This window comes from Protomyctophum bolini, assembly GCF_963924005.1.
Source record: "Protomyctophum bolini genome assembly, chromosome: 8".
NCBI lineage: Eukaryota > Metazoa > Chordata > Actinopteri > Myctophiformes > Myctophidae > Protomyctophum > Protomyctophum bolini.
Window position 1 is genome coordinate 4,325,300 of NC_137869.1, and position 72,089 is coordinate 4,397,388.

At 42.1% G+C, this 72,089-nt stretch overlaps 3 protein-coding genes across 12 annotated transcripts in view; 1 reads left to right on the forward strand and 2 right to left on the reverse strand.

Moving 5' to 3' along the window:
- Positions 1-250: 250 nt before the first annotated feature.
- Positions 251-27,011, reverse strand: mcoln2 (mucolipin TRP cation channel 2). Of its 4 annotated transcripts, XM_080769711.1 has the most exons (18): positions 26,872-27,011; positions 26,126-26,230; positions 25,658-25,807; positions 24,167-24,272; positions 23,701-23,857; positions 17,951-18,110; positions 17,378-17,551; positions 16,458-16,614; positions 14,978-15,056; positions 14,786-14,882; positions 14,157-14,256; positions 13,694-13,806; positions 11,612-11,761; positions 10,259-10,360; positions 8,759-8,881; positions 6,203-6,409; positions 5,256-5,389; positions 251-883 (listed from the first exon to the last, which is right to left on the reverse strand). In XM_080769711.1, exons 6-18 carry the CDS (start codon positions 18,101-18,103, stop codon positions 847-849), a joined length of 1,626 nt encoding a protein of 541 aa, XP_080625837.1. In that variant the 5' UTR covers positions 18,104-18,110; positions 23,701-23,857; positions 24,167-24,272; positions 25,658-25,807; positions 26,126-26,230; positions 26,872-27,011; the 3' UTR covers positions 251-846. The 4 variants fall into 4 exon arrangements, with proteins under 4 accessions (XP_080625837.1, XP_080625838.1, XP_080625836.1 ...); XM_080769712.1 differs by lacking the exon at positions 26,872-27,011 and having other exon boundaries at positions 26,126-26,551; XM_080769710.1 differs by lacking the exons at positions 23,701-23,857; positions 24,167-24,272; positions 25,658-25,807; positions 26,126-26,230; positions 26,872-27,011 and adding an exon at positions 20,494-20,601.
- Positions 23,044-30,628, forward strand: LOC308319569 (solute carrier family 2, facilitated glucose transporter member 9-like; the record flags this gene model as incomplete). The annotated part of the gene is made up of 9 exons (XM_080769671.1): positions 23,044-23,127; positions 24,438-24,539; positions 24,932-24,998; positions 26,097-26,242; positions 26,589-26,721; positions 26,875-27,062; positions 27,444-27,480; positions 29,220-29,347; positions 30,434-30,628. The coding sequence occupies 9 exons, from the start codon at positions 23,044-23,046 to the stop codon at positions 30,626-30,628; spliced, it is 1,080 nt and encodes a 359-aa protein (XP_080625797.1).
- Positions 30,629-68,057: 37,429 nt separating this feature from the next.
- The window catches only part of clcc1 (chloride channel CLIC-like 1), a 12,387-nt gene continuing 8,355 nt past the window's right edge, over positions 68,058-72,089 (reverse strand). For 3 of the 7 annotated variants that reach the window (XM_080770034.1, XM_080770029.1, XM_080770028.1), the window contains 2 exons: positions 71,675-71,779; positions 68,058-69,238 (listed from right to left, as the gene is read on the reverse strand). In XM_080770034.1, coding sequence (XP_080626160.1) covers positions 69,119-69,238; positions 71,675-71,779 — 225 coding nt within the window. In that variant the 3' untranslated portion in view covers positions 68,058-69,118. Of the gene's footprint in view, positions 69,239-70,665; positions 70,714-71,674; positions 71,780-72,089 lie in introns of all 7 variants that reach the window. The other 4 variants (XM_080770032.1, XM_080770030.1, XM_080770033.1 and 1 more) reach the window with 4 other exon arrangements.

The window sequence follows — 72,089 nt, forward strand, 5'->3', positions numbered from 1 at the left end:
TATGTATGTTTTACCTTGTGGAAAACATACAAGTCTGCTTATTAAAGACTGTAGGCCTACTGAAACAATATTGACTATGTAAATGCTGTGATCTCAGTTATGATAGCCTGCTATCAGACATCTGACTGTCAATGTCAATGTTATTTAGAAGTTAGCAGTAGCTGCAAGATGGTATAAAGGCCAAATGACAGATTATCTTTAATGTATGCAAAATGTAATTAAAAAGAAAATCTGCAAAGCATTTATAAAATAAATTATATTTCGTTATTTATGATCTTGCATAGTTGTGCATGGCATTTGCTTCGTGTCTAACACTCAATTGAGAAACATTGGATTTGCATGAAGTACATCAGAATCTCACTTTATGGCTGCCTAATTTATACTCCTTGGCGATGGCATCGCTCGTCTAAAATGAGTCAATGGCTGATTGTCAAGCTATTATTGTTGTTATTTTCAACAAGCACTACAGTACAAATTAGCCTCAACTCTTCTCTCCATGTGCATGCCTAGAAATAGGCTCACGATCCCTGAAATCCATTCCATCATTTAAAACCCGGCATCATTTGGAACCTTTTTGTCTCGTTCCGAGTCCCAGCTTTTAAGCAGCAGCTTTGTTAAGATGGAGAAGCAAACGTCTCTCATAGGCATTTCGTGTTGAACTATGCATTCCCACACAGAGCAACACACTCTTCCCAGGGACCATTAACATCTAAAATCCAATATTTTTTTCCATTGAGTTCTTTGATCTTCATCCCCTTCGGAATTCTGGAGTCCTAAATGTGTGAATCCCTGTTCTCAGAATCCCACGCTCCTGACCATCTCCTCTGGCCCATCTTCAGGCTGCTGTCAGCTGATGAGAATGATGTCGTCATTTTCCGGTACTCTGACAACGTAATTCAAGAACATTTAATGTAGTTACAGCACTTGGATTTTATAATAAATATAAGACATTTATATAGCAAATGTTTCAGGGGAATGACCAATTTCAGACAAATAATTTTGACATAAATGAATTTCTCGATAAGGTTGCCTGAGCATTATCTTTCTCAGTAACACTCTGCTTCACATTTCCACAGTTAAAACATTATACTTTTGACCGGGAAGGGGGGACTGCCCATGATTCGACATGTTAGGTTTAGAGATAGGGTTAGTAATGGGGCCAGTCAGACCAATGGGTTGTCGGAGCAATAATATGGCACCGGCCTGGGTCCCTAAACTCTGTCCTTATCCCTAGGGACAGAGTTTAGGCTCGCAAGCGATGCGTTGTAAGCTTGCAGATCTGCTACTTTTTTGCAGGATGTTTGCCCCCAGAATGGGGATGCTAGGGTTCATGTGGTTAAAAAACACCCCTAAGTCACCCCTAGAATCTATCCAGAACAACCACAGTCTCTACCATTTCCCTGGGCAATGCTGAACCAGTATTACAAATTGTGTTTAAAAGGGCACATAATTGACAGCAATTCAATCCGGCACTTATTGTACAAGTATTGTGTAAAAAAAGGGCTGAGAAAAACATATATGTGGAGCTGGAAAAGTTCTGCATGGTAGCTGTGTGTGTATGCCATAGAATAATTAATAATAATAATAAAAGTTCTGCATGGTAGCCGTGTGTGTATGCCATAGAATAGTTCCCAGCAGCAAGTACTTTGAAAATGATAGCCTTGTCACAGCGTTCTTGCACACGTTCTCATTTTTGCTTTTGAGTTGAACTGTAAGTGTACGTACGTGCCTGGTTTACATTAAGATATGACTGAGGTTGTTAGTCATTGTAAGCTGTCCGACCATGCATTCTTTCCCCCTCCCCCCTCTCTTTTATTATCATTATTATTATTTTAGTTTTTAGTTTAACTTTCTTCATACTCACACAACTGCCATCAACTTTTAGAATCTGCCATATAACCACATTTTTGTGCTGTTTGGGTGGATTCACTCTAAACTACAACTCAACTATGGTAAACCAAGTTTTATACTCTCCGTTCCACAAATCACTGTAGCTGTTTAGGGATGTGAATGTACGCCATGATGAGCGGATCCGTTTTCAAACAGGATGTAGGATGTCTGAGGTTCCTTCAAATCACTCTCTGGAAGCCAAACCTAACCAATTCTCTCAAAAAGCTCCAACATATACATTAGACATTTTCCTAAACAACCATGGGGCCTACACTGTATTTACATGTTGCCTTCAAGTACAGTGTAAAAGCACTGTTTAACAATCCGTTTTCTTTGCCTCTGTCAAGTCCACTACATTTACAATATGTCACAAATATCACAAACTGGAACAACTGGTCATACACAACAGACAATTATTATTTAACGGAAAATTAGTTTTACCCCTCTAAACGTGTTTTATACTTTGAAAATAGCTCACAACATGTCGCAATGCGACACATTGTGCAATCGACGACGTATTAAACCCAACAGCATGGTGAGTCTTCTGTGAAACCTAACCTTCAATTAGTTTTTTTTTTAACGATAAGTGAAAGCACTACAATGGAAGGAGACCACAGTAGGAAGTAGCTAATTGCATGTAGATTCAATTTCAGTGAATCACATTAACATGTTGACTTAACAGTAATGTTGATCACATTTGAGGGTGCTCAGTAAGTGAAATACTTTCAGGAAATGTAACATGACCGGGACAAAAAACAATGACAAATTACTGCATTTGCTAAGTCTGTGAAACTTGAAGACTGCAAGTCTATTGCGAAGAAGTCGCTTTGGCCTGAAAAAGCCACAAGTCATTTTAAGTTAATCTCCAGGACAGAGGAAAATCCAATTGAGATATTTGCTTTACACAGTTATTACATAATGGCCCTGTAACTGAGAACACATTTTCCGAAACACATTGACAGCCAAGAAGGAAAAGTAGTCTAGCTGCAGGAACCTATTTGGCTTCAGATTGGAAGCAGAACAGCGATCATCTGATCAAGGTCTCTGATCACACAAGAAAGACCTCAGATGTAATTCAAAACTAATAAGGTCTTACAACTCCATTGAACCACTTCAGCATCATTTTATACTTCGGCTACAAATAGCTGATCTACAAGCTCGCCAGTGCAACCCCTAACCGCAACTATGGGGCGGCGGTGGCTTAGGGGTAGAGTGGCCGGAAGGTAACCGCAAGCTCGCCGGCCTGAACGTGGGCTCCCCCAGAGGCATTGTCGAAGTGTCCTTGAGCAAGACTCTGAACCCCTAATTGCTCCTGATGTGCTGGTTGGTGGCGCCTTGCATTGTTTCTGCCGCCATCGGTGTGTGAATGGGTGAATGTAATGCACAATCTATGTAAAGCGCCTTGGATAAAGGCGCTATATAAATGCACCATTTTATTTAACTATTGACATCGACTTGCTCCAAGTATGGTCCATTAAATTTGGGCACAGACAACATTTTTTCTTTTGTCATAAGACGGGCACAAACCTTTTCATTATTAAAATGGGAGCATAAACAAGGCAGAGAAGAAGAGCTGTATATATGTATTTCTTTTCTGTGATAACTGTGGTGAAACGGCACCTATATCATTCAATAATCGTACCCCAGTTCACAGAAAGAGTCACAAAGAGTAGATTGATATACGTCTGAGCATAAATCTAGAGTGAGTGTGACAGTGAACTTCATGTCATCAAAAAAGACCACTGGTAAGCATGTTGCAAACAATGCCCGTGACTCCACAAAGCACAAAATGTTTTCTAGCTCATTTGAGCCTCAGTCCCAGTCATGGCCAGTTTATGTGGGAGCCTGCACAGACAGAGGGACCAAACGGGAGGGAGGCAAGCAGGGATAGGGAGGGAGAGAGGGTAGGCTACTCTCTTCCCAGCGCACAGCCTCAGTCTCTCTGTAATCAGCCCATCACTGGGTGTGCCTGCATAGCTGCCACCGCTAATTTCATTGCTCTCAGACCACATAGGGCCTGGCCAAACCACGGCGCGGAGGAAACTCCACTGTACTGTGATCTGCTGCCCACTGATGAAACAGATTGACTCATAGAAAAAGAATGAGCAGAGGGGGACGGACGCGCAGTGAAATGCAGCGCACGCGTTTATGTGTACGTCTGTGTGGAGGAAGGAGGGAGGCAAATTAAACGATCAGTTGTCAATTAAGCAAAGTGAGTTTGACACTGTGGAAAAATACTGATGTGTAATGTGTACATACCACTGTGTTACCCTTGTATGTGGTGATGTTGTTGGACAGGGACAGGAAAACACATTAATAATAATAATAATTAACATACAACAGCTTGGCCTGGGCCGAGGCTCAGCGGTCCAGGCACCTTGGCTGGTAATCCAGTCTGGCAGTGTGCAGCGGGTTGACTCCCGATCCCGACGGCCTTTACTGCATGTGGTGCCCCCCCCATCTCTCTCCCCATTTCCTGTCAGACCTACTGTCTGTCCCTCCATGAAAAATATAAAATAAAGTCGAAAGCCACAAAAAAAAAAAAACATACACCAGCTTGTACTCACTTTAAATCAGTAGCCAGTATATGGGATTTTATCAAGGAAAATGTGTTCAAACATTCCACACCATGATAACAAGGCTAAAGTAAGGAATTTACTCACGGTGTAGCAGCCTCTTGCACAACTATGCGAAAGGTGAGTAATTTAAATGATGGCTAGCATCACAGTTGTGCGTGTTGGGTGTTTTGTCATCAATATATATACTGTAAAGGTCCCTGCACACTGGCTGCGTTTTTCAGATTTTTTGTGGCGTTTTTCCGTCGGGTTTTCCGGAAAACTCGCCCAGTGTGCAACCACCTCAACTCTTTTCTTAGTAGACAGCTTAATAGAAAATGTATCTCTATCACTAACATTGCTACAGTGCAACTTTACATTGCTGTTACCTGTTACTGTACAAATACAGTAACCTAAAGAAGCAGGGTTGTGAGTTGAAAGTTTGTGGTTTGGATCCACAGACCACCTGGGATCCCCAGACCAGACCACCTGGGATAGTCTGGACATAAAATATCTGTATAATGTCCTGCCGTCCCGTCCCCCCAAAAAAATGCTGTGCCCTTGAGCAAGGCTTTATATACCCATCTCCTGCTGCAGGCCAGCTCAATTTCCAAACTGTGATTTGGACTGTGATTGCCCTGGACAGCTTCCAGGTGTAAACTTAATTGTAAACTTAATGTAAAAGAATACATTAAGCTCCAAAAGTTTAATGTGTAAACAAGCTCAGGGCTTTCGGGGCACCAGATTTTATTCTTTAATGTAAACTAAGAAATGTAGCGTTATCATAAGATTGCTATAACAGCACCATACCTTCTGCAACAACAGAATGTTGAGTATCCCACATTGATGTCTGTCTGGCTGCCCTCCTCTGCAACAGGAAAGTCTTTCTGCTCTAAAAGGAACTTCTGCAGGTCTGTCATTGGGAATCCATTCAGCTGGTAATTCTGTCAGCAAAAGGTGGAGAAAAAAACAACAACATTTAAAAGCATAATGAAATAAAATTAACTGGGCAAAACCAAATGTCAACCCCCAATTCCGAGATAGATAATGGAGATGAGTCTAGACTCGTCTTCATGTCTACACTTAACATAGTAGAAAGGATACTCACTGGTGTCAATTAACCCCTTAAAACACTATATACTTAGTTGACCGGAGTCCCCCAGGGCTCTACACTAGGTCAGCAAGTATTTCCCTCTACACCAAATCTTGCCGAAAATAACCCTTCTACGAGCTCACAATGCATTGAGGTTGTAGGTCTGCTGCGCACAAGTTGGCCATAAATGGCCTACTTGTGCGCGAGCAGAGCACGCAACCTACTGCTGACCCCTGTCAACTTACTGTCCGCCCCTCTTTAAAATATACAAATCTTAATATAAAAAAATAAAAAAACAAACAACTTACACCAATAGAAAACAAAATGATTTCCCTAAAACCTAAAAATACTTAACTTATTTCTTCATTCAGAGCATGCCAACACATTACACAGCATAAGAGAGGTGATGAGAGGTGATCGGTGTAAATGTATGACAGCTATAATTTCAATAAACATGGTTATGACATGGCGTTGTAGACACTACGTGTATAAGTGTTGGTTCTGCCGTAGCAGAAAGGGCTGCGACGGCAAGCAGGTTTATGTATCGATGCACTGATCCATTTCCGGTTGCCGGAGCCGACTGCCGTAGCCGTCGTTGCTTAAAGTCCCTGATGACTAACACTGCCTCTGCCGACTACGGACACTCAAACTCACATACAAGTACCTTGATGGTCTCGTAAGCGTCAGTGATGATTGCAATGAAGAGCGACAGCACCATGTAGATGAAGAGGGATATGAAGGAGTAGAGGTACACACGACTGAAGACCCACACCAACGTGTTCTTGTCCTTCAGCTGGGCGAAGGTGGTAAACATGTCGTCACCATTCACCAGAGAGAACAGGCACTCCGCCACGCGGCTCAGGCCCTCAAACTGGGAGCGAGGGGTGGGTGGATGAAGATGGATGGATGGATGGATGGAAGAGAAAAGAGAGGTGGTGGGAGAGGCAAAGGAAGACAGATGGAGATGGTAAGAAAAGAAAGAAAATGAAATGAAGGAGAGAGGGAGGTCGAGAAAGAAACATATGTCATTTAAATAACATGTTATGTAGACAGATGGCAGGTACCTATGATCCTAGATGACCATTTCTATGCATTTGCCGTATAACCTTGTGTTAACCTTGCTTATTATAAGTCGCTCAGTCTGGGTTAAGAGCAAAAAAATGCCTACATTATTTTGGAGAAGGAGGGGGGACGGGGGCGAGAGAGAGGCAGAACCAAAACCCAGATCGTGACGATGATAAAGATCTAAACACAACATCCCGCTCAGACGGTATGGAGGACGTGTGGGATGGCAAGCCCAGGAACATCCTCTGTTTATCCCCGTCAATAAACACACACACACACACACACACACACACACACACACACACACACACACAGCTGGAAACATTCCCTTTGGAAGAGCTCACTTTACAAGGGACTCCCCGATTCACCACAGAATAATTGTGTCGTGACCACCACAGGACAGACTGTAGTGTTAAGATCCAGTACGCTATCCAGTACCAAACTGGATAGTTTGTACTACTTGATGCAGCGTGTGGCCTGGCTCGGGGCCCAGGCAATTTAAATTATGTCAGCTGTACTGCATGTACTGTATATACATGTACTGTATGTTGATATAATGCAATTATGAAATTCATTAAACTTTTCTCGAGGTCATTTACATTATTTTATATGATATTTAGGACAGTTTATCCAGTTGTAGAATTCAGAAGCAAGCTCACTTAATAATTTCTGATACAGTAATCTTCCCTTAACCCTCATGTGCAGCTGTCTAATGTTTACGTGTCTAAAGTGAGCACAATTTACAAATGCAAAATGTGTGTAAGATACAATCAGTGTTTACACTCGTCATCATAACTTTCATATGAATGTCCATGCATCATGTTTTTTTTAATAAACTGGTATCAGACAAAATTAGTCACTTATGTGTTTAGATAATCATTTTAAATGTTATCTTAAAACTCTGGTCGGCCACTGAGCAGTCACATCTCACGGTACAGTGCAGTCAATCTGGCTAAAATCTGTTTCCGTGACCAGTACAGCCTTGTTTGGACTACCACTTGCATTCTGGACTTCCGTAAATAATTTATCTTAACAAGCAAAGACAGATAAAACACCAACATACTTTCCTCCTGACATTTAGCTTTTTAGGGATTCAGAGAGGGTGGTCAGCCTGTTCTAGAGATTCAAGAGACTGCAATTGTACAGTCAACATGCACAAACACTGCCCCACGGTGGCTAAAGATTGTCAAGACAATTACTAGACAATTTTCATTCATTTAGTTCAACTGGTTTCTCAGCTTATACCTTTCCATTCGAACACACAATCACACAAGTACAATTCATTGCAGGCCAGAACAGGTAACATACACAGTACGTTTTTGTACAGTGTAGGCTAGACATTTACCTTCATAGCAACACTATGTACAGTAGTGAATCTACAGCAGGCCTTTGTTTTGCGCAATTGTTCGATATGAAGATGCTATGGTTATGGTTTTCATAGCAATAAATGTCATCCAGGTCCTCCAACTACAGTAAGTTGTTGATTGTGAGCATGGAAGTTGGACTCTTACAACCCATCTATACTTTTATAGCTATGATCTGACTAAAGGTTCAAGGTTGTCTTAATCATTGTGTGTACAGTAGTCTCGTGAGACAAGACTGTTGGCTCACACCATTTTCAAATCCTTCTGTGTTTCGGAAGCGCTGAAAATAAAACGCACAGTCTAAAGCACTTTTCACATTTGCAGTCATGTAAATAAATCTTTCTGTAAATCAAATGAGTCGAAGCCTATCTAATTTGCAGCTTAGCAGTAATGGAAATGTACAAATATATTTCAAAGATCTTTATATTTCCGTGAATGGAAAGGACAAAACAGATCACAGCTTCCATTCACGACTTTCAGGACGCATAGTTACAGACTATGTAGCATTCGTAGATACTCTCTTTAGGTTGCTTATAAATGCTAGTGATCTGAGCAATTTAAACATACTTTCGCTCTCATGACATCAGCTAAAGCAGTGATTCTCAAAGTGGGGTCCGGGGACCTTCAGGGGTCCTTGAGGGGGTTTTAAGGGGTCCCCAGCTAAATGAGTTAAGCTAAATTAGTTAATATAGCGTCATAAATCAGTTGAACCACTTCAACTCAATATATACAGCTATTAGAAAATAATGCGTCACGGTGTGAGATTAGAATGAACAGTGCCAGTAAGTTACCTTCTCATGGTACGGTCCCAGGACGATCCAGCCACAGAAGGTGTAGCCCAAGTAGATCATACCAGCACAGCAGCAGAAGCGCAGCACCTTAGGAAAGGCTGCTTTCATGGTCAGGAGCAGAACCTAGAGCAGCACAGGGACTATTACAAGGATGACAGGACCCTGACATTTCATTGAAGTTAAGCCAGTTCTAATTCCACTTGAAATATGCACTACACTACAGTACTTGGTCCCTGTTGCTAACCACCACGGTTGTCCTGGGGAGGGTGTAGACCAGTGGTTCTCAACATGTGGTCTATGCAAGGACCCCCAGGGATACTTGGCCCCTTTTCCACCTAAATAACTTTAGTTCTAGTTCTTTATTTTTTTACGATGGTTTAAATTATATCACATCTGTATCTTCCAACCTGAATAGTGACATGCCCACTTTGGTTCCCCCTTCAGGGCAAGAAGTAGTATTTTTGGGTTCCAAATCCGAACCAACTTTTAGGTATCTGAACCAATTCATTTGGTTCAAAATTAGGTGAGAAAAAACCAAAAAGACAGAACTGGTTCAACTCCGGTGAAAGAGGGGCCCTTGAGGCGGTTCTAGTGGGTCCATAGTTAAACTATTCATAGCTTTGGAGCATTTTACAGTGTAGATCAGATATTAATTTTTTAAATAATCAATCGGGGGTCCATGGCCTAGCAGTACAGTCTATTCATTATGGTCTATAAAATCTTAAAGGAAAAATGCCCAACATATTTTAAAGGTTACTTTCCGTATGTCGACGAGTCCCATAGCTTGAATACAAGGGCGAGTGTAGCTGATCTTAAACTACCAAACCTAAAAAATAAGGTAGGCAGAAGTTCATTTAAATATACGGGGGTGGAGGACTGGAACAAAATCCCAAGGGAATTTGCCCAGTCCCATCAGCCAAAACGGGCTGATGGGCAAGCTAGAATAGTGCTGTATTTATCTATTTATTATGTATTTATTGTTTTGTTTAGTTATCTATGATGTCGTTGTAATGTCCATTATTGTGATTTTAGTGAACGCATGTACAGTATACCATATGCTGTATTTATTTATTTGGACCACAATGAAATTAAGTCTTTGACTTTTTGTGCGATCCTGAAAATTCTGTACTGCTCTTTTTGAACTGTATCTTGAATATATCAAATAAAATAAAATAAAATCAAGTGGCTACGATAGGTTCATAGGTAATCCAATAGTGCATAACAAAAATACAAGCCTCCAATGCAGTAGAATTGTGTTTAACACCTGTAAGTTACAATTTCAGAATCAAACCAAATTAATTATCACATCACAGGTTTAAGTATAAAGATGTGGGTGAAATTTGTTTTTGTACTAGTTCCATCATTTTTGTCGTTTTCAGAAAGATATACAAATATAGTATATAGTATATATATATATATATAGTATACAAGTATTATGATTATACTGTAATTAACTTTCCCCATTTCCTTATATCAACATAAAAAGGTAGATGGACTTACATTGTACTTTTCGAAATAACCCAGGTACCGGATGACACCAACCCACACCATCAATGTAGATGTTCCAAGGAAGATGCTACACACGTCATAGCTGGTAAGACTCTGTAAGGGAGGACAGCGGGGAATAGAACAGTCTTTATGACCAACACATGGATGTTTACTTTTAGCATCAGTATCTCAGGTTAAAAACAGACAATGAAACTACCCAATCAAAAGAAAACATAAAAGACAAGTTCCTTCACAACCAAGTTCATTCAAGTACACAATTATTTTTAAAATTAAGTGCAAGCTCTGCTGGGGATTTTGTGACATAAAAAGAAAAAAGAATCACAAAGTGGGAGAGAATTCACAGAGACCTCCAGTTTGTTCTTACTTACCCTGATTATAGCAAAATACCCTTTGTTTCAACAGTTTATGTATATGAATATTTAAGTAGATTTAGGCTGATCAATCAACTTGAACTCTCTGAACTAATATAATCTACAATAAAAAAATTGAACCTGATATGACAGTTCAGTGCCAAAAACAATGTCTCAACGGGGAATAAATGACAACTAAAAGAACGATTTGAGTATTATTTGAATAATTGCCAGTTGCACCTCTAATCACAACCTTGAGCATATAGACTGACACAATGGCTTCCTTCATAGAATTCAAACGCTTCTGTCAGGGGAGAGTGCATATATGAGTAGGGAGTTAATTTCCTTTTTTGTCACATTTATGGTAAATGCTTAACACAAGGGTTATAAAGCATGGTCAGAGAAGTCACACTCAGGTTAAAGTAAACATCTTCCTTTTTACACAATGTCTCCATTCAGGCCTCTTGCTCCAAAGTCCATTAGCTGCTGACGAGCTGTTTAAAGGACCACTTCACCACTTTTCAACCTATATTCTTCATATAATAGGTCCTCACTAATAATCATGATAAAATGGCACGATTTCTTTCTACTCAGTCTGTGTCTCATAGGAGGGCTGTGGGCAGTTCAGAAACCCGTCCACCAGTGACATCATCATTAGGCAGATTCTTTTTAAACAAGATCTTTTTTACAAAAATGTTTAGATTTTCATTATCGTGAGAACGATGGCTTCCATTTTCGCATTGCAATTGCACCGAGTGCCGCGCTACGAGCTTGTAGGTCTGCTATTTTTGAAGAATCGAAGGGTCAGGATTTAGAAGACATTTTTAGAATCTGATCTCAGGTCAAAATGGGTTAAAAGCTATGGATGAAGCAGAATGAAAGAGACCACAAAATGGTTTGCTTTCCAGTAAATGTTAGTTTTCGGGGCAGGGTGGGGTTTCCCGTCGGCTAAGTATGACATAAGAGTGAATACAGTCAATGGAGTGATTGGTACCTTTGCTTGTATTTCCATTTTCAAGATGGATCCCACGATGGCCAAGAGGTCACTGAAAATGATCAGCAGGTACCAGCAATTTAAGAACTCCCTCTGGTCATCTTCACACACTTTACGATTGTAGTTCTCATTGAGGAATCTGGAGAATCTCTGCAATTAATTCATACATCCATTCATGACATTGATACAATTCAATCGCTGTAAAAAATAAATAAATCATTAAGCTCATTGAATAAGATAATAAATTATTGGAAGAGTTAATATCTACTTGGCACACACAGTGTACATGAATGTGTAGTAACCGCTTGATACATTTGAGGCATATCAGCTAGCGATAAGATATCAGCCTAATAAACTATATAAGATATACTGTAATAGTGTGAACCCGAGCTACCTCTGGTTACTGTAACTCAGGGGTGACATGCATGAAGAGCCTCGGGTCAGATTCAAACCCCAGGCCAACTGTGGGAAGGACAATACATATAGTATTGTATACAATATAGAGGGTATGCTCGTGACATCATCATCATACCCGGAAGTTATGCGGGAACGTGCCAACGTGCCTACTGAGTGGCAAAACACTACTTTCTGGCCATGACAGCCCATACATCCAAACAGAAAAGTCCTATACGATTGACGATGTTAAGCAACGTTAAACTCACTTTTCCACTCGACTTCCCATTCACTTTATGCATGCGCATACCCTCTATACTATATTGTATTTATGTGGAATGCAACGTTCAGAGACCAGACCAGAGCCACATAATCAAATATAAAGCAGTTCACTCGCGCCAGCGTTGCATTTATGAAGCATCTTGTTGATAACAACAGTCTGTTCATAGAACTAACATTTCTTATGTAAACACCTTCATGGCCCACTGTCATGATCGTACCCGTATAGTGCTCCATATCAAAAGCAAGACATTTGACTAGGAAGCATGTTGCCATTTTGCCAAAGCCAAATACGGTATACTATAATACAAAATCACCGCACTATCCCACATACACACACAAATATACCAATAAATTGCTCATTTCAAGCAAGTCTGAACAGGGTTTGTGTCTTTTAGGCGATCCCTGATGTCATCAATATGACGTGATTGAAGGCATGGTAGGATGTCAAAGACTGGCCAACCAGTAGGCCTACTATGATACTTGGTACTGCACAAGCACACAGACAACGGGTAAAACATGTATTGCATAGCACATTGGTTATCTGAGGTCTGGGGGACCCCCTGGGGCCTTGAGGAGGTAACAGGGGGTCCCCAGCAGAATCACAATCATTTTAACCCCTTTATCCATTTAAATGTTGGGTACTGAAATATAGCAGATGTACAAGCTCACGTCCCGTCACTTGCTGCAAGCTTGCCTTGTACATGTGCCATTTCTGAACATTATTGAAAGATCGCAAAATGATTTTGAATTTTCTCTGATATTGCATGATGTCAATGACTGGCCATATAGGATACTGTAATCTGGGTTCTGCCTTAAATACACTGACCACGGGTACAACAGGTCACCCTAGTCATCATCATCATAAAAACAGACATTTGTATGACTATCACAGTCAAAAGTCAAAGTCGCACAATGCGTCGCACACGTTACCGCAGTGAAATTTGTTCTCCGCATTTGACCCATCTCTTGGATCGGTGAGCGCAGCTGTGCGGCGCTCGGGAATCATTTGATTACCGTAGTTGATTTGACCTCCCGATCACACCCATTGATGCTGAGTGCCAAGCAGGGAGGCATTGGGTAATGGGTATAACCCAGGCCGGGGATCGAACCCCGACCTCCCAGTTTCAGGGCGGACACTCTAACCACAAGGCCACTGTCTCTGGTGCAAACAATATAGCTCAAGAGGCCAGACCAATAGGCCAGAGGAGATATTATATAATTTTTTTGGGGGGGAGGAAAAGTTTGTGAAAATAGCCAAACTACAAGCTCACAACGCCTCGCATTTATCTGTGGAACAGAGTCAAACAAAATGTAATGTTACTTTCAACATTACATTTTGTAAACAAATAATATGGCACATTTGTATGAATGATGGTTATTACAAACAGACAGGTAAAGACCACCCACCTGGAGTAATCTGACAGCCAGGACAATGGAGCGCGTGCAGAGAATGGCTGACGTAATGCACACCAGAATAATGAAACCATCGAACACCAGGAGGTAGTGAGTGTTCTTCTGGGCTGCAACAGAGTTGGGGCAAGAGGTTTCTTTTTTTTTCTCCAATCTCTTACATAACGTAACTCTCTCCCATTACTGATAACCATATGCTGGTGAGACAACGCCTCAATAACAGTGTGCAGTGTCTCAACAGACTCAGCTCTGTTTCAGCTCACTGCCCTTTTTATGTTTAGACTGAAAGAACCACACAGTTATGAGTCAATAATTATTTCTCATCTGCATTGGGCAGAAGACAACACAAGTAGCAATATTCACAAAGACAATTATAATCACACACACACACACACACACACACACACACACACACACACACACACACACACACACACACACACACACACACACACTTTACCTATCCCTGATATCTTCCAGTCTCTGCATGCACTGCTTATGGAGTCTATATCAAGGGAGATTTTCACCATTCCACTGTGACACCGATTGTCAAATGTTATCTATAGGTAGAAGGGAAACGTGTTTTAAGTTGACTGAACAAAGGAAATAATGTGACTTCTACTATGTGTAAATATGATCATTTGTTTGTTTTTATTGATTGCATTACCACTCCCTTTCTCTTGTGGAAATAACAAATAATTTCACCCACTATTTTACACCTGTAAACCTTTGTTGTGACAATACATTTGATTCAGCAAAATGATTATGAAAATATAATGTACATTTACAGTTGTGTAGTGTACAAATTATCAAGAGCACAAAGTGAAACTCCTAGTGTAAATGGACCCATTTGCGTAATTAAATTTATTTACGCATACCCTTTTGCGTATAACCACTGTCTGTTTTACTGTGTATGTATTTATTGTTGCTTTATTTGCACAACTGAAGGTGTCTTCCGTCTCAAAGTCTCAATAAAGGATCATTACTTTAACCAGGATGTCTCTTGGTTAGTCTATTTCATGAAATACAGTAAGCAGGTGTTCCTGCTATTTTCTAGACAAACACAATGTGTGAATGTTTGAACCGTACCGTGACGTGGAAGGAGAAGCAGTCGGGTAACTCCCGCGAACGAACTGTCTGCAAGTTAATTCCTTTCAGTTGAAACGTTATTTCGACATCCACAAGCCTGAATGACGAGGAAGGACATGTCAGTGAATAATGACATAGCTGGTGTTAATAAGAAAGGATTTGACTGTGTGTACTGATGGAATTATAGTGTACCTATAAAAGTCCAGATCAAAAAACGATGAATTCTGGTTTCTCCATTGGTTCACAGTCTTTGGGTTGAATGACATACAAGCTGTGAGGAAGAAATCAAATGGTCCAGATCTAGATCAGTGGTTCCCAAACTTCAGGTTGAGACCCAAAAGAGACATTACATTTGCCCGGGACGCAAACTAGTTAAAACAGCTTTTTCCACTACTTTTTATAATTATTTATGGCATTTCTTAGATGTATTTTTGTTTTAAAAAGTATACAATTCTTTAACATTTTATCCATTTAAAAAATATTTGTATTATTCATTATTTTGAGCGGTCCACACTCCACACCGCTCCTTTACATGGCTGTGTCCCTGTGTCCGTCTGTCTGTGCCTATGTCTGTTTAGAGTAAGACCTATTGACCCCTTATGCACCACTCAGTTCACACAGGTGTGACTTTTTTTAAATGTAGGAAAATAAAATGGGACTCGAGACCACTGTTGGGAAACAGCGGTCTAGAATAGATTTTTTTCTTTTTTTCTTTAATTGCTAGAATCTGTCATTTTTAGGGCTCAACTGTTTCAGACCTTGTGATTTTATAGTTGTACATTAAAGCAGTTTCTCCACTTAATCCCAATTCTTTAGTTAAAGGACCACTTCACCACATATTTCAACCTATCTTCATATAACTGGTCCTCACTACTAAAAGTGTCTCATGGTAGGGCTGTCGGCAGTTCAGAAACCCTGGGAAAATGGGGAATCCAAGCTAATAGAAACTGCAGGCTTTCCATTCCTGAAAAGTTGCAATGCGAGAATGGAAGCCATCGTTCTCACGATAATACAAATCTAAACAGATTAAAAAAAACATCTTATTTTAAAAACAATCTGCATAACGATGAACAGCTGCAGAGTCACACATGGCTGTGCATAGGAGACAGTGTTCTCACCTCTCAATACAATATTTTTTAAACCCTATACCCCCAAACTCTATACTAGATCCTCTAGTATTTCAGTGTCAGTGATCTACAAGCTCAGTTAGCCCACTACGCGTTGAGGAGTTGTGAGCTTGTAGATCTGCAATTTCCCCCAGATTATTAGCTCCAGAATAGAGATGCTAGGGTTCAAGTGGTTCAATTATGAGTCTGCTTAGCTGTTGTTGTTTTGACTCTTGTGTTATACTGTGGATTGGTTGTAATGGTGGCATGTTATGGATTTAGCTTCTGTATCAGTTCAGTCAGTCTGCATAAGTAAGTCTTGAATATACAGCATCATGTATGTTTATACAGCATATTCTAATTCCATATACAGTATGTGTTTTTTACACACTGTATATCAATACTAGCACAAAGAGTTTTTTTAATAAATCGAAGTAATTCATTAACTAAACACTTTCATATAATGCGTATTGAAGAAAAATGGCAACAAATTGTCCAGCAATCTTAATGCAACTATGAATAGTGTACAGTACAGAATGAAAACAAACACTGCTGTTTTCCCTCACCCTTCTCCAGCTGGGCATCAATGTCATAGGTCTCATCAGATGGCTCTACGCTGCCTCTCTTGTAGAACTGCTTACAGATGACAAGAGGAAGAAATCTCCCCTCCTCATCCTCAGCATAGCTGATCGGGCCCACAGTCAGACGACCCAGCTGGCTGTACTGTAAGCAATGGAAGACACAGGTAAAAACACAACATTCACGGATGACTTCTCATAAAGACGGAAAGAATCTATTATCATGTCAAACACACACACACAAGAAAAAAGAAAACTGGCACATCCGCTGGACGGTAGGTGCACGACCAACAGTGGATTTAAATAATAGACATTGCAAAAGCTCCCAGTCAAGGCTTTCATTATAGATTAACGTTATAGATTAACATTTTGACACAATCTTGTGTGTAGGTAAGTATTAATATTTTGTGCATAGCTTTCCTTACTGTATGGCTCTACAGTTAACGCTAAAATACAGGAATTATTTTAATTAATACATTCTGGATTGTTGGACACTAGATGTGCTGCCATCATATTGTAGTTTTGGACATTGTTGCAATATATCCATCGTGAGATGTAGACAATGGATATACAACTAATGGATTGTACAGAATCTTTAAAGTACATAACATGCTGGAATTTGCTGTGTACCGAACTTCAAAAGGCAGTTATGCAATAAGTGCAACAAATACAAAGCTCAAAATCCTGGGAAAGAGGAGGATGAACTGATTAGACTGGGGTTATTATGGAACATAATGATAACAGAAAGCAAACAAGACAGAAGGTGATTCCCGTTCGGAACGGGGGTAGATGTTTAGTTTCCCATAAAAGAGGAAGAAAGAGTGTGGGAGTGTGTGTGTGTGTGTGTGTGTGTGTGTGTGTGTGTGTGTGTGTGCCAATGGTGGGGGTACGTCTCGTGATGGACTTGCCTGGTCCATGACATAATAGAGACTGTCGTAGACGCGTTGTTGGCTGTAGACAGACACGCAGTAGTCATCCTCATCAACGCCACTGTAGTCCTTCAGAAAGAGGTTCTTGAGGGCCACGGCGTTCTCTTCCTTGTATGACACAACCAGCTGGTTGTTGAGGCCAAACAGGATGAGCTGTAATTAAAAAAAAAAAAAAAACACACACACACACACACACACACACACACAACAGAGATCAAATATTTAGATCAGACCGAAACACTCGCCCCAAAACACACTTGCCCACAGCAGTTAGTTTGACTGAAGGTTACGTTTAGGAATAGCCTACCTTGTGGCAAGCGTGTTTTTGAGTGAGCATTGATGTATTCTTAATCATTCATTATTTAAATAATACTGTATCAATTAATCCTTTAGATGTGGAACGTTGAAGTTAATGTTGTCCTTATCCTATTTTTAAAGCTGACATTGGAGTGAAATAATTTGTTATAGGCTGCGCTGACACAGATTATTATTCATGTAAAGTCTTCAACAATGCCTAGGCTACTGTTTGAGACTACAAATGGTCTTGCTTACTTGTGTGGTGATCATAACAATTTTCAGAATTTGCACTCCCAGTTTCCAGGGTTTTTGTCCTCTGGCCTTGTACTTTTCACAGGGACTCATAAAGTAGTATTTTAGGTCATCTCTCAGGGTGGCTTCTTTCATTGGGCCAATGTCTTGAGTCATTGTAGAGCTAAACACAAAGGTTAAACAATAAAACACACACACACACACACACACACACACACACACACTTTAATGCAGGAGCCTAGATAAAGAAAAGAAAATACGGAAGAACAACTTGTTCCAAACTGGTGCTGTGTTTTCTTGAGTTCAGTTCAATATAAACACTGCAGCCTTCTTGTAGTGTTTTTTTGACATGCTGTACGTTCTATGAATTACAGCACATTCAGCACCAACGTGAGAGAAGTGAAACCATCCATAATAATGATCCGTTTATTAGAATGTATTTCAACACCAGATGTGTTTCCTGTGCAGTGGGCCTACAATAAATTAGCCTTTGACAAGAAGAAGTCCATGTGCTGACTGAGTATGTACACACTGACTGCATTCATGTAACCGCAGGTCCAAGGTTAGTGCGTGGAACTAAAAATATTTGCTCAAGTCGATCGTACCAGAACTCTCACTGTAGCTCAGCATATATGAAAACGTCAAAAGTTTAGGCTGTTTTTAAATATGAGGGGAATATAGACCTACCGGTATATCAAAAAAGTATTTTAATATTAGGTCAATTTATTAGCGCATGCAGTCAACATTCACGGAAGAATAAAATGTCTTACCCAATTGAGTCGCTCCTGTCTAGGTATCGAACCAGCAATTCCATTGTATTAAATATGACAGAGAGTATATTTTCATACGATTATAAGCTAATAATCAGTTACAGTACAGTACAGTACAGTTTAGCAGCCGCAGCTGGTGCGTAAGGTCCATGGACTGCCTGTGAAAGTGTGAACACGCAACGTTCCAATGAGCCAATCAGGAAATTACTTTCAGGCGGTGCAAATATGAAGCTCCCAAGATAGTGGGTTGGTTCCCTTTTAATATTCTATGGTGGGTTCCACGCACACACAACTTCTACTTTTACTTTCGTCGATCCAGGATATATTTTTGAGTGGTGTGTGTGTGGGCTGGCTGTGTCCCTGCTGTCCGAGCGCGAACATAGCGTTTGTTCACCACCAAGTGTCACTGTTGCACAGCCTAACACACAGACACAGACACACACAGACCAGGGAGGTGGGCTTGTACAGTACAGTACAGTACAGTACAGTACAGCACAGCACCACTCACTTCAGACTTTGATTTACAATTTAAATAATCAATAATAATAATATAACTAAGTATTATTATTACTATTATTATTATTATTAATAATAATAATACAATGTTTCTTTCTTATTGTTATTATTATTAATAATAAAATATGTTTCTTTCTTTCTTCAATATGTTTCATTCTCATTTTTTTAAGGGTCCAATCACAGCCTTTAGCCGGGGAGCCACAGGCCCAAAAGCTCAACGGTTAAGGATTAACCTGTGATGTCATGACATACTTTTTATTTGTGTTTTTTCTATTCACTTGGTCATTAAGGTCCACAGTATGAGAGGTCTGCTCTTCCGGAAACATCGCAATTTTTGTATACCACACCATAGACAACCAATAGACCTATAAGGCAAAATGTCATCATACTTTAAGTAGCATGTGACATGTCAAACTAGGACGTTTTCATGATTCTGAATCCATTCCAAGCATTAGTTTTGCACAAATAACACTCCTTGGCCTAAAAACGGCTAAGTGGATATGGCCGAATTTAGGCCAAGGAGTGTTCTGTAACAGCCAGTGGGTTCCCCATCTCTTTAGTAAACAAAACATATATTTTCAGTTGAGTTGAGTTCCCATTCCCAAATTCATCCAATCAGGACTCGAGAGAGAGAACGCACACAGGATAACAGGAATAACAGGATACAGGATAAACAATCTCTCTGAAATGTGTAACCCCACCTTAAAATGTAGCCTATTGGAGACGGAGAGATGGGGAGACCCCCAGCCGCATCAACACAGTCCATTGTACAGCCCTTTTATTATGCAACGTATACATTTAGGCCTATCTAAATAAGATTTTGTCAGAGATTTAGAGTGAAAAGGAGTGGACTACAAGTAAAGCATATAGTAATAATATTAATGTAGGACTTGGTAATGGAATATTTTCAGTGTTTTATTGTTGCTTTTAAGAATCGGGGTACACTCATAATCGTAGGTCTACCCCTGTCCCCTACTGTATATGCTTTCTCACAGAAATGGCAATGAGTCGCCCAGTAATAACCTAAACCAGTGGTAAAACGTTTTAGACTCCCAAACTCTGAGAGTGTACAAATGTGTAAATGTAACAAATGGTCCTGTATAGAATCAATTTGGTTCCATTTGTACAGTACCGCCTCAAGTAAACCTGAGGGTCCCTGGAACCCATTTTGACAACCACTGACTTTAACAGTAAGTTTAAGTATTAAGACACATATGGTTAAGTATTTTTTCCAAAGCACAGGAGTGTAGAGGGACTCACCAATTTCTTTCACCCAGATTCTCACCTTGGCTCATCATGGTTCAAAACCTTCCAGTTCAAGGTTTCCTTCTGTGTTGTAAATAGACTAGAATATTGTGTACGTCTTTCCATACCTGGAGCAATTGTTGAAGTTAAGGCAGCATAATCCTCAGTGGGGTTTCTCAATTTAGCATTGGAGCTGGGCGTTCCTGTTTCTGTCACAGACAATAGTCTCTTTGTTGTCATAACACGCTATAGTAATCTTCCATCCTCAGGAGGCTTCCAGCTACAGTAGTCCCCAATAAGATAAGATAAACCGTTATTGATCCCCGGTGGGGAATTCAAGTTTCATAGCAGCAAAGCAGTGACACACATGGACAGGTGAGAATCAAGGTCAAGAGCAAATTAGACACAGTTATGCACTGTGTCTTTTTAACATACAATAGAAGCATAGCGTTGTATTCAGAGTATGACACCAGTTAATGTATGAATACACTCAATACAGTATGACTTGACTATACAGTATATCTACTAGTGAATATGTCAATTGTTATATAGCTTTTTTTGAATAGTTTATAAAAGAATTGCTAAATCAGACTTGATAGCATTTACAGTAATATAATTAGAATAGAATGTTTATTATTCATCCAATCAAATATACCACAAGACAAATAAGACAGCTAGAAAAAAGTACCATGACAAGAGGACAATATTTTTAAATTAATTTAGTTGTGTGTTGTGGGTGATGCGTGAAGCAGCCCCAACTGGTGCAAATCCAAACTAACTGGACTCTGAGCTGGGTGTGACCTGTTGTGCATTAGTGCGTCATTCTCACACACACTCAAGAGATGTCATGTCAACATGTCCATCTGCTCTGGCATGTAACATCTTGCCCACTTTCGACAATAAATGTGTTTGAAGATCTACTTGACTGTGTCGGAGGAACCCAAAGAAAGCCACAGAGGTGGCTCGCAACAATGTCTTGCAGTTGCAACAAGTTTCTTGTAAATGATAAATGCTCTCTGAATGGCCCCGGGCCCAGCCATGGTCAAATCCGACCCCGCCCATCTCTGTGCAAGATAAAACAAACAGTCATAAACCATAAGACATATTTGCACTGTGGTCCGCATTTAGCTGTCCTAAAACCACTGGGTGGTGATCACTTGCATACAAATGTCCCAAAACTTTTATTTTATTGTTAAACCTTAACTTCACCTCTAGATGGCTCTAGTGCATCAATGGAATAATGGCACAAATACACCAGTCAAACCCCATAGGCCCCTCATATCACCATCACCATAAATATCTACTCCCATAAATGTGGCCATATGTGTTTGTGCTTGTGTCTGATTTGTTGATTGATTCATATATCCTTAAAATTCTAAAGCCTTACATTTTTAAGTGAACAATTGAATTGGACTGTTTTTGGAATGTTATATCAAGTGTCCTGCTGACTCAGCCAGTTCACTGACCATGCTCCTTGTGAGTCATAAGGAGGACTGGATCCAACATGTCTCAATCTCTCTCTGCACTCGGTTTCCTGCATGTCTCTCTACATTTTCATATCTAAATGAATTATAAAATGCCAAGAAAAAAAAGAAGAGAATGCCATAATATTAGGCCAAATGAATTGATTAATTGATTACACAGGACCACAATGGAAACATTGTGTTATCCTTTTAGCATCATTGTACTGCAATTATGTTGCAGTTTCCTGGTGAAACTGTCAGGCCAACTAGTGGGTGTTGGTAGCAGTGCTAGAGGGTACGCATGGGAGGGACAAGCGTTGACTAAACTGCAGAGATAACAACTGATACAAACAAGATCTGATCACATCACCAGTGCATTGCAGTGCCTATAGAACAACATTCAATAGTTACAATTACAGTATATAAACAATAATATACTGTAATATAGGTAAATTATCCCTGAGGAGATGTAATAGGTAGAGTAGACTATTGTCTGTAAGATAGAGAACATATAGGTCAAGATGTTTGAAAACCATGACATTATCTTTTACCGCATGCCATGGAATTACAGCGTGTTATCACGCGTGTGAACTTCAGAACATGGGAAATAAGGTTCTGAACCATGAAGCATCACGGCCCAGAGCATCAATGTACCTCTGCTGTGGAAGACTCCGCACTTTACTTAGATCTGCTCAAAACTTTCTTCACTTATGCCCATTGAGATTTCAACACGGAATAAGACAAAAAAGGTAGGATTTTGATTGATAAGTATCCTATATTTGTGACTTTGTTTTCTGCATTGTGAATATACCAAATAGTTTGTTTTAAAATTAGAATAGAATTGAGAATTTTGAACATGGATTGAGTTATAGGCCCAAGAGGCAAGGTTATTGTAAACAAGAATTAAATGACATTTTTGGGAAATGCAACAAATACTTAGCTTACTGCCTTAAAATGAAATCACAGCAATAGATGGCAACATTAATAAAGGTTATACAGGAATATTGTCCCTACAGTCAAATCCTGTACATCAGAAACAGGTTTTTCTGTGTGAGAAATGCCAGTTTCTCTCTCTCTCATTGCAGCACACTGAAAACTAAGGATGAGCGGACGAGAGGAGAGGCAGCTAACGGACAGCACAGACGACAGTCAGATAACAGATGACTCCCTAGAAGATCCAGGAAAGGTTGATGGACCATTTCATATCTGCGTTAGATTATATATTGGATAGGATTGACAACAAACCTTATAACTATGCAACACAAGTCATGTGGACTTGATATGACTGGGTTGTAATTATAGATTTTGGGGATTTTGTTCATTTCTCACTGGGGACTGAGAAAGTATCTCTGTATAATATATTGTTCAAATGTAACTAAGATTTGAGATTTCTGTTATTTATTTTCCTGTGCTTGTGCATGTCTTATTTATTTTGTGATTTTACACATTTGTCATGAAGTTCACTATCCTGTGTATGGATTTAAACACAGGCTGGAAAATAAAATAAAAATAAAAGGGCACCCAAGAGTGAATTAACTTCATGTCTATAACGATGGAATTAGTATTAGTAACATAGGCTAGATATGTTCAACATCTATGCTTCCTGTGGCCTAATTACAAATTGATTGTTCGGCTTGACCAAGTTCTAAATGTATTGGCAAAATAATATATATATCTTTTTTGGTGGGAATCTTTGAAAAGAAAAGTAGCCTAATAGCATCTGGTCTTCTCTTGTCAGCTCAGGACGCTTTCTCCTCACCTGGTGTCAGGAGAACTTGAGAGTATGCTGCAGTGGTCGATCCATCACTGGTCCTCTTCTTCAGAGGCGCCATGCTTCGCCCCAGCGTGCACACAGCGTACGCCACTGGTCTCCCAGCGCCAACAATACAATGCAAACTCATCGAATAAATACTATCCTGTTGACAAGGTATGCAAACAGACCACATTTATGTATTTAGCATAACTGAGCTCTGGCAAACTTTAGGCATAATTATTTGGTTTATCAAAAGTAAACCAAAACTAATACTAAAGACATAAAAACACATGATACAACCCGTAAGCAAGACCCCAGCTGGAACGTAAATTAATATGTGTAACTGTAAAAAGCACAGATTTATTATTATTATTATTATTAACCATTTCATAAAATTATAGGGAAATATATCTCAAATGGTTGCAACAAGTTGGAAGATTATCATTCAATCAGCCAGAGTCACATGTATCACCTGCAAATGGCATGTGCTGTAAGGTCACATCTGAAACGTGTGAAATGGTCTACAGATACAGAAAATCAGTTCAACTGTAGTCCAAATGCCTTGGCTTCTCTTGCACCTATACAGGAGAGAGAGAGAGAGAGAGAGAGAGAGAGAGAGAGAGAGAGAGAGAGAGAGAGAGAGAGAGAGAGAGAGAGAGAGAGAGAGAGAGAGAGCGATTGTGTGTGTAATGTGTGTGTCAAATCAGTGTATACGCATCCTAACATGTGTTTTGGTCCCACAGCAACGTGTCACACTGTGTCTAGTGAGTGCAGCGTTCTTCAGTGCTCTGGGCTCATCTTTTCTCTATGGATATAATCTCTCTGTGGTCAACGCTGCTGCTCCTGTGAGTCAGCCATGAAATAATTCCCCTATCCGCTCTGTATGATAAGCTAACAATAAGCATAAGGTTAAATAATTGTATAAATACTGAGGGGCAAACCAAATGTTTTTAAACTTCAAAGTATTAAAATATAGACATCAGTCTGAATGGTCTTTGATGCTTCATATTTGCCTGAAGATCACATCATCTATAATAGTTATTTACTATGTTTATAAGGCATTGTAGGCTACTATGCAATGTATGCATGATAAAAGGTAAATATTGTAAACAGAACTCTCAGCTCCTTTATAGGTACAGTAACTAACAGCAGATACGTGGTATAGTGGAGCATGTAAAATGGATAATGAATGGATCTCCTCATACTCCCCTCTCACCCTCTCTCTCTCTTTCTCTAGTTTGTAATGGAGTTCTGTAACAGGACCTGGGAGGAGAGATATGGAGAAGCCATTGGAGAAGAAACAAGTACTTTCATATGGTCCATCACTGTCGCAATATTTTGTATCGGCGGTGCATGCGGAGCAATTCTTTCCACGGTACTTGTCAAGTACTTTGGGAGGTATGGTAACCACTTAAGCTCTAATTTATACTTCATCGTGCAACAGTGAGAATGTGAAAATAGCCTATCTACAAGCTCACAACTACAAGCAAAATTAAAAAATGCTATTGTTGAAAATGTTAGCCTATGACAGGTGTGTCAGATTGAAATCTGTAAAAGGAAAGATCTGGCAGTTTTGAACAAGACTTGTTGTCACTCTTTTGACAGCATTTCCTGTTGACAGTTACAGTTAACATTCTGTGGCTGTAAATAAACAGTGTAAAAAGGCCTGTATGACGTACTGTAAATACATCACCCATGACTTTGTGGTGGATCAATAAGTATTCAAATGATTCCATTGTTAGAAAATAAAGAATGGATCAAGGATTTGAATCATGACTGGAATAATATCCTTCAAATTAATTCTGTACATTACCTCTCATTACACTGTCTGCATACATGTATGTGTATGGCATTGCATTTGGCCTGTCTCTCACTTGCTCTCTCTAGCCATGTCTATTAAGGTCCTTATCATTCTTCACATTAGGAAAGGCACTTTGCTTTTGAACAACAGCTTTGCACTCACTGGCTGTCTGATGATGTCGCTGGGGGAGAAGGCCGACTCATTTGAGATGATCATCATTGGGCGTATCATCATTGGAGTGAACTCGGGTGAGTGTGTTTTTTGGACAGGGCTCCCCTTCTAAAATAGATTTCATTCTCAATGGGGTTTTACCTGTAAGGTTACAAATAATAATCATCGTCATTTACCAGGTTGAACAAATCACAACCATAAGTTGGTATCAATTTCTCAGAAGAAACACGTTGAATGGCAGAAATGTAAACAGTACAAAGTTGTTCCGATTGTCCCAAGAGGTGGATTCGTTAGCAAATTATAGGACAAGCGCTTCTTAGAATCCTCAGCTTGCATATATGATGTTTTTTCAATAATCACAACCAACAAGATTTTATATACATTTATGGCCTTTGTCATTTCTAAGCATGACTTGTGATTTCTTTTCTAGGTATTTCCCTTAATTCCGTGTCCATGTACCTGGCAGAGATTTCCCCAGTCCATATTAGAGGATCAGTTTGCCAGATGAACGCCATCTTGGTTAACTCTGGTATACTGGTTGGGCAGGTGTTGGGGCTTCCTCAGCTATTTGGCCAGGTCAGTGTCGTCAGAGGGAATCATATGTTGAGATCTATTCAGAATGAAGCAATCCAGAGCGATTTACAGTAAGCAAGAACAACACATGGTAGTACATCAAATACATAAGCAAGCTATAAGAACCTAACATCTGTCTAACAGTAGATTATTTGTACAATGAAACTGAGTATGACTAGAGTGCTATGTCTACATAATCTAAATGACGTAAATCTAGCCTATGCATACGCCGGTAAGGTCATTGAGGCTAGTGCAAGTGCTATGGTAAGTGTTGCATGCTAAAAATGCACAATGAACCAGTGTAAATTAGTTCCAAATGTTTAGGCTGTGTTGTTTTTTTTCCCCATAGGAATCCAGGTGGAACTTCCTATTTGCTTTTATTGCACTTCCTTCAGTGCTACAGCTGTGTGTGCTTCCACATCTGCCAGAGAGCCCACGCTACCTGTTGATAGAGAAGAACGATGAAGTTGGAGCAGAAATAGGTACACTATAATATAATGTAATATACGTACTGTACACACCACACACACACACACACACACACACACACACACACACACACAAGCAGGTAGCGTGGACTCTCTGGCTGATGTGGAACACAAGTAAAAAACCAAAAACAATGTTCCGTATACCAGCATTCAGGAGGTTATTGGGCAAGCAGGACGTGTCCCAGGAGATGGAGGAGGTGTGGGCAGAGTGCCGGGCCCAGAGCAACACGCGGTCCATCTCTGCTCTGAGTCTGGTCAGGAACCCAGCGGTGCGCTGGCAGCTCATCACTGTGATCATCACCATGGCCTGCTACCAGCTCTGTGGTTTCAATGCTGTACGTCACTCTACGTCGCAGTGAGCTTGTAGATCTGCTATTTTTTAATAGCCAACGTATACATGTGGTTAAAATGCTTGTGATGAACAAATCCCCCTTTAGGACGATAGTTTTTCTTCCGAAGATACAATAATGTAAGATACAAATAATACACATTACTTCATGACATGATACCATGTCCATAAGTTTAGGGAAGATGACAATGTATTCTCACAATGGATGTTTAGCTAGGGTATGTGTCACTTCCTGCATAAAAAAACCCAACAGATTATAACCAATTGCATGATGTAACACATTACAATACACATCATTACATGCTTCCTATCGCCTAAACATGTGATGTCATGACACGTTTTTGTTGTCGTTCATGGTTTATCACAGCTGTTTTATTACACTGACGGGATCTTGGATGAGGCAGGTATTGAGGATCATATAATCCCATACATCACGCTCAGTTTAGGAGGCACTGAAGTTATCGTTTCCATATTCACAGTGAGTATAGATAAAACATAAAACACTGAGCTACATTCTGTATGTGTGTGCAAGGTACTAATGCAATCTTTTCCCTCTTTTTCAACCTTTTTAAAGCAAGGTATATGCTAGTAGCCTATATCCTGACAGTTAGGACTTTTCACATAAAATGAAGATTTGCTGAGCCACAAAGTGATTGCAACTTTTGCAATTAGGCTGTGTGTGTGTGTGTGTCACTCAGTCCGCAATGACTCTCAATAATACACTGTATGATCATCAAATCCACACCAGACCATGGAACATATTTGTATATATGACTTAGTATCTGACTGTCATGATGAAATTTGGTGGTAAAAGATCAAGGTTAATAATTAATTTTCAAACCGGTAATATGTTATTTCACTTCCCAGCATTAGTGACTAAACTATGCACACCGCTAGGTTGCCCTGCCAAATGCAAACGAAAATAAAAGCCTGACTACCGAGGCTAAAGTTGCCTAAGTTCTGGAATAAAAATATTCATATTGCAAACACTTTAGCCAAGTCTGGTGGCATTTCACCTTATAGTGTGACCGTTATAATATATTATATATAATATCATATATTATATATATAATATATTCAGTTTTCCTCTCTTTTTCCATTTTCCGTACCACTTGGAACCCTAAAGTGTGAAATGTTTTGACAGGGCTGGGGCAAAAAAAAACGCACAGCTATTATTTCGCATATTAGTTTCTTGACAACCTAAGGATTTTGAATGTCTGTGTATTCCAAGGTCACCACATATTCTGCTTTTAAACATTTGCATTTGACACCATATAATCATCATATTTTATAATGCGTTTGCTTCCTCCAGGGACTTGCTATTGAACGCTATGGAAGAAGGCGTCTATTCGTCCTTGGTTATGTTGGAATGGCCGTAAGCCTCTGTCTTCTAACATTGTTCCTCAATATCCAAGTAAGCTCAATTATGGCTACACAATACACACAAGATTAGTTAAATCAATTTAAACGGGCCACACTACTGACTCTAAGAACTCTGTCCTATTGTTGACAGCACTCGGCTACCTAAATATTACTCTCCGAGTCCCGGTAAAGACTAAAACCTGAAACTATGACATTAGAAAAGCCTATGGCTTCTCTCTAATTGCCCTATTAAGTTTTATTTTTAACTTTTTATGGAATTTATGGAATATTTTATTACTTTCCCTTGCTGCAGTATAATTTCATTGAAATAAGTGCTGCCCTAATTTAGCAAATATTGGTAAAATTGGGTACTGACTATCATTTTGAATGGGTTTCCAACAGCACAAAGCACCATGGATTCCCTACCTCAGTTTTGGCTCCATTCTGCTTGTTATTGTTGCCTTCTGTCTCGGCCCAGGTAATGATAATCACTCACCATAATCCTGTCTTTATATGGATAGAAAGCTAAATTCTTACAATTACATTACCCACTATTCTATTAAGAGTTCATGAGAACAGATGAGTTGTGAACAGGGCCAGTGGAACATATTTCCATATGCTCACAGTAGTCTGTAGTAGATGATTGGTAAATTGTCTTATTATTTCAGTCTTATGTTCTGGGCCTCTATGACTTGGTTATTTATTTGCCCTCATATTGTCATGGTTTTTCTACCCAGCCAGTCTGCACTATTGTCGGATATTTTTTACGTTTCTCTTCCAGCTGGGGCTTCTTACATTTTAACTGGTGAGCTGTTTGAACAATCCTACCGACCTGCTGCCTTCATGATTGGTGGAACTGTGTCGTGGATCTGCAACTTCACTGTGGGCCAAGTGTTTCCTTTCATTGAGGTGTGTTAGAGAGGGTATAACATAATGGTGTACCCTCTTCCTTTTGACACGCACGCACGCACGCACACACACACACACACACACACACACACACACACACACACCCCGTATCCCTAAACGTATTTACCATTTTGAAAAACATTTTAAAATAGTTCAACTAGCCGATCTACATCGAAACATTGTGAGCTTGTAGATTGGCTATTTGAACTTTTTTTTATATTATTAAGTAAAACATGGCAAATTAGCTTAGGGATAAGGGGTGGCGCAAGAGATAGCCCATAGTCTTGTATTGGCCTAAAATAATTATTGTCTATATACTGTACATACATTCATGAATCCACTTGCTGACCGGCTGTCAGTATTGAGCAATTTGTTTTATAGGGGTTTCTTGTGACCCTACCATTAACATCCTGTATAAGGCAATAATGTCAAACTTTCCTTATGCTTTATAAGTAACATGTGACATGTCAAACTAGGGGTTTTTCATGATTCTGAATCCATTCCAAGCATTAGTTTTGCACAAAAAACACTCCTTGGGCTAAATAGCCACTTGCCCAAAATGTGCTGACGTACCTCATCACATTTGTGATGACGGCTATGGCCGTTTTTTGGCCGTCCACATCGGATGCCGGACTATAGAGATAGGGTGAGAAGTTCAGTCACCTGCGAGAGACACGGAGTAGAGCCGCTGATCCTTCTCTTGAAAAGGAGCCAGCTTGGTTCGGGCATCTATAGTACGGATGCCTCCGGAGGGGGTGACATCTCCATCTCCATCTATAGTACGGATGCCTCCGGAGGGGGTGACATCTATAGTACGGATGCCTCCGGAGGGGTGATATCTCCACACTGGCCTGGGAATGATGCTCAGGAAAGGGAAGTCTGGAGGATGGATGGATTATTGTTCATCAATCAATATTACTGTTAATATGACCATGGCTTTATTTAAAGTTTTCTTCGAATAAGCTTTTGAATATAGAAAAAATACATCGCAGTAATTAGAGGACAGCACACGATTTTAGATTTATCTCTGAACTGATTGAAACAATTGTCTGACCAATGCATAATTTAATTACGTCACGTGTGTAGGAAGTATTGCAGACCTACGTGTTCCTGGCGTTCGTGGGCGTGTGCTCGCTGTGTGCGATCTACATATACATCGTCCTCCCGGAGACCAAGAACAAGACCTTCAGGGAAGTCAGCCGCAGCTTCGCCGCCAGAAACAAAGTGTCCATCCCAGAAATCCAGAAGGACTACATCCCGATCTATAGGCATGACATCTAACGGTTTAATAGGACCAGAGGTTCTCAACCCCAACACACTGGTGGGCCATGAGGAAATTGAAAATGAGCCCACAAATACATGGCAAAACACTAAGTCTAAGATATGATGATATAAGATTAATATTTAAAAAAAGAATGAAAATACTGAAAAATGTGTTTTCTTGGTGATACCAATAATTAGGAACTATACTATGTTACAGTATACTATGTTAGTTCCATTGATCCAAGTCGGAAACACCATCAATCTTTGTTATTATTATTTAAATACTGGAGTTGAGAAATAATAAGTGGTGGCATTAACAGCTTCTCTTAATAAACGGAACACCATCAATTTGAACATGAAAATAAAACAGGCTCTGAAAATGCAGTGAGGCCCCGGCCCACCCACCTGACCGCTTAACACGGCAGCCGAGAGTGGACAGGTGGATAGAATGCTTTTGAGATCGTTAAGTGGGCCCTGATGGAGAAAATGTTGAGAACTAATGCATTAGACTTTGTTGCGGGGTAACAAACCCCACAGGTCCATTTGGTTCCATGATGGAACCCAAATCAACTCTAATAGATTACACAATTCACCCTTTTGGGTTGGACAAAATCCTTTCCCTCCATCCACTACCATTGAAATAACGTGTTTTTCAGTTGCTTTGTATTTATATTCTGTGCATACGATTCTTATTTTAAACTTGGTGTCAGTAAAAAGGAACATCACAGGTGCAGCATGGTGACTGGGCATATCATGTTTGTTTTCAGTCTTTTCCTCAAAAATGATGTTTTAGCAAATTCAACATAAACATGGCGGAACCAAGGCAAGGCAGAAAGAGCCTGCTGTAGCCTGAAAGAGCCGGCATAATCTATTGGTAAAAGGGTAGCAGTCACGTTTTGCATGGTATATTCTACGCATGAATCTGTATGTTTTCAGCTAGAATTAAACATTAAATGTGCTTTGAAAATCTACAACCTACACCGTGTTCTATTCGGATTGCATTTTTATAGCGGTGAAGGAGCCATTTCTGCCTGTCTGTGCCTTTAACCCGTTTGATGGGCGGGTTCACCATGGGGGGTGTGTGTCACACAGGATTGACATAATGACACAGGTGCAACAAGCCAGGTTGAATGGTTTGGAAGGTATGGGCACAAGAGATCACACGGTTTTTACCGTATCACTGTATTTTGTTATGCAAAATACAGTGATACGGTAAAAACCGTGTGATCTCTTGTGCCCATACCTTCCAAACCATTCAACCTGGCTTGTTGCACCTGTGTCATTATGTCAATCCTGTGTGACACACACCCCCCATGGTGAACCCGCCCATCAAACGGGTTAAAGGCACAGACAGGCAGAAATGGCTCCTTCACCCCGGCCCCTAATTGCGAATATGAAGCAATTATCAAAAGGGAGCCATAGTTCAATATTAAGTCATGTCCATTATTACAGTGCTTCTTGAAGCAGGAAGAGCTTGGATATGGGCCGCTCCAACTGCCCTGTCCTTGTCTTCAACTGTACTGAACGTACAAATCCTTTCTTGTCCGGGAAGGTCCTTGTCACCTTTCCCATGATCCATGATCCACGAGGAGCATTTTGGTCCATGACAACAACAATGTCCCCTGTCATGTAACTCCTGTGAGGCTTCGTCCACTTTTGTCGTTCCTGCAGTAGCGGCAAGTACTCCCTTGTCCACCTCTTCCAAAACAGGTCAGACAGATACTGAACCTGTCTCCATCGTCTCCTGATATAAAGATCGTTCTCTTGAAAGAGTCCGGGTGAGAGAAGGGGTTTCCCTTTGAGCAACAGGATATGATTTGGAGTGAGAGCCTCTAAATCATTGACATCATCAGAAACTTTGGTTATGGGGCGGTCGTTTAGAATAGCCTCAACTTCGCACAAGATAGTGTGAAGGCTTTCATCATCCAGTGATTGTTGTCGTAAAACAGAAAACAATACCTTCCTAACCATTCTGATGAGCCGCTCCCAGACACCGCCATGATGGGACGCGGCGGGGGTGTTAAAGGTCCAATTAATACCCCTTTTCAGGAGCGCACTTTGAATCTTGCTGTGATCTAAAGCAGTGACGGCCTCTCTTAACTCTCGCTCTGCTCCAACGAAATTTGTGCCGTTATCCGAACGCAAATGCTGCACTTGGCCTCTGCGACACATGAACCTCCTTATGGCATTAATACAGGAGTCTGTAGTCAGAGTGTAAGCAATCTCCAAATGTATGGCCCTGCTAGCCATGCAGGTGAAAATCACCCCGTACCTCTTGACCATAGCACGCCCTCTCTTGACCTCAATAGGCCCGAAGTAGTCCACTCCAACATTGGTGAAAGGAGGTAGGTCTGGAGTAATTCTTTCCATTGGCATGTCAGCCATTTTCTGCTCACTTGGCTGTCCTCGATACCGTCGACAGACTACACAGTCAGATATCACCTTCCGACAGGCAGAGTTAGCATTGGTGATCCAGTATTTCCGTCGCAATGTTGAGAGCATGTGGTTTCTACCCGCATGTCCAAGTTGTCTGTGAATGTACTGCAGAATGAGGTTGTCACGACTATGGTCGTGTGTGGTTATGATTAATTATGAGTGTTATGATTTATGAGTGTTATTTTGGATTATAAATATATATATGTTTATTGCTAATAGTATATATATATTTATATGGTGGTATATTGTTATAGTATATATATATGTATGTGGATTATCTTAGGCCTAGATGTCTTCTAATATATATATATATATCTATATCTGTGCAGCAGTTGTTATGAACCTGTATTAGACTAACTCTCCTCCCATGCAGAGGATACTAATGGGTTTTCAGACAGACTGATTGTCATCAGCTGTGTGGCTGGGGTAACCCTGTTGGCCATGACCATGGAGGTCTGATCAACCTCCCTGATTGGCTGACGGTCACGTGAGCGAGCTAGCGGCCGCGGCTCTCTCACTACATAGCCCATTCATGCCCAGCCCAGCGCTGGGGAAACACTTCCAAGGTCTTTCCCCCATCCGTCGTACTACTACTACATGTCGCCAACTGTTTTGTTCCTTTATTTTGTGAAGCTGAACTTTTGTTAGACAAGTTATTCCCTTCGGAAAGGAATAACTTTAGTTTTGTTTTTGGATTCCGTTTATTATGTTCATGCGAGTTAAAGAGCCATTTATTTTGTAAACTATTGTTGATTCTTATAATTTATTCATTATACTATTGAATAAATCCTTGTATTAAGGCCTTGGTTTCCGTTTCTCTCATATATTACATTACCTTTACCCCTAGACATATGGTTTTGTAACATATTTGGGAGCCCGTCCGTTTCAAAAAACAAATTAAGGATTCAGTTGTTCAGTTGGTTATGTTTTTTGTTTTGCTAGTATTGCTTTTGGTGGTAGACGGATTGGGGAGTATTAATGGTGAGTATGTTGCTCGTACCAGTTTGAGTAGCGGATTTTGTATATGGCCTGTACTTGGTATGGCCTCTGATGACCAGGGTGCTAGTACGGATGTCCTGTCGCTTGAGGAGCTACAACAGTGCTCATATTGGGAATTGTACAGTATTGCCAAACAATTTAACGTTCCTTTACCGCACGGTACCAAAAAGAAAGAGGCGATTTTCGCAGCTGTCTCACGGCAGTTGTTTTCACAGGGAGTCATTACGATGCTGTCAGATGAGAGTGAGGGGGGAGACGTATCACTCATTGTCGCAGAACCGAGTTCTAGTGGGGCCAATCAGTCTGACACTACGGGTGTGTTAGAGCAGGGCGAGGATCCCGCGGGGGACCCGTCTGCTCAGGCCCCACATGATTACCCACGGGGCACTGGGGGGAGTCCTCAGGACATAGGGGGGGTTCTGCGCCTCCGGGAGCTTGAGCTGGAAATAGCACTAACAACGCTGAAGAGCGAGGAGTGCAAACTACAGCATCAGAGGCATGAGCTCGACATGGCACGCCTGCGAGGCCAGACCTACCCCGACGAGGCGTCCGCAGGGGCGCCCGCCTCCCAGCAGCGACACGGGTCACCCCCAGGTTCCAGAGGAGTGGCAGCGTTCGACATAAGCAAACAAATCGCATTGGTACCTGCGTTCAAGGAGGGTGAGTTGGATAACTACTTTTGTGCTTTTGAACGAATTGCTGGTGCTGTTAAGTGGCCCAGGGAATTCTGGAGTTTGCTACTCCAATGTAAGTTGACAGGTAGAGCACAGGATATCTGTAGCGCACTCACGGTGGATGAGAGCCTATGTTATGATGTCGTAAAGGCGGCTATCCTTAGCGGTTTCGAAATGGTGCCTGAACATTATAGGCAAAAATATAGGGCCGCTCAAAAATCCTCTACTCAAACGTTTGTGGAATTTGGCCGTGAAAAAGCCACATTGTTTAGGAAATGGTGCAACGCGAGCAACGTACACACTTTTGAGCAGCTTACTGAGCTGATAGTGATGGAAGATTTCAAATCATGTATCCCAGATCGTATTGTTGTCTATCTTGAGGAACAAAAGATTAACTCAATTGCTAAAGCCTCTGTGAGGGCCGATGAATATGATCTGACGCACCGTTCGGGTGTTTCTCCGGTGCGTAGCGGGGAGGGTCTGTTCAACATGCAGAAAAAACAGCACAAATTGTCACAACCGAAAAGTCCACCGAGGGGCGCAAGTGCAGCGCCTGACAATCGTGCTTGTTTTTACTGTCATGAAGTGGGCCATTTGGTTTCTCGCTGCCCTAAAGTACAACATAAGCAGCAGAAAGAGAATGGAAATGGAAATGTGTATTCAAAAAAACCAAAGGGTGTGGGGTTTGTGCATACTATTCCTCGGTCTGCTTCCGAGACAGCTATGGCTGTCCGGGCGGAGGTAGAGGAGTGTTTTGATCCCTTTATTTTTCATGGCTCAGTCTCGCTGTCTGATAAGGAAAATGAGCGCGTTCCTATCACCATTTTGCGTGATACAGGCGCCTCACAGTCCCTTATTTTACAGAGTGTACTGCCATTTGCGGAGAATACCTTTTGTGGTTCCGATGCATTGGTTTTGGGCGTGGAAATGATATCCTCTCGCGCTCCATTGCATATGATCCACCTACGCTCTCCACTTGTTTCTGGTCTTGTGCAGATCGGGCTACGTGAAAGTTTACCCATTGAAGGGGTGGGGATGATTCTTGGCAACGACATAGCTGGGGACAAAGTGTTTGCGTCGCTAGAAGTGGTTGAAAAACCTGTGGCTAACGTAGCTATGCCTGCGCTGGGAGCCCCACCCACTGTGTTTCCGGGTTGTGCTGTGACTCGCGCACAATTGAAAAAGTTTGATGACGAGGCTACGTTGTGTGACACTTTCTTGTGTGCCGAGCGACCAGTGGGTGATGCCCCACAGACACCGCGTAAGCGGGCTAGGAAAAGCTTGCTGGCTACTAAAAGTGATTTTGGGTTTGATATCGATAGGGAAACATTTGCGCATGCGCAGAAGCACGATCGCTCTCTCTCTGTGTGCTGGGAGGCAGTTACCAAAGTGGGTGAGGCTGCTGGGCCGAGTGCATATAGTGTAGAGGATGGCCTCCTTGTGCGTAAATGGTTTCCAGCGGCTATCGGTGACTTGAAATGGAATGTGGTGCGTCAGGTTGTGGTACCTCAGGGTTTCCGTTCCCAGATTCTCAGTCTGGCTCACGACAACATTTCTGGCCACCTGGGCATTCGTAAAACTTATGACCGCATCCTACGCTATTTTTTCTGGCCGGGTTTGAATGCGTCTGTTACTGACTTCTGCCGCACTTGTCATGTGTGTCAGATGACGGGGAAGCCAAACCAGACTATTCCGCCCGCGCCGTTGAAACCGATCCCTGCTGTGGGTGAACCATTTGAGCACATCATGATTGACTGTGTCGGTCCATTACCGACCACAAAATCTGGTCACAAATACCTTCTTACTGTAATGTGTAGTGCAACGCGCTACCCAGAAGCGTTCCCATTACGCACACTAAAAGTGAGACCAGTTATTAAAGCGCTTTCTAGCTTTTTCTCTACTTTTGGTTTTTGCCGGTATCTTCAAAGTGACCAGGGCTCAAATTTCATGTCAAAATTATTTGCTCAAGTTGCTTCCACCCTTGGCATAGAACACAGACACTCTAGCGCTTATCATCCTGAGTCCCAGGGCGCGCTTGAGCGGTTTCACCAGACGTTGAAAGCGATGATGAAGAAATACTGTCACGAAACTGGTAAAGCCTGGGACGAGGGCTTGCCTTATCTTATGCTGGCAGTAAGAGAGAGCGTACAGGAGTCGCTGGGGTTTAGCCCAGCGGAGCTGGTGTTTGGCCATACGGTGCGCGGGCCGTTGCGTGCGTTTCGAGAGGGCTTATTAGCCAACGCAAACTCGCCGGTGACTAATGTATTGGATTTTGTTGCGGGGTTTCGCGAGCGATTGCACAAGGCCAGACAGATGGCTAGCAGCTTTCTGAGTAAAGCTCAAGGTAAAATGAAGGCATGGTTTGACAGGAAGGCTGTGCATAGAGTGTTTGCTGTGGGTCAGAGGGTGTTGGTGCTGCTCCCACTGCAAAACTCAGCCTTCCAGGCCAAATTCAGTGGTCCTTATGTGATTGACAAAAAAATAAGTGAAACGGATTATGTGATTTTGACGCCCGATCGTCGCAAAAAGACAAGGGTTTGTCATGTGAATATGCTCAAGCCGTATCTGGCTCGCACCGAGTCAGATACTCCTGTTATTCCCGCAGTTGTCGCCTCACTTTCTGCAGCAGCGCCGTCACTTTATTCCCCTGAGAGTGATGGGCTGCGTGTAAAAGGTTCGTCTGGGTCACGTCTACAGAACTCTGAAATATTGAATGATTTACCGGGGTATTTAAAACATTTGGGTCCCCAGGCGCAAGCAGACATTATTGATTTGATGGAAAATAATGTGAATCTGTTTTCAGATAACCCATCATGCACATCAGCCCTTTCTCATGACGTAATTGTACAGAAGGATTGCCCTCCTATTAAGCAACATGCCTATCGGGTTAATCCAACCAAGCGTGCTTTACTACGAAAAGAGGTTGACTACTTGTTAGAGAACGGGCTGGCTGTTCATAGCAGCAGTGCGTGGTCTAGCCCCTGCTTGCTGGTGCCTAAGGCTGACGGGAGCCAGCGGTTTTGTACAGATTTTCGTAAGGTTAACAATATAACGCAGGCTGACAGTTATCCGCTCCCGAGGATGTTGGATTGCGTGGATCGGGTGGGGTCTGCTAAATTTGTAACTAAATTGGATTTGCTAAAGGGTTATTGGCAAGTGGCTTTGACACCCCGTGCATCAGAGATCAGTGCATTCGTGACACCAGACGGTTTATACCAATATACAGTGATGCCATTTGGCTTAAGAAATGCACCAGCGACATTTCAAAGATTAATGAATAATGTACTAAGAGGCGTGGACAATACAGAGACTTATTTGGACGATGTTGTGGCATATAATGATACTTGGCTTGAGCATATACACACTTTGAGACAGATTTTTCAGCGGTTAGGAGAGGCTAACCTGACATTAAATTTGTCAAAATGTGAATTTGGTTGTGCGACCGTAACGTATCTTGGGAAGCAGGTTGGTCAGGGCCAGGTACGTGCTATTAATGCAAAAATCCAGGCTATTCTAGAATATCCTGTGCCGAGGACTAGGCGTGAGCTCCGCCGGGTTTTGGGCATGGCAGGTTACTACCGGGGGTTTTGCAAAAATTTTGCTGCCGTCACTGCGCCGCTGACTACGCTGACTAGCGTCAAAAGAGTATTTATCTGGTCGCCTGCCTGTCAGTTAGCGTTCGAATCCTGCAAGGCTCTCCTCTGCAGCACTCCAGTCCTGGCTGCGCCCGACTTCACCAAACCGTTCAAGCTGGAGGTGGATGCCAGCGCCTGTGGCGCCGGTGCTGTCCTGCTCCAGGAGGATCTTCAGGATATCGATCACCCCATCTGTTACTATTCAAAGAAATTTAATTCAGCGCAGGGTAACTATAGTACCGTTGAGAAGGAAGCTCTCGCCCTGTTACTTGCATTACAATTTTTCGAGGTATATGTTGGCTCAAGCCCGTTGCCTATTGTTGTCTATACTGACCATAATCCCCTTGTGTTCCTAAGGCAAATGCAAAATTCAAATCAGAGACTGATGAGATGGTCCTTGATGCTACAGGACTTTGAAGTGGAAATTCGCCACAAGAAGGGGACGGACAATGTCCTTGCGGATGCCCTTTCCCGGGTTTAAGGTGCTCTCTTCCTTGAGAAGAAGTTATTTGGGGATATAACTTCTTTTCGGGAAGGGGGGTGTCACGACTATGGTCGTGTGTGGTTATGATTAATTATGAGTGTTATGATTTATGAGTGTTATTTTGGATTATAAATATATATATGTTTATTGCTAATAGTATATATATATTTATATGGTGGTATATTGTTATAGTATATATATATGTATGTGGATTATCTTAGGCCTAGATGTCTTCTAATATATATATATATATCTATATCTGTGCAGCAGTTGTTATGAACCTGTATTAGACTAACTCTCCTCCCATGCAGAGGATACTAATGGGTTTTCAGACAGACTGATTGTCATCAGCTGTGTGGCTGGGGTAACCCTGTTGGCCATGACCATGGAGGTCTGATCAACCTCCCTGATTGGCTGACGGTCACGTGAGCGAGCTAGCGGCCGCGGCTCTCTCACTACATAGCCCATTCATGCCCAGCCCAGCGCTGGGGAAACACTTCCAAGGTCTTTCCCCCATCCGTCGTACTACTACTACATGTCGCCAACTGTTTTGTTCCTTTATTTTGTGAAGCTGAACTTTTGTTAGACAAGTTATTCCCTTCGGAAAGGAATAACTTTAGTTTTGTTTTTGGATTCCGTTTATTATGTTCATGCGAGTTAAAGAGCCATTTATTTTGTAAACTATTGTTGATTCTTATAATTTATTCATTATACTATTGAATAAATCCTTGTATTAAGGCCTTGGTTTCCGTTTCTCTCATATATTACATTACCTTTACCCCTAGACATATGGTTTTGTAACAGAGGTGTGAAAAATGTGTACCTTTGGAGAGTATTGCAGGATGTTTCGACTCTTCCGGTAAAGCTGCCCGACTGAGTCTTCCACCTACTCGCAGTAGACCATCCTTTAACACAGGATCCAATTTACAGATGGTACTGGTTTTCCTTACACCAGATGCTCCACCTTCCAATGAAGTAATTTCTTCACCAAAGGATTCCTGCTGACTGAAACGGATGATAGTAGATTCTGCTCTGTACAAGTCACTTACGGACAGCGACTGACCTCCAACTGCAGCTCGAACCTTTCTCATCGCTTCTTCTACCATTTCTGGCTGTGTGGAAGTTCCATTGACAGATAAAGAAGTAACAACTTCATTCCTCTTTTTCCTCAACTCCAGAAGAATGCCTTTGAGCTTAAGGAACCAAGCGACTGAAGTCCTGAGTTTAGTCCACCCAGAAAAGTACTTCATGAGCTTGATAGTTGCACCTTCGATTTCTGTGATGACAGCATTCACTATCAGCTCTCTTTTAATCTCTGGATCACCTGCAGAAATAGGCCGTGGTTCAAAAGGTCTTGGCCAGTCCGTCTCTGGCTTTCGCAGAAAGTCTGGGCCTGAAATCCACCTTTTGCATGCTATGAAGTTATCAGCAGTCAAACCTCTGGAGGCCTCATCAGCCGGATTATTCTTTGACCTGACGTACCTCCACTGAACGACCTTTGTTGCATCCCTTATAGCAGCCACTCTGTTTGCCACAAAGGTGTGGAACCGCTTGGTGTCATTATGAATGTACTTCAGCACTGTCTGACTGTCAGTCCAGAAGCAGGACTCCTCCAACTCAAGTGGCAATTCGTTCCTCAGCATCTTGTCAACTTTAACGGCTAACACAGAGGCGGTAAGTTCAAGACGAGGGATTGTTGTCTGTTTTAATGGAGCAACTCTGGCTTTGCCCAACATGAAAGCAAGGTGAACATCTTCATCCTGGTTCTCCATCCTGATGTAAGACACTGTGCCATAACCATGGTCACTGGCATCTGCAAAATGATGCAACTGCACCTGTATGGGTCCTCTGAAGCCATGTGGTTTAATGCAGCGATCAACCTTCAATTCTTCCAACTTTTTCAGGTCCAGCAGCCATTCGTTCCACTGCTGTGAGAAGGCCTGAGGAATAGGGTCATCCCAGGACATGTTTTTTCTACACATTTCTTGCAACAGTAATTTTGGTACCAAGGTGAATGGTGCTAAGAATCCCAGTGGGTCGTAGATGGAACTAACAATTGAAAGGATCCCACGTCTTGTGTGTGGTCGGGTTTCCACCGCTGGCTTGAACATGAAAGCATCACTTTCAGCGCACCAATTCAAACCAAGTGCCGTCTCCACTGGCAAATCTTCTTGGTCCAAGCATAGATGTCTGGTTATTTTTGACCGCTTTGCTTCAGGAATAGATGATAGTACAGCCCGACTGTTGCTTGTCCATTTAACTAACTGAAATCCCCCTCTTGAGCATATGTCAGTTAGGTCCATTACCAACTGGGTTGCTTGCTCTTCTGTGGGTTCGGATTTTAGACAATCATCCACGTAAAAGTTGTTATGGATGGTATTTGTCACCTCTACATTGAATTCGTCCTTGTTGTCCACTGCATTCCTTCTCAAAGCGTAGTTGGCACAGCTTGGTGAAGAAACTGCTCCAAAGATGTGAACTCTCATTCTGTGTTCCGCTGGGCTCTGTGAGATGTCTCCTTGTGGCCACCACAGGAAACGCAGAAAATTCACATGCTTTTCTGATACCTTTACTTGATGAAACATGGCCTGGACATCAGTCATTAGGGCAATGTTCTCTTGTCTAAATCTTGTCAAGACGCCAAAGAGAGAGTTGGTGAGATCGGGACCTTGCAAAAGCCGACAGTTCAATGAGGTTCCTTTAAACACTGCCCCACAGTCAAAGACTACCCTCAGGGTTTTCTTTTTTGGATGATACACCCCATGATGAGGGAGATACCACAGACTGCCGTCCTTGCCTTCCACCTGGTCTTGAGGTACCACTTCTGCATATCCATTCTTGATCATATCCGTGAGGAATGCTGTATACTCCTCCTGGTATGCTTTATCCCTCATGAACTTCCTTTTGAGACTTTGAAGGCGCTGTTCAATTACACACCTATTGTTTGGCATGTTGACGTGATCTACTTTAAAGGGCAAGTCCATGCAATAATGACCTTCCAGCATGCATGTTGATTTCTGTAGGATTTCCATAAACTTCAGGTCCTCTCTGGACATCTCCTGCTTTTCCTCCAGTACCTTCTCATTGAAGTCTTGGTTATACTGGGAAACCAACAACTCCTCCAGCTTGACAATAGAGATCCTGTTGGCATATATGGTTGTACCGTTTCCCTGGCAACCATTATTGCCCCTCAAAGGGCCGTTGATGACCCACCCCAATAGGGTCCTCACTGCATAGGGTCCGTCACCAGGGCTGTTTATTACTTCCCAGGGTTCCATGAGTTTTGACGCATTCGTCCCGATCAACATTTCAATGTCAGCGTCTAATTCTGGGATTTTGATGGCCTTTAGATAGTCCCATTTGTCGATATCTTTCTGTGTGGGAATATTACTCCTTGAAACAGGGATAGTATGATGAGTGAACATCTCTGGGAGCTCCACAAATTGGTTGCCATCCAACCTAGACACCTCCAGTCCTGTAAAGATTTCACTCTTAACAGCACTATCCTGGCCCATCGTGCGCAGTAGGATGTTGGTTTTTGTACCCTGCAAATTCAATTTTTCCATTAGGTGATTTGTGCAAAAGGTTGCTGTACTTCCAGGATCCAAGAAAGCATACGTCTGCAGCACCTTATCTCCCTTCTTAGATTTTATTTGCACAGGCACGATGGAAAGTGTGCTGTCTTGGTCTCCGGCCCCAGTACAACCATATGCTTGGAGGGAGACAAGTGCGCTACTAACTGGTCTTTCCTGTGTCTCGTCTCTGTGGATATGCAGAATCGTTGGATGTTTTAAATTACACTCATCACAAGTCAGACGAGCTCTACATTGCTTATTTATATGTCCTGCATTTAGGCATCCAAAACAAACTTTTATTTTTAGAAATTCTATTTTCTCCCTTTGAGAAATTGCATTTAGTGTTGAACACCGGAATAATGGATGTCTCTCTCCACAGTACAGACAGGACTCTGAGGCTTGCTCCTGTGATGTTATGGACTCAGGGGTTGCAATATGGCTGGTAGCTGTGATTGTTGTTGCAAAACTGCTTTCTTTTATGTAACTCCTGGGTAGCTGTCTGCTTCGGCTTACAGTCTGTTGTGAGGTGCTTGGTCGTGCATCTGAAATATCTCCAAAAAGGGGATGTGTCAAGACCCTTACTTGGTTCTCCAGAAATTTCACCATGTCGGGAAATGTGGCCCTGTATCCTCGTTGGTCCTGAATCGCACAAGCCTGAGACCTCCATCTTTCCCGCAGCTTATATGGAAATTTCAGCATGACCTGCCTCATGTTTGATGGGATGTCCATCTCCTCCATATATTGGATCTCCATCATAGCATTGCAGCACCCTCTTAAGAACAATGCAAATTCCTGCAGTGCTTTAACATCCTCAGCTTTAATAGGGGCCCATCCAAAAGCTTTATCCATATAGGCTGTGGCTATTACATATTCATTGCCAAAGTGCTCTTTCAACAATGCCTTTGCCCTTTCATAGCCTTCTTGTGGAAGCATATGTAGGCAGCTCCTCACCAGCTCTCTGGGCTGCCCCCTGGTGTACTGCTCCAAGTAATGTAGACAGTCTTGGTAACTGCTTGCCTTTGCTTCGACACAATGTTCAAAGGTCCTGATAAATGAAGTACACTGTAATGGATCACCATCAAACACTGCTATGTCTCTTTGTGGTAGAGTGGATGCCATTTGTTGTTGTACCAGCAGTGTAGTTATTTCATTTTGGCGTTTCATGATTCCACAAAGAGTCTCCGGGTCAACTGAGTTTTGTAATGACTGTACTGGTGTTTGGTTTTGTGCAGACAGGGACCTGTTTATGGGTTGTTGCTGTACATGAGGTTGTATAATTGTATTGACATTCTGAATGGTGTTCCTTGGGGTGATGGGGATGTTTGGTTGCAGCAGTTGTCTGACAGTGGGACGTTTTGCACTTTGAGGGTCCATAGTATGATAACCTTTGACCTTTGGTCGAACATCAGGGGCGGATGAAATAGGTGGTGCTGTTGAGCCTTGGGCGTCCATCTTTGGTACAAACTCTTGTGCTTTTGGGTTAAATGCAAGACTTTGCCCTTTAAAACCTTTTCTCACATAAGAGCTCATTCCATTTGAAGGGGCCTTTCCTCCAACATCACTGCCCTCCAACACAGAGACCATTGCATCAGCAGCTGCTATTTGCGTATTGAGGTCCAGTTGCTCCTTACTTTTCCTCAATTTTTCCTCTTGTGCCTCTATTTCATGTCTCTGTTCCAGAGCAGCCACCTTTTCCAATAAAGCTGCCTTTTCTGCCTTGGCCTTTAAGCATGCAGATGACACCCCAGAACCTTTGCTAGAAGACCTTGACCTTTTTGACCCCTTTGACACATGAGACACAGATACATTAGACACACTGTCCTCAGGATTAATGTCATCTTGACACGGTACATGTTCACCCCAATCATCATTTGCATTATCATATTCATCAACCTCATTTGAAAAACCATTTTCCTGTAACCATTGTAATGTGTCTTTAATGAACGTGTTACTCTTTGTCATCACTGAATGGAGCCATGCATTTTGTTTACTTTGCTCCCCCTCGGGCATAGGAAAATCAGTGAACAGGGTGTTGTGCTGTTCTTCAGCTTTTTCAAATAGGGTTTTGATCTTTCTCAGATTTTGATTGACAGCAGAGACATTTTCCTTTGAAGCCATGAGAGCAGTGGTTTGTGTCTTTAGTTTGTTTGCCTGTTTAACCTTTCCATTCCTTTCCATTTGAAGCCGTTCCATTGTCATTTGGATTCCTTTCAAAGTTGGCGTTCTCATCCTTTTTTCAATATCAGAACCCATTTGTATTTCTGCAGACCCGGTTTGTTTGGTACTGCTCATTTGCATTTCTGCAGACCCGGTTCGTTTGGTACTGCTCATTTTCAACCAAGTGAGCCAACAATAAATCAGTGCATAAATTCGTTTTACCCAAAAATAAAATACACATTAATTTGCAACCAACGATAAGACTGTATTAAATGCAACAATGAACAATAAGACCCAAACATTGCATTCGTTTGCAACCAATAATAAGACCTTTAAACAGTGTAGTTTCGTTTGCAAACAACAATAAGAACCAGTTAGGCGTGTGTGTGCGGATATTGTGCAAAGATGCTGCGTTAGTGCGTTGTGCCGTTTTGTCAGAGACACGCACTCTTGTGGTCTTGATGTGCGCGTGTATGGCAGAAAGGGGGGGGGGTTGTTTGTTCAACAAACAGCGGCCGTGATCCAAGTCATTTTACGGCGCGATGCCGCTCCAAACAAAAATAAATGTGTGGGTGAATATGCACTAACCAGCGATAGCCTGCAGCATTTTGCATGTGTCGGCGATCGGTGCGCTCCGTTTCTTTCACAACGGCGGGGGGGGGGGGCGGCCCGGGGAGACGCCGTTCTCAGATGAGCGAAGTGTTGAAGTTGTGTTGTGTTGTCCAGTCCAGTTCGGGAACGATCCAAAGCTCTTCTTCCATCCAGGGTACTTCGGGAAAGGAGATCAGCCTGCTCAGGATCTCCAGATCAGAATCTCCAGATGAGACGAATCGCGATTGTCTTCCTTGATCAGGTTTTTACTTGTGTAGAGGCAAGCTCAAACTTTACATTGCCTCTCGGCTGGGCACATGCATACAGAGACTGTTTTCGACGCGTATATATTATATTGTCCAGGCATTGACTGCTGTATAGGGTGAGGTTCCCATTTATTGTACAGGTTCTGTAATACAGCAGTTTTGTTATGCAAAATACAGTGATACGGTAAAAACCGTGTGATCTCTTGTGCCCATACCTTCCAAACCATTCAACCTGGCTTGTTGCACCTGTGTCATTATGTCAATCCTGTGTGACACACACCCCCCATGGTGAACCCGCCCATCAAACGGGTTAAAGGCACAGACAGGCAGAAATGGCTCCTTCACCCCGGCCCCTAATTGCGAATATGAAGCAATTATCAAAAGGGAGCCATAGTTCAATATTAAGTCATGTCCATTATTACAGTGCTTCTTGAAGCAGGAAGAGCTTGGATATGGGCCGCTCCAACTGCCCTGTCCTTGTCTTCAACTGTACTGAACGTACAAATCCTTTCTTGTCCGGGAAGGTCCTTGTCACCTTTCCCATGATCCATGATCCACGAGGAGCATTTTGGTCCATGACAACAACAATGTCCCCTGTCATGTAACTCCTGTGAGGCTTCGTCCACTTTTGTCGTTCCTGCAGTAGCGGCAAGTACTCCCTTGTCCACCTCTTCCAAAACAGGTCAGACAGATACTGAACCTGTCTCCATCGTCTCCTGATATAAAGATCGTTCTCTTGAAAGAGTCCGGGTGAGAGAAGGGGTTTCCCTTTGAGCAACAGGATATGATTTGGAGTGAGAGCCTCTAAATCATTGACATCATCAGAAACTTTGGTTATGGGGCGGTCGTTTAGAATAGCCTCAACTTCGCACAAGATAGTGTGAAGGCTTTCATCATCCAGTGATTGTTGTCGTAAAACAGAAAACAATACCTTCCTAACCATTCTGATGAGCCGCTCCCAGACACCGCCATGATGGGACGCGGCGGGGGTGTTAAAGGTCCAATTAATACCCCTTTTCAGGAGCGCACTTTGAATCTTGCTGTGATCTAAAGCAGTGACGGCCTCTCTTAACTCTCGCTCTGCTCCAACGAAATTTGTGCCGTTATCCGAACGCAAATGCTGCACTTGGCCTCTGCGACACATGAACCTCCTTATGGCATTAATACAGGAGTCTGTAGTCAGAGTGTAAGCAATCTCCAAATGTATGGCCCTGCTAGCCATGCAGGTGAAAATCACCCCGTACCTCTTGACCATAGCACGCCCTCTCTTGACCTCAATAGGCCCGAAGTAGTCCACTCCAACATTGGTGAAAGGAGGTAGGTCTGGAGTAATTCTTTCCATTGGCATGTCAGCCATTTTCTGCTCACTTGGCTGTCCTCGATACCGTCGACAGACTACACAGTCAGATATCACCTTCCGACAGGCAGAGTTAGCATTGGTGATCCAGTATTTCCGTCGCAATGTTGAGAGCATGTGGTTTCTACCCGCATGTCCAAGTTGTCTGTGAATGTACTGCAGAATGAGGTGTGAAATATGTGTACCTTTGGAGAGTATTGCAGGATGTTTCGACTCTTCCGGTAAAGCTGCCCGACTGAGTCTTCCACCTACTCGCAGTAGACCATCCTTTAACACAGGATCCAATTTACAGATGGTACTGGTTTTCCTTACACCAGATGCTCCACCTTCCAATGAAGTAATTTCTTCACCAAAGGATTCCTGCTGACTGAAACGGATGATAGTAGATTCTGCTCTGTACAAGTCACTTACGGACAGCGACTGACCTCCAACTGCAGCTCGAACCTTTCTCATCGCTTCTTCTACCATTTCTGGCTGTGTGGAAGTTCCATTGACAGATAAAGAAGTAACAACTTCATTCCTCTTTTTCCTCAACTCCAGAAGAATGCCTTTGAGCTTAAGGAACCAAGCGACTGAAGTCCTGAGTTTAGTCCACCCAGAAAAGTACTTCATGAGCTTGATAGTTGCACCTTCGGTTTCTGTGATGACAGCATTCACTATCAGCTCTCTTTTAATCTCTGGATCATCTGCAGAAATAGGCCGTGGTTCAAAAGGTCTTGGCCAGTCCGTCTCTGGCTTTCGCAGAAAGTCTGGGCCTGAAATCCACCTTTTGCATGCTATGAAGTTATCAGCAGTCAAACCTCTGGAGGCCTCATCAGCCGGATTATTCTTTGACCTGACGTACCTCCACTGAACGACCTTTGTTGCATCCCTTATAGCAGCCACTCTGTTTGCCACAAAGGTGTGGAACCGCTTGGTGTCATTATGAATGTACTTCAGCACTGTCTGACTGTCAGTCCAGAAGCAGGACTCCTCCAACTCAAGTGGCAATTCGTTCCTCAGCATCTTGTCAACTTTAACGGCTAACACAGAGGCGGTAAGTTCAAGACGAGGGATTGTTGTCTGTTTTAATGGAGCAACTCTGGCTTTGCCCAACATGAAAGCAAGGTGAACATCTTCATCCTGGTTCTCCATCCTGATGTAAGACACTGTGCCATAACCATGGTCACTGGCATCTGCAAAATGATGCAACTGCACCTGTATGGGTCCTCTGAAGCCATGTGGTTTAATGCAGCGATCAACCTTCAATTCTTCCAACTTTTTCAGGTCCAGCAGCCATTCGTTCCACTGCTGTGAGAAGGCCTGAGGAATAGGGTCATCCCAGGACATGTTTTTTCTACACATTTCTTGCAACAGTAATTTTGGTACCAAGGTGAATGGTGCTAAGAATCCCAGTGGGTCGTAGATGGAACTAACAATTGAAAGGATCCCACGTCTTGTGTGTGGTCGGGTTTCCACCGCTGGCTTGAACATGAAAGCATCACTTTCAGCGCACCAATTCAAACCAAGTGCCGTCTCCACTGGCAAATCTTCTTGCTCCAAGCATAGATGTCTGGTTATTTTTGACCGCTTTGCTTCAGGAATAGATGATAGTACAGCCCGACTGTTGCTTGTCCATTTAACTAACTGAAATCCCCCTCTTGAGCATATGTCAGTTAGGTCCATTACCAACTGGGTTGCTTGTTCTTCTGTGGGTTCGGATTTTAGACAGTCATCCACGTAAAAGTTGTTATGGATGGTATTTGTCACCTCTACATTGAATTCGTCCTTGTTGTCCACTGCATTCCTTCTCAAAGCGTAGTTGGCACAGCTTGGTGAAGAAACTGCTCCAAAGATGTGAACTCTCATTCTGTGTTCCGCTGGGCTCTGTGAGATGTCTCCTTGTGGCCACCACAGGAAACGCAGAAAATTCACATGCTTTTCTGACACCTTTACTTGATGAAACATGGCCTGGACATCAGTCATTAGGGCAATGTTCTCTTGTCTAAATCTTGTCAAGACGCCAAAGAGAGAGTTGGTGAGATCGGGACCTTGCAAAAGCCGACAGTTCAATGAGGTTCCTTTAAACACTGCCCCACAGTCAAAGACTACCCTCAGGGTTTTCTTTTTTGGATGATACACCCCATGATGAGGGAGATACCACAGACTGCCGTCCTTGCCTTCCACCTGGTCTTGAGGTACCACTTCTGCATATCCATTCTTGATCATATCCGTGAGGAATGCTGTATACTCCTCCTGGTATGCTTTATCCCTCATGAACTTCCTTTTGAGACTTTGCAGGCGCTGTTCAATTACACACCTATTGTTTGGCATGTTGACGTGATCTACTTTAAAGGGCAAGTCCATGCAATAATGACCTTCCAGCATGCATGTTGATTTCTGTAGGATTTCCATAAACTTCAGGTCCTCTCTGGACATCTCCTGCTTTTCCTCCAGTACCTTCTCATTGAAGTCTTGGTTATACTGGGAAACCAACAACTCCTCCAGCTTGACGATAGAGATCCTGTTGGCATATATGGTTGTACCGTTTCCCTGGCAACCATTATTGCCCCTCAAAGGGCCGTTGATGACCCACCCCAATAGGGTCCTCACTGCATAGGGTCCGTCACCAGGGCTGTTTATTACTTCCCAAGGTTCCATGAGTTTTGACGCATTCGTCCCGATCAACATTTCAATGTCAGCGTCTAATTCTGGGATTTTGATGGCCTTTAGATAGTCCCATTTGTCGATATCTTTCTGTGTGGGAATATTACTCCTTGAAACAGGGATAGTATGATGAGTGAACATCTCTGGGAGCTCCACAAATTGGTTGCCATCCAACCTAGACACCTCCAGTCCTGTAAAGATTTCACTCTTAACAGCACTATCCTGGCCCATCGTGCGCAGTAGGATGTTGGTTTTTGTACCCTGCAAATTCAATTTTTCCATTAGGTGATTTGTGCAAAAGGTTGCTGTACTTCCAGGATCCAAGAAAGCATACGTCTGCAGCACCTTATCTCCCTTCTTAGATTTTATTTGCACAGGCACGATGGAAAGTGTGCTGTCTTGGTCTCCGGCCCCAGTACAACCATATGCTTGGAGGGAGACAAGTGCGCTACTAACTGGTCTTTCCTGTGTCTCGTCTCTGTGGATATGCAGAATCGTTGGATGTTTTAAATTACACTCATCACAAGTCAGACGAGCTCTACATTGCTTATTTATATGTCCTGCATTTAGGCATCCGAAACAAATTCCTTTTATTTTTAGAAATTCTATTTTCTCCCTTTGAGAAATTGCATTTAGTGTTGAACACCGGAATAATGGATGTCTCTCTCCACAGTACAGACAGGACTCTGAGGCTTGCTCCTGTGATGTTATGGACTCAGGGGTTGCAATATGGTTGGTAGCTGTGATTGTTGTTGCAAAACTGCTTTCTTTTATGTAACTCCTGGGTAGCTGTCTGCTTCGGCTTACAGTCTGTTGTGAGGTGCTTGGTCGTGCATCTGAAATATCTCCAAAAAGGGGATGTGTCAAGACCCTTACTTGGTTCTCCAGAAATTTCACCATGTCGGGAAATGTGGCCCTGTATCCTCGTTGGTCCTGAATCGCACAAGCCTGAGACCTCCATCTTTCCCGCAGCTTATATGGAAATTTCAGCATGACCTGCCTCATGTTTGATGGGATGTCCATCTCCTCCATATATTGGATCTCCATCATAGCATTGCAGCACCCTCTTAAGAACAATGCAAACTCCTGCAGTGCTTTAACATCCTCAGCTTTAATAGGGGCCCATCCAAAAGCTTTATCCATATAGGCTGTGGCTATTACATATTCATTGCCAAAGTGCTCTTTCAACAATGCCTTTGCCCTTTCATAGCCTTCTTGTGGAAGCATATGTAGGCAGCTCCTCACCAGCTCTCTGGGCTGCCCCCTGGTGTACTGCTCCAAGTAATGTAGACAGTCTTGGTAACTGCTTGCCTTTGCTTCGACACAATGTTCAAAGGTCCTGATAAATGAAGTACACTGTAATGGATCACCATCAAACACTGCTATGTCTCTTTGTGGTAGAGTGGATGCCATTTGTTGTTGTACCAGCAGTGTAGTTATTTCATTTTGGCGTTTCATGATTCCACAAAGAGTCTCCGGGTCAACTGAGTTTTGAAATGACTGTACTGGTGTTTGGTTTTGTGCAGACAGGGACCTGTTTATGGGTTGTTGCTGTACATGAGGTTGTATAATTGTATTGACATTCTGAATGGTGTTCCTTGGGGTGATGGGGATGTTTGGTTGCAGCAGTTGTCTGACAGTGGGACGTTTTGCACTTTGAGGGTCCATAGTATGATAACCTTTGACCTTTGGTCGAACATCAGGGGCGGATGAAATAGGTGGTGCTGTTGAGCCTTGGGCGTCCATCTTTGGTACAAACTCTTGTGCTTTTGGGTTAAATGCAAGACTTTGCCCTTTAAAACCTTTTCTCACATAAGAGCTCATTCCATTTGAAGGGGCCTTTCCTCCAACATCACTGCCCTCCAACACAGAGACCATTGCATCAGCAGCTGCTATTTGCGTATTGAGGTCCAGTTGCTCCTTACTTTTCCTCAATTTTTCCTCTTGTGCCTCTATTTCATGTCTCTGTTCCAGAGCAGCCACCTTTTCCAATAAAGCTGCCTTTTCTGCCTTGGCCTTTAAGCATGCAGATGACACCCCAGAACCTTTGCTAGAAGACCTTGACCTTTTTGACCCCTTTGACACATGAGACACAGATACATTAGACACACTGTCCTCAGGATTAATGTCATCTTGACACGGTACATGTTCACCCCAATCATCATTTGCATTATCATATTCATCGACCTCATTTGAAAAACCATTTTCCTGTAACCATTGTAATGTGTCTTTAATGAACGTGTTACTCTTTGTCATCACTGAATGGAGCCATGCATTTTGTTTACTTTGCTCCCCCTCGGGCATAGGAAAATCAGTGAACAGGGTGTTGTGCTGTTCTTCAGCCTTTTCAAATAGGGTTTTGATCTTTCTCAGATTTTGATTGACAGCAGAGACATTTTCCTTTGAAGCCATGAGAGCAGTGGTTTGTGTCTTTAGTTTGTTTGCCTGTTTAACCTTTCCATTCCTTTCCATTTGAAGCCGTTCCATTGTCATTTGGATTCCTTTCAAAGTTGGCGTTCTCATCCTTTTTTCAATATCAGAACCCATTTGTATTTCTGCAGACCCGGTTTGTTTGGTACTGCTCATTTGCATTTCTGCAGACCCGGTTCGTTTGGTACTGCTCATTTTCAACCAAGTGAGCCAACAATAAATCAGTGCATAAATTCGTTTTTACCCAAAAATAAAATACACATTAATTTGCAACCAACGATAAGACTGTATTAAATGCAACAATGAACAATAAGACCCAAACATTGCATTCGTTTGAAACCAATAATAAGACCTTTAAACAGTGTAGTTTCGTTTGCAAACAACAATAAGACCTTACGCAGTGTTTTCATTTGCAACCAAACAATAAGAACCAGTTAGGCGTGTGTGTGCGGATATTGTGCAAAGATGCTGCGTTAGTGCGTTGTGCCGTTTTGTCAGAGACACGCACTCTTGTGGTCTTGATGTGCGCGTGTATGGCAGAAAGGGGGGGGGGTTGTTTGTTCAACAAACAGCGGCCGTGATCCAAGTCATTTTACGGCGCGATGCCGCTCCAAACAAAAATAAATGTGTGGGTGAATATGCACTAACCAGCGATAGCCTGCAGCATTTTGCATGTGTCGGCGATCGGTGCGCTCCGTTTCTTTCACAACGGCGGGGGGGGGGGGCGGCCCGGGGAGACGCCGTTCTCAGATGAGCGAAGTGTTGAAGTTGTGTTGTGTTGTCCAGTCCAGTTCGGGAACGATCCAAAGCTCTTCTTCCATCCAGGGTACTTCGGGAAAGGAGATCAGCCTGCTCAGGATCTCCAGATCAGAATCTCCAGATGAGACGAATCGCGATTGTCTTCCTTGATCAGGTTTTTACTTGTGTAGAGGCAAGCTCAAACTTTACATTGCCTCTCGGCTGGGCACATGCATACAGAGACTGTTTTCGACGCGTATATATTATATTGTCCAGGCATTGACTGCTGTATAGGGTGAGGTTCCCATTTATTGTACAGGTTCTGTAATACAGCAGTTTTGTTATGCAAAATACAGTGATACGGTAAAAACCGTGTGATCTCTTGTGCCCATACCTTCCAAACCATTCAACCTGGCTTGTTGCACCTGTGTCATTATGTCAATCCTGTGTGACACACACCCCCCATGGTGAACCCGCCCATCAAACGGGTTAAAGGCACAGACAGGCAGAAATGGCTCCTTCACCCCGGCCCCTAATTGCGAATATGAAGCAATTATCAAAAGGGAGCCATAGTTCAATATTAAGTCATGTCCATTATTACAGTGCTTCTTGAAGCAGGAAGAGCTTGGATATGGGCCGCTCCAACTGCCCTGTCCTTGTCTTCAACTGTACTGAACGTACAAATCCTTTCTTGTCCGGGAAGGTCCTTGTCACCTTTCCCATGATCCATGATCCACGAGGAGCATTTTGGTCCATGACAACAACAATGTCCCCTGTCATGTAACTCCTGTGAGGCTTCGTCCACTTTTGTCGTTCCTGCAGTAGCGGCAAGTACTCCCTTGTCCACCTCTTCCAAAACAGGTCAGACAGATACTGAACCTGTCTCCATCGTCTCCTGATATAAAGATCGTTCTCTTGAAAGAGTCCGGGTGAGAGAAGGGGTTTCCCTTTGAGCAACAGGATATGATTTGGAGTGAGAGCCTCTAAATCATTGACATCATCAGAAACTTTGGTTATGGGGCGGTCGTTTAGAATAGCCTCAACTTCGCACAAGATAGTGTGAAGGCTTTCATCATCCAGTGATTGTTGTCGTAAAACAGAAAACAATACCTTCCTAACCATTCTGATGAGCCGCTCCCAGACACCGCCATGATGGGACGCGGCGGGGGTGTTAAAGGTCCAATTAATACCCCTTTTCAGGAGCGCACTTTGAATCTTGCTGTGATCTAAAGCAGTGACGGCCTCTCTTAACTCTCGCTCTGCTCCAACGAAATTTGTGCCGTTATCCGAACGCAAATGCTGCACTTGGCCTCTGCGACACATGAACCTCCTTATGGCATTAATACAGGAGTCTGTAGTCAGAGTGTAAGCAATCTCCAAATGTATGGCCCTGCTAGCCATGCAGGTGAAAATCACCCCGTACCTCTTGACCATAGCACGCCCTCTCTTGACCTCAATAGGCCCGAAGTAGTCCACTCCAACATTGGTGAAAGGAGGTAGGTCTGGAGTAATTCTTTCCATTGGCATGTCAGCCATTTTCTGCTCACTTGGCTGTCCTCGATACCGTCGACAGACTACACAGTCAGATATCACCTTCCGACAGGCAGAGTTAGCATTGGTGATCCAGTATTTCCGTCGCAATGTTGAGAGCATGTGGTTTCTACCCGCATGTCCAAGTTGTCTGTGAATGTACTGCAGAATGAGGTGTGAAATATGTGTACCTTTGGAGAGTATTGCAGGATGTTTCGACTCTTCCGGTAAAGCTGCCCGACTGAGTCTTCCACCTACTCGCAGTAGACCATCCTTTAACACAGGATCCAATTTACAGATGGTACTGGTTTTCCTTACACCAGATGCTCCACCTTCCAATGAAGTAATTTCTTCACCAAAGGATTCCTGCTGACTGAAACGGATGATAGTAGATTCTGCTCTGTACAAGTCACTTACGGACAGCGACTGACCTCCAACTGCAGCTCGAACCTTTCTCATCGCTTCTTCTACCATTTCTGGCTGTGTGGAAGTTCCATTGACAGATAAAGAAGTAACAACTTCATTCCTCTTTTTCCTCAACTCCAGAAGAATGCCTTTGAGCTTAAGGAACCAAGCGACTGAAGTCCTGAGTTTAGTCCACCCAGAAAAGTACTTCATGAGCTTGATAGTTGCACCTTCGATTTCTGTGATGACAGCATTCACTATCAGCTCTCTTTTAATCTCTGGATCACCTGCAGAAATAGGCCGTGGTTCAAAAGGTCTTGGCCAGTCCGTCTCTGGCTTTCGCAGAAAGTCTGGGCCTGAAATCCACCTTTTGCATGCTATGAAGTTATCAGCAGTCAAACCTCTGGAGGCCTCATCAGCCGGATTATTCTTTGACCTGACGTACCTCCACTGAACGACCTTTGTTGCATCCCTTATAGCAGCCACTCTGTTTGCCACAAAGGTGTGGAACCGCTTGGTGTCATTATGAATGTACTTCAGCACTGTCTGACTGTCAGTCCAGAAGCAGGACTCCTCCAACTCAAGTGGCAATTCGTTCCTCAGCATCTTGTCAACTTTAACGGCTAACACAGAGGCGGTAAGTTCAAGACGAGGGATTGTTGTCTGTTTTAATGGAGCAACTCTGGCTTTGCCCAACATGAAAGCAAGGTGAACATCTTCATCCTGGTTCTCCATCCTGATGTAAGACACTGTGCCATAACCATGGTCACTGGCATCTGCAAAATGATGCAACTGCACCTGTATGGGTCCTCTGAAGCCATGTGGTTTAATGCAGCGATCAACCTTCAATTCTTCCAACTTTTTCAGGTCCAGCAGCCATTCGTTCCACTGCTGTGAGAAGGCCTGAGGAATAGGGTCATCCCAGGACATGTTTTTTCTACACATTTCTTGCAACAGTAATTTTGGTACCAAGGTGAATGGTGCTAAGAATCCCAGTGGGTCGTAGATGGAACTAACAATTGAAAGGATCCCACGTCTTGTGTGTGGTCGGGTTTCCACCGCTGGCTTGAACATGAAAGCATCACTTTCAGCGCACCAATTCAAACCAAGTGCCGTCTCCACTGGCAAATCTTCTTGGTCCAAGCATAGATGTCTGGTTATTTTTGACCGCTTTGCTTCAGGAATAGATGATAGTACAGCCCGACTGTTGCTTGTCCATTTAACTAACTGAAATCCCCCTCTTGAGCATATGTCAGTTAGGTCCATTACCAACTGGGTTGCTTGCTCTTCTGTGGGTTCGGATTTTAGACAATCATCCACGTAAAAGTTGTTATGGATGGTATTTGTCACCTCTACATTGAATTCGTCCTTGTTGTCCACTGCATTCCTTCTCAAAGCGTAGTTGGCACAGCTTGGTGAAGAAACTGCTCCAAAGATGTGAACTCTCATTCTGTGTTCCGCTGGGCTCTGTGAGATGTCTCCTTGTGGCCACCACAGGAAACGCAGAAAATTCACATGCTTTTCTGATACCTTTACTTGATGAAACATGGCCTGGACATCAGTCATTAGGGCAATGTTCTCTTGTCTAAATCTTGTCAAGACGCCAAAGAGAGAGTTGGTGAGATCGGGACCTTGCAAAAGCCGACAGTTCAATGAGGTTCCTTTAAACACTGCCCCACAGTCAAAGACTACCCTCAGGGTTTTCTTTTTTGGATGATACACCCCATGATGAGGGAGATACCACAGACTGCCGTCCTTGCCTTCCACCTGGTCTTGAGGTACCACTTCTGCATATCCATTCTTGATCATATCCGTGAGGAATGCTGTATACTCCTCCTGGTATGCTTTATCCCTCATGAACTTCCTTTTGAGACTTTGAAGGCGCTGTTCAATTACACACCTATTGTTTGGCATGTTGACGTGATCTACTTTAAAGGGCAAGTCCATGCAATAATGACCTTCCAGCATGCATGTTGATTTCTGTAGGATTTCCATAAACTTCAGGTCCTCTCTGGACATCTCCTGCTTTTCCTCCAGTACCTTCTCATTGAAGTCTTGGTTATACTGGGAAACCAACAACTCCTCCAGCTTGACAATAGAGATCCTGTTGGCATATATGGTTGTACCGTTTCCCTGGCAACCATTATTGCCCCTCAAAGGGCCGTTGATGACCCACCCCAATAGGGTCCTCACTGCATAGGGTCCGTCACCAGGGCTGTTTATTACTTCCCAGGGTTCCATGAGTTTTGACGCATTCGTCCCGATCAACATTTCAATGTCAGCGTCTAATTCTGGGATTTTGATGGCCTTTAGATAGTCCCATTTGTCGATATCTTTCTGTGTGGGAATATTACTCCTTGAAACAGGGATAGTATGATGAGTGAACATCTCTGGGAGCTCCACAAATTGGTTGCCATCCAACCTAGACACCTCCAGTCCTGTAAAGATTTCACTCTTAACAGCACTATCCTGGCCCATCGTGCGCAGTAGGATGTTGGTTTTTGTACCCTGCAAATTCAATTTTTCCATTAGGTGATTTGTGCAAAAGGTTGCTGTACTTCCAGGATCCAAGAAAGCATACGTCTGCAGCACCTTATCTCCCTTCTTAGATTTTATTTGCACAGGCACGATGGAAAGTGTGCTGTCTTGGTCTCCGGCCCCAGTACAACCATATGCTTGGAGGGAGACAAGTGCGCTACTAACTGGTCTTTCCTGTGTCTCGTCTCTGTGGATATGCAGAATCGTTGGATGTTTTAAATTACACTCATCACAAGTCAGACGAGCTCTACATTGCTTATTTATATGTCCTGCATTTAGGCATCCAAAACAAATTCCTTTTATTTTTAGAAATTCTATTTTCTCCCTTTGAGAAATTGCATTTAGTGTTGAACACCGGAATAATGGATGTCTCTCTCCACAGTACAGACAGGACTCTGAGGCTTGCTCCTGTGATGTTATGGACTCAGGGGTTGCAATATGGCTGGTAGCTGTGATTGTTGTTGCAAAACTGCTTTCTTTTATGTAACTCCTGGGTAGCTGTCTGCTTCGGCTTACAGTCTGTTGTGAGGTGCTTGGTCGTGCATCTGAAATATCTCCAAAAAGGGGATGTGTCAAGACCCTTACTTGGTTCTCCAGAAATTTCACCATGTCGGGAAATGTGGCCCTGTATCCTCGTTGGTCCTGAATCGCACAAGCCTGAGACCTCCATCTTTCCCGCAGCTTATATGGAAATTTCAGCATGACCTGCCTCATGTTTGATGGGATGTCCATCTCCTCCATATATTGGATCTCCATCATAGCATTGCAGCACCCTCTTAAGAACAATGCAAATTCCTGCAGTGCTTTAACATCCTCAGCTTTAATAGGGGCCCATCCAAAAGCTTTATCCATATAGGCTGTGGCTATTACATATTCATTGCCAAAGTGCTCTTTCAACAATGCCTTTGCCCTTTCATAGCCTTCTTGTGGAAGCATATGTAGGCAGCTCCTCACCAGCTCTCTGGGCTGCCCCCTGGTGTACTGCTCCAAGTAATGTAGACAGTCTTGGTAACTGCTTGCCTTTGCTTCGACACAATGTTCAAAGGTCCTGATAAATGAAGTACACTGTAATGGATCACCATCAAACACTGCTATGTCTCTTTGTGGTAGAGTGGATGCCATTTGTTGTTGTACCAGCAGTGTAGTTATTTCATTTTGGCGTTTCATGATTCCACAAAGAGTCTCCGGGTCAACTGAGTTTTGTAATGACTGTACTGGTGTTTGGTTTTGTGCAGACAGGGACCTGTTTATGGGTTGTTGCTGTACATGAGGTTGTATAATTGTATTGACATTCTGAATGGTGTTCCTTGGGGTGATGGGGATGTTTGGTTGCAGCAGTTGTCTGACAGTGGGACGTTTTGCACTTTGAGGGTCCATAGTATGATAACCTTTGACCTTTGGTCGAACATCAGGGGCGGATGAAATAGGTGGTGCTGTTGAGCCTTGGGCGTCCATCTTTGGTACAAACTCTTGTGCTTTTAGTAAAACGTCCCACTGTCAGACAACTGCTGCAACCAAACATCCCCATCACCCCAAGGAACACCATTCAGAATGTCAATACAATTATACAACCTCATGTACAGCAACAACCCATAAACAGGTCCCTGTCTGCACAAAACCAAACACCAGTACAGTCATTACAAAACTCAGTTGACCCGGAGACTCTTTGTGGAATCATGAAACGCCAAAATGAAATAACTACACTGCTGGTACAACAACAAATGGCATCCACTCTACCACAAAGAGACATAGCAGTGTTTGATGGTGATCCATTACAGTGTACTTCATTTATCAGGACCTTTGAACATTGTGTCGAAGCAAAGGCAAGCAGTTACCAAGACTGTCTACATTACTTGGAGCAGTACACCAGGGGGCAGCCCAGAGAGCTGGTGAGGAGCTGCCTACATATGCTTCCACAAGAAGGCTATGAAAGGGCAAAGGCATTGTTGAAAGAGCACTTTGGCAATGAATATGTAATAGCCACAGCCTATATGGATAAAGCTTTTGGATGGGCCCCTATTAAAGCTGAGGATGTTAAAGCACTGCAGGAATTTGCATTGTTCTTAAGAGGGTGCTGCAATGCTATGATGGAGATCCAATATATGGAGGAGATGGACATCCCATCAAACATGAGGCAGGTCATGCTGAAATTTCCATATAAGCTGCGGGAAAGATGGAGGTCTCAGGCTTGTGCGATTCAGGACCAACGAGGATACAGGGCCACATTTCCCGACATGGTGAAATTTCTGGAGAACCAAGTAAGGGTCTTGACACATCCCCTTTTTGGAGATATTTCAGATGCACGACCAAGCACCTCACAACAGACTGTAAGCCGAAGCAGACAGCTACCCAGGAGTTACATAAAAGAAAGCAGTTTTGCAACAACAATCACAGCTACCAGCCATATTGCAACCCCTGAGTCCATAACATCACAGGAGCAAGCCTCAGAGTCCTGTCTGTACTGTGGAGAGAGACATCCATTATTCCGGTGTTCAACACTAAATGCAATTTCTCAAAGGGAGAAAATAGAATTTCTAAAAATAAAAGGAATTTGTTTTGGATGCCTAAATGCAGGACATATAAATAAGCAATGTAGAGCTCGTCTGACTTGTGATGAGTGTAATTTAAAACATCCAACGATTCTGCATATCCACAGAGACGAGACACAGGAAAGACCAGTTAGTAGCGCACTTGTCTCCCTCCAAGCATATGGTTGTACTGGGGCCGGAGACCAAGACAGCACACTTTCCATCGTGCCTGTGCAAATAAAATCTAAGAAGGGAGATAAGGTGCTGCAGACGTATGCTTTCTTGGATCCTGGAAGTACAGCAACCTTTTGCACAAATCACCTAATGGAAAAATTGAATTTGCAGGGTACAAAAACCAACATCCTACTGCGCACGATGGGCCAGGATAGTGCTGTTAAGAGTGAAATCTTTACAGGACTGGAGGTGTCTAGGTTGGATGGCAACCAATTTGTGGAGCTCCCAGAGATGTTCACTCATCATACTATCCCTGTTTCAAGGAGTAATATTCCCACACAGAAAGATATCGACAAATGGGACTATCTAAAGGCCATCAAAATCCCAGAATTAGACGCTGACATTGAAATGTTGATCGGGACGAATGCGTCAAAACTCATGGAACCCTGGGAAGTAATAAACAGCCCTGGTGACGGACCCTATGCAGTGAGGACCCTATTGGGGTGGGTCATCAACGGCCCTTTGAGGGGCAATAATGGTTGCCAGGGAAACGGTACAACCATATATGCCAACAGGATCTCTATTGTCAAGCTGGAGGAGTTGTTGGTTTCCCAGTATAACCAAGACTTCAATGAGAAGGTACTGGAGGAAAAGCAGGAGATGTCCAGAGAGGACCTGAAGTTTATGGAAATCCTACAGAAATCAACATGCATGCTGGAAGGTCATTATTGCATGGACTTGCCCTTTAAAGTAGATCACGTCAACATGCCAAACAATAGGTGTGTAATTGAACAGCGCCTTCAAAGTCTCAAAAGGAAGTTCATGAGGGATAAAGCATACCAGGAGGAGTATACAGCATTCCTCACGGATATGATCAAGAATGGATATGCAGAAGTGGTACCTCAAGACCAGGTGGAAGGCAAGGACGGCAGTCTGTGGTATCTCCCTCATCATGGGGTGTATCATCCAAAAAAGAAAACCCTGAGGGTAGTCTTTGACTGTGGGGCAGTGTTTAAAGGAACCTCATTGAACTGTCGGCTTTTGCAAGGTCCCGATCTCACCAACTCTCTCTTTGGCGTCTTGACAAGATTTAGACAAGAGAACATTGCCCTAATGACTGATGTCCAGGCCATGTTTCATCAAGTAAAGGTATCAGAAAAGCATGTGAATTTTCTGCGTTTCCTGTGGTGGCCACAAGGAGACATCTCACAGAGCCCAGCGGAACACAGAATGAGAGTTCACATCTTTGGAGCAGTTTCTTCACCAAGCTGTGCCAACTACGCTTTGAGAAGGAATGCAGTGGACAACAAGGACGAATTCAATGTAGAGGTGACAAATACCATCCATAACAACTTTTACGTGGATGATTGTCTAAAATCCGAACCCACAGAAGAGCAAGCAACCCAGTTGGTAATGGACCTAACTGACATATGCTCAAGAGGGGGATTTCAGTTAGTTAAATGGACAAGCAACAGTCGGGCTGTACTATCATCTATTCCTGAAGCAAAGCGGTCAAAAATAACCAGACATCTATGCTTGGACCAAGAAGATTTGCCAGTGGAGACGGCACTTGGTTTGAATTGGTGCGCTGAAAGTGATGCTTTCATGTTCAAGCCAGCGGTGGAAACCCGACCACACACAAGACGTGGGATCCTTTCAATTGTTAGTTCCATCTACGACCCACTGGGATTCTTAGCACCATTCACCTTGGTACCAAAATTACTGTTGCAAGAAATGTGTAGAAAAAACATGTCCTGGGATGACCCTATTCCTCAGGCCTTCTCACAGCAGTGGAACGAATGGCTGCTGGACCTGAAAAAGTTGGAAGAATTGAAGGTTGATCGCTGCATTAAACCACATGGCTTCAGAGGACCCATACAGGTGCAGTTGCATCATTTTGCAGATGCCAGTGACCATGGTTATGGCACAGTGTCTTACATCAGGATGGAGAACCAGGATGAAGATGTTCACCTTGCTTTCATGTTGGGCAAAGCCAGAGTTGCTCCATTAAAACAGACAACAATCCCTCGTCTTGAACTTACCGCCTCTGTGTTAGCCGTTAAAGTTGACAAGATGCTGAGGAACGAATTGCCACTTGAGTTGGAGGAGTCCTGCTTCTGGACTGACAGTCAGACAGTGCTGAAGTACATTCATAATGACACCAAGCGGTTCCACACCTTTGTGGCAAACAGAGTGGCTGCTATAAGGGATGCAACAAAGGTCGTTCAGTGGAGGTACGTCAGGTCAAAGAATAATCCGGCTGATGAGGCCTCCAGAGGTTTGACTGCTGATAACTTCATAGCATGCAAAAGGTGGATTTCAGGCCCAGACTTTCTGCGAAAGCCAGAGACGGACTGGCCAAGACCTTTTGAACCACGGCCTATTTCTGCAGGTGATCCAGAGATTAAAAGAGAGCTGATAGTGAATGCTGTCATCACAGAAATCGAAGGTGCAACTATCAAGCTCATGAAGTACTTTTCTGGGTGGACTAAACTCAGGACTTCAGTCGCTTGGTTCCTTAAGCTCAAAGGCATTCTTCTGGAGTTGAGGAAAAAGAGGAATGAAGTTGTTACTTCTTTATCTGTCAATGGAACTTCCACACAGCCAGAAATGGTAGAAGAAGCGATGAGAAAGGTTCGAGCTGCAGTTGGAGGTCAGTCGCTGTCCGTAAGTGACTTGTACAGAGCAGAATCTACTATCATCCGTTTCAGTCAGCAGGAATCCTTTGGTGAAGAAATTACTTCATTGGAAGGTGGAGCATCTGGTGTAAGGAAAACCAGTACCATCTGTAAATTGGATCCTGTGTTAAAGGATGGTCTACTGCGAGTAGGTGGAAGACTCAGTCGGGCAGCTTTACCGGAAGAGTCGAAACATCCTGCAATACTCTCCAAAGGTACACATATTTCACACCTCATTCTGCAGTACATTCACAGACAACTTGGACATGCGGGTAGAAACCACATGCTCTCAACATTGCGACGGAAATACTGGATCACCAATGCTAACTCTGCCTGTCGGAAGGTGATATCTGACTGTGTAGTCTGTCGACGGTATCGAGGACAGCCAAGTGAGCAGAAAATGGCTGACATGCCAATGGAAAGAATTACTCCAGACCTACCTCCTTTCACCAATGTTGGAGTGGACTACTTCGGGCCTATTGAGGTCAAGAGAGGGCGTGCTATGGTCAAGAGGTACGGGGTGATTTTCACCTGCATGGCTAGCAGGGCCATACATTTGGAGATTGCTTACACTCTGACTACAGACTCCTGTATTAATGCCATAAGGAGGTTCATGTGTCGCAGAGGCCAAGTGCAGCATTTGCGTTCGGATAACGGCACAAATTTCGTTGGAGCAGAGCGAGAGTTAAGAGAGGCCGTCACTGCTTTAGATCACAGCAAGATTCAAAGTGCGCTCCTGAAAAGGGGTATTAATTGGACCTTTAACACCCCCGCCGCGTCCCATCATGGCGGTGTCTGGGAGCGGCTCATCAGAATGGTTAGGAAGGTATTGTTTTCTGTTTTACGACAACAATCACTGGATGATGAAAGCCTTCACACTATCTTGTGCGAAGTTGAGGCTATTCTAAACGACCGCCCCATAACCAAAGTTTCTGATGATGTCAATGATTTAGAGGCTCTCACTCCAAATCATATCCTGTTGCTCAAAGGGAAACCCCTTCTCTCACCCGGACTCTTTCAAGAGAACGATCTTTATATCAGGAGACGATGGAGACAGGTTCAGTATCTGTCTGACCTGTTTTGGAAGAGGTGGACAAGGGAGTACTTGCCGCTACTGCAGGAACGACAAAAGTGGACGAAGCCTCACAGGAGTTACATGACAGGGGACATTGTTGTTGTCATGGACCAAAATGCTCCTCGTGGATCATGGATCATGGGAAAGGTGACAAGGACCTTCCCGGACAAGAAAGGATTTGTACGTTCAGTACAGTTGAAGACAAGGACAGGGCAGTTGGAGCGGCCCATATCCAAGCTCTTCCTGCTTCAAGAAGCACTGTAATAATGGACATGACTTAATATTGAACTATGGCTCCCTTTTGATAATTGCTTCATATTCGCAATTAGGGGCCGGGGTGAAGGAGCCATTTCTGCCTGTCTGTGCCTTTAACCCGTTTGATGGGCGGGTTCACCATGGGGGGTGTGTGTCACACAGGATTGACATAATGACACAGGTGCAACAAGCCAGGTTGAATGGTTTGGAAGGTATGGGCACAAGAGATCACACGGTTTTTACCGTATCACTGTATTTTGCATAACAAAACTGCTGTATTACAGAACCTGTACAATAAATGGGAACCTCACCCTATACAGCAGTCAATGCCTGGACAATATAATATATACGCGTCGAAAACAGTCTCTGTATGCATGTGCCCAGCCGAGAGGCAATGTAAAGTTTGAGCTTGCCTCTACAAGCGGTTTTCTATGCACTACATGCCTACTCAAATCGCTTACAATGGTCCATTCATTCATTCATTCATTCATACATACAGTATACTGAGTTATATATTTTAAAATAATATATATATATTATATTTTCCGAGTACTTATTTTGAAAGAATCCGAGTTGCAGCAAAAATATTTATAAACAATTATGTAAATATCTTCAGACAGACATATTAGAATGCACGATATATTACTTATTTCGTACTTATTACATTAGTCTCATAATTCAACCCGTCCACTGTAATAAAAAAATATGTAAAGCCATGAAAAAAAGTAATACAAAATTATTACAAAAAGAAAAGAAAAAAACACTTATTGTACTGTAAAACCTCACAAATTAACAAGTCTAAAATTAATACAACACATTCATGATTAAGAAAGCATCCCCCCCAATGTACTGAAAATTGTAGTCATGGGATTCCTGAGAAGGCGGTTACCCTGTCGGTTACCCTGAATTAATACCATGATGGTAGTACCGTATGTTAAACTTCTGCGCTATGAGAGAGGAGCGTGGTGGTACCATGCACTGTCTTAAGGCGAGGAGTGACCTCGCTGCTACAGGAGGTGAAAGACAGCAAAAACATGGTGCAAAAACATTAAAGATGGAGTGCCGTGATTTAAAATAAAAAGAAATCCTCCCAGTTTTTCATGTTTTTGAGGTGACGGTACTTCATTACACATTGTGTGGTTGTCATGTGCAATGATGTCTTCCCTTTGCAATTAGGGTTTCTTCCTGGAGGCCGAAACCTTGACAGTCAAACGTGCCAATGAACGAACAAAAAAAAAACAGTGATATCACACCATCATCCCCTCCCCCTTTATTTAATTTAACAGCTGTGGGTGCGGCTTCAGTTCAGGTGGATCACTCACCACTCACCAGGCAAAGCAGGCATACTTAATGAACTGGTGGGCGTGTCCACATAAAAACAACATTTTAACAAATACTTTTAGAAAAAAAATCTTCCTCCTTATATAATAATAATACCAGCTGATCATGTTTTAGGGTGGGGGAAAAAGCAGGCACTCCATCTTTGAGGAAAGTTCTACTTTTTCGCGGATGTTTGTAGAGAGCCAAGGTGGCAACCAACCAGAAGCTCGCTGTGGTATGAACTAGGCATACGTACTGTACATACTGTACACACAAAGGTGCTGTGGGTGTTTCACATGGTTTTGTGCCGAATAGGGCGTTATGTCACTGGATCAGTCTCTTGAACGGGAGGACAAGAAGAACTGTACAGATCTTCTACAGATCTGTACAGATCTAATGACGGGGACTCGTCTCTCTCTTCAGCCGAGGCTTCCAGAACCTGCAACGGACATTTGGTGCACAATAATAATAAGCGGAAATGCTTCTTCATGCATACACATAATATAAATATTCAAAAGCATCTCTTCACATATTAGAAAAAAAAAATATATATATATATATATATAAACATTGCTTAAGATTAAAAAAATATATATATATACAGTACATATATAAATAAATAATATAAATATGTACTGTATATATATATATATATTTTTTTTATGTGTGACCCATTTAATCATGTAATAAACAAATAAGCTTTGATGAAAATCTGATTTTAGCATATGATTGGCTGGTTATCAGGTTCACTGAATTCATTGTTATGTATGCATTATAAAATATTTATATTATATACACACACAAACAGAATGAAAGTGACATGTCACACTGGTTAATAACAGAGAATCAGACCTATACTGTAATTCACTTTGGTTGAGAATGGCAATATGTTGAATGTGGCGGCAACTCAAAATGAAAGCCATGCCTCACTACAAATGTGGGTACTGAGTACATTTACATGCACGCTGATGTCAACCTGATTAAGGCAAGTCATAGTCAGCTGATTTACTGATAACCCTTTGTCAATTGATTTCATCATGCAGGCTAAGTTATGAACAGGCCTATTACTTTAAACTTTAAAGTTTAAAGGCTAATCAAATCAACGCTTAACCCATTTTGGGCGGGAACCCCTTTTGGCGTTTTAAACATGGTTATAATTTAGCTATTGAAAAATAGCAGATCTACAAGCTACGAGCTTGTAATGTAGGTCTGCTATTTTTGAAAAATCGTGAAAATAGGATAAAAAGAGGATTTAGAAGATTTTTTTTTAATTTTGAGGTCAGGCCTTTGAGGTCAGGCCTTGGGCTAAATAGCCACTTGCCCAAAATGTGCTGACGTACCTCATCACATTTGTGATGACGGCTATGGCCGTTTTTTGGCCGTCCACATCGGATGCCGGACTATAGAGATAGGGTGAGAAGTTCAGTCACCTGCGAGAGACACGGAGTAGAGCCGCTGATCCTTCTCTTGAAAAGGAGCCAGCTTGGTTCAGGCATCTATAGTGCGGATGCCTCCGGAGGGGGTGACATCTCCACACTGGCCTGGGAACGCCTCGGGAGGAAGTGGCTAACGATGCTCAGGAAAGGGAAGTCTGGAGGATGGATGGATTATTGTTCATCAATCAATATTACTGTTAATATGACCATGGCTTTATTTAAAGTTTTCTTCGAATAAGCTTTTGAATATAGAAAAAATACATATAAAGAATCGCAGTAATTAGAGAACAGCACACGATTTTTGATTTATCTCTGAACTGATTGAAACAATTGTCTGACCAATGCATAATTTAATTATGTGTCACGTGTGTAGGAAGTATTGCAGACCTACGTGTTCCTGGCGTTCGTGGGCGTGTGCTCGCTGTGTGCGATCTACATATACATCGTCCTCCCGGAGACCAAGAACAAGACCTTCAGGGAAGTCAGCCGCAGCTTCGCCGCCAGAAACAAAGTGTCCATCCCAGAAATCCAGAAGGACTACATCCCGATCTATAGGCATGACATCTAACGGTTTAATAGGACCAGAGGTTCTCAACCCAACACACTGGTGGGCCATGAGGAAATTGAAAATGAGCCCACAAATACATGGCAAAACACTAAGTCTAAGATATGATATAAGATTAATATTTTAAAAAAGAATGAAAATACTGAAAAATGTGTTTTCTTGGCGATACCAATAATTAGGAACTATACTATGTTACAGTATACTATGTTAGTTCCATTGATCCAAGTCGGAACACCATCAATCTTTGTTATTATTATTTAAATACTGGAGTTGAGAAATAATAAGTGGTGGCATTAACAGCTTCTCTTAATAAACGGAACACCATCAATTTGAACATGAAAATAAACAGGCTCTGAAAATGCAGTGAGGCCCCGGCCCACCCACCTGACAAATCCTTTCCCTCCATCCACTACCATTGAAATAACGTGTTTTTCAGTTGCTTCGTATTTATATTCTGTGCATACGATTCTCATTTTAAACTTGGCGTCAGTAAAAAGGAACATCACAGGTGCAGCATGGTGACTGGGCATATCATGTTTGTTTTTAGTCTTTTCCTCAAAAATGATGTTTTAGCAAATTCAACATAAACATGGCGGAACCAAGGCAAGGCAGAAAGAGCCTGCTGTAGCCTGAAAGAGCCGGCATAATCTATTGGTAAAAGGGTAGCAGTCACGTTTTGCATGGTATATTCTACGCATGAATCTGTATGTTTTCAGCTAGAATTAAACATTAAATGTGCTTTGAAAATCTACAACCTACACTGTGTTCTATTCTATTAGACTTACAATAATGGATTGCATTTTTATAGCGCTTTTCTATGCACTACATGCCTACTCAAATCGCTTACAATGGTCCATTCATTCATTCATACATACAGTATACTGAGTTATATATTTTAAAATAATATATATATTATATTTTCCGAGTACTTATTTTGAAAGAATCCGAGTTGCAGCAAAAATATTTATAAACAATTATGTAAATATCTTCAGACAGACACATTATTAGAATGTACGATATAACATTACTTATTACATTAGTCTCATAATTCAACCCGTCCACTGTAATAAAAAAATATGTAAAGCCATGAAAAAAAGTAATACAAAATTATTAAAAAAAACCCCAAAAAAAACACTTATTGTACTGTAAAACCTCACAAATTAACAAGTCTAAAATTAATACAACACATTCATGATTAAGAAAGCATCCCCCCAATGTACTGAAGATCGTAGTCATGGGATTCCTGAGAAGGCGGTTACCCTGTCGGTTACCCTGAATTAATACCATGATGGTAGTACCGTATGTTAAACTTCTGCGCTATGAGAGAGGAGCGTGGTGGTACCATGTACCATGTCTTAAGGCGAGGAGTGACCTCGCTGCTACAGGAGGTGAAAGACAGCAAAAACATGGTGCAAAAACATTAAAGATGGAGTGCCGTGATTTAAAATAAAAATAAATCCTCCCAGTTTTTCATGTTTTTGAGGTGACAGTACTTCATTACACATTGTGTGGTTGTCATGTGCAATGATGTCTTCCCTTTGCAATTAGGGTTTCTTCCTGGAGGCCGAAACCTTGACAGTCAAACGTGCCAATGAACAAAAAAACAAAAACAGTGATATCACACCATCATCCCCTCCCCCTTTATTTAATTTAACAGCTGTGGGTGCGGCTTCAGTTCAGGTGGATCACTCACCACTCACTCACCAGGCAAAGCAGGCATACTTAATGAACTGGTGGGCGTGTCCACATAAAAACAACATTTTAACAAATACTTTTAGAAAAAAATTCTTCCTCCTTATATAATAATAATACCAGCTGATCATGTTTTAGGGTGGGGGGAAAAAAGCAGGCACTCCATCTTTGAGGAAAGTTCTACTTCTTCGCGGATGTTTGTGGAGAGCCAAGGTGGCAACCAACCAGAAGCTTGCTGTGGTATGAACTAGGCATACGTACTGTACATACTGTACACACAAAGGTGCTGTGGGTGTTTCACATGGTTTTGTGCCGAATAGGGCGTTATGTCACTGGATCAGTCTCTTGAACGGGAGGACAAGAAGAACTGTACAGATCTTCTACAGATCTGTACAGATCTAATGACGGGGACTCGTCTCTCTCTTCAGCCGAGGCTTCCAGAACCTGCAACGGAAATTTGGTGCACAATAATATAAGCGGAAATGCTTCTTCATGCATACACATAATATAAATATTCAAAAGCATCTCTTCACATATTAGATTAAAAAAAAAATATATATATACAATATAAATAAATAATATAAATATGAATATTATGTACTGTATATATATATATATATATATTTTTTTTTTAAATGTGTGACCCATTTAATCATGTAATAAACAAATAAGCTTTGATGAAAATCTGATTTTAGCATATGATTGGCTGGTTATCAGGTTCACTGAATTCATTGTTATGTATGCATTATAAAGTATTTATATTATATACACACAAACAGAATGAAAGTGACATGTCACACTGGTTAATAACAGAGAATCAGACCTATACTGTAATTCACTTTGGTTGAGAATGGCAATATGTTGAATGTGGTGGCAACTCAAAATGAAAGCCATGCCTCACTACGAATGTGGGTACTGAGTACATTTACATGCACGCTGATGTCAACCTGATTAAGGCAAGTCATAGTCAGATGATTTACTGATAACCATTTTTGTCAATTGATTTCATCATGCAGGCTAAGTTATGAACAGGCCTATTACTTTAAAGTTTAAAGGCTAATCAAATCAATGCTTAACCCATTTTGGGCGGGAACCCCTTTTGGCGTTTTAAACATGGTTATAATTTAGCTATTGAAAAACAGCAGATCTACAAGCTACGAGCTTGTAATGTAGGTCTGCTATTTTTGAAAAATCGTGAAAATATTTATTTCAGAAAACTGGAGGATTTAGAAGATTTTTTTTTAATTTTTGAGGTCAGGCCTAAATGGGTTAAAGTTATATTTTTGGTTAAAATAAAAAAAATCAAGATTTAAGCTATATATTCAGAGAGTGATCATTGCTATAGTGTTTGTTCAGTAGCACGTCTCCTTGTTTCTCCAGCTCTTTACTAAGCAGAGCATACATTTTCAGGCAGGTTACAAATCTCATCCAATCAGGAGAGAGAACCCAGCAAAGATAATTTATTAGCTTGAATTCCATGTTCCAATTTCATCGGTCAATAACATCTTTCATCACTTCCAATCTCACTTGTTTATCCTGTACGAGTTCCCTCACCTAATTGGATGAAATTGATATCCTGACCTGATAAAGTATTTTCTGTTATTAAAGAGCTGGAGATACAGGCCATATAGCAATGATTCTATGCAAATATAGAGCTATTTGAAACTATTGTAACAAAGAAATATCACTTACTGCAACTTGATCAAATTTATAATATTGTGTACATGTAAACATACCCACATTTTCTCCATGCATATCAAGGGCACATGCATTAGGATCACACATGATGAACAGCCATCATTAAAAAGCCAAAGCTACATTTGGAGATGTTAAAAATGGATTAGAAAAAAATTACAATATATTTTATTTACCAATTTACGCAGCATCTGAATCATCGTCCCATTAACACACCTACAGTGCTTAAGCAATAAGCATTCAAGCAAACAAAAGGATAATCTTCAATGATCATCATCACAGTTCAAGAATCAATCAGTCAGAATTAGTGGGTATGAAATCAATTGGTCATTAGTATGCCACTATTAAGGTTTTGTCAAGCACCACTGTGCTTTGCGTCAAGTTGGTTAGATGTATTCTCACACCAAGAATGTAAATAATGATACAGATTCAGTTAATTTGTTCTTAATGGGACTGAGAGATTCATGCTGTTGAAAATTCATTCGTTAATCATACCGGTGTATAATTATAAGAAATAATCAATAATTGATAATTTGATAAAAATAATCGGTTTATCATTATAGGCCAAAAAAAACAAAACCCTTTCTAAATTATGAAGAGCCGAACAAGCTCAGCTTGTGAGCTTGTAGATCGACAATCAACTTGCAGAGAGGTAATCAATAATAGCGAAATTTGTCATCAGTTTTTGTCAAAGTTTTGTTGGTAAAAAGCAAGGCTTTTGCACACCTACAGGCGACAAGGTGCGTAGGAGAGCGTAAGGTGCAAAACACCCGCTAACTGTCTCCAAATGCATTTGAAGACAGTGTGCGGGTGCTTGTTCTTTTTAAAAGTTGTTGGTGTATTGTTGGTGCAGAAATTACAAAGAAAGTCCCTCGAGATTTTTTTTTTTTCATTTATGACAAGTTCAAATATCTACAAGAACTATCAGCTGGACTCGGAGTAGCAGATAATGTTTAATTACCGTATTAGTATTATATTTGACTAATAATAATAATGATGATAATATAATAGTTAATTATTCCAAAATGTATCAACTATCAAGGTTGGCAATAATGTCAAATATACCATGGCAGTCCGTGAGCTAAACATGGCAGACGACCGGTATGGTCCTTTAAGAGAGGTGAGTTACTGACACAATAGTTTTGGGGTATGCATGTTTTGATCAGTTGACTTTTTAAATCTTACCTGAGCATCATTTCCTTGTGAGGGCGGACTTCCTATAGTTGGCCGCTCATCCTGTTGGCTGGTTGGCTGAGGCTTTGTCTTCCCAACTGTCTTCCAGTTAGTAATCTTAATTTGAGATGATTTGGAAATTGAAACCACTGGATTATCTTTAGCAGGTGAGGACTTAACTTTAGTGTCATCTCCCGGTTTATCATTATAGGCCAAAACCCTTTCTAAATTATGAAGAGCCGAACAAGCTCAGCTTGTGAGCTTGTAGATCGACAATCAACTTGCAGAGAGGTAATCAATAATAGCGAAATTTGTCATCAGTTTTTGTCAAAGTTTTGTTGGTAAAAAGCAAGGCTTTTGCACACCTACAGGCGACAAGGTGCGTAGGAGAGGGTAAGGTGCCCGGCAATGAAAAACACCCGCTAAC

Coding starts and splice junctions, on each gene's coding strand:
- mcoln2 (XM_080769709.1), bottom strand. CDS start 18,761: ATGGAATTGCTGGTTCGATACCTAGACAGGAGCGACTCAATTGG. Junction 14,257..14,785: donor GCTTCTCCTTCCACGTCACG/GTACGGTTCAAA, acceptor TTCTACCTATAG/ATAACATTTGACAATCGGTG. Junction 8,882..10,258: donor GTTATTTCGAAAAGTACAAT/GTAAGTCCATCT, acceptor GTGCTGCTCTAG/GTTCTGCTCCTGACCATGAA.